Source organism: Ruditapes philippinarum, unplaced genomic scaffold (genome assembly GCF_026571515.1).
Source record: "Ruditapes philippinarum isolate M1 unplaced genomic scaffold, ASM2657151v2 ctg5534_1_1_1_1, whole genome shotgun sequence".
NCBI lineage: Eukaryota > Metazoa > Mollusca > Bivalvia > Venerida > Veneridae > Ruditapes > Ruditapes philippinarum.
Genome location: NW_026852949.1, coordinates 33,278 through 99,383, shown reverse-complemented (window position 1 = coordinate 99,383; position 66,106 = coordinate 33,278). Strand labels below are relative to the sequence as shown.

The 66,106-nt window shown below is 32.6% G+C and overlaps 1 long non-coding RNA gene across 1 annotated transcript; it reads right to left on the bottom strand.

Annotated features, from left to right (window-relative positions):
* Positions 1-27,765: 27,765 nt before the first annotated feature.
* LOC132729033 (uncharacterized) lies at positions 27,766-37,873 on the bottom strand. Its single transcript, XR_009625563.1, has 3 exons — positions 37,394-37,873; positions 32,958-33,023; positions 27,766-28,731 (listed from the first exon to the last, which is right to left on the bottom strand). It is a non-coding gene; the product is annotated as an uncharacterized LOC132729033 (long non-coding RNA).
* Between the last annotated feature and the right edge of the window lie 28,233 nt (positions 37,874-66,106).

Here is a 66,106-nt window from a genome sequence, read left to right as displayed (position 1 = left end):
ATGATAATGAAAAGGAAATTACAAATAACATGATTCACCTTAGATGCAAAATGCAAAACAGTATTATCTAATCGTGAATCGCAATTGAAAAGTATTCGCTATTTATCTGCGGGTGTATGCTAAAAAGCAAACCAAGCGGTAATTGAGCCAGAAACCCGCGTCTTCATGTTACATGTGGATGTCTTACACGTTCTGTGCACTGACGATATTATTTGTACGCAATTGACGCGTTAATAACTCCAGGAAATTTTGCATTGTGTTAATTGTCAAATGTCTGACAAATATATGATCAGACTATTTCTTTACTCTTACAGGAAATAGGCTATTCAGAAGTAAATTTGCATTCGCTATTTCTATATTACAGAATCCGTATTTGCACGAATACGGAATTTCGTATTTTAGTAATATACGGACTTGTTATAAAAATTCCGTATATTAGTAAAATACGGACTTCGTACACAAAAGTTCCCAGTATATTACGAGTGTACGGAGTTCGTATATGAGTCATATACGGACTGATATAATATACGGTCCCGTACATCTCCGTATTTCAAGTTTCCCGTATTCTTACACGTATATTAATGATATACGGAATTCCGTACACTTCCGTATACCCATGTCTTTTTCGCAGTGAGAACTGCACGTCAGTCTTAAGTACGAACTCGATGACGATGGAAATGTTGCCAAAATATTTTGCGCCCTTTGTTGTGCCCAAAATCCAGACCAGACATCGTCAGTATGGCGACAATATTGCATTATTATTTTTTTTACATGTAGATTGACATTTGATAAGAATCCCTGTCCCCTAAATCAAGTTTTTGAGTAGAAAGTTACGTTGCTGATTCGCAGCCCGGGCAGTTCGAGCTCGTCCAAATAAATAACAATTTTAAACAATTTTGGAATTAAAAAATCATTGTCGTAAAAAGTGCTAGTTGAATTCAGTTTTTGCTAGTTAAAAATTTGTCCACTAGCAAAAAATTGCTAGTGGCCAAAAAAGTTAAATTCGAGCCCTGTGAATAATGCAAAAATTTTGAGAAAGGCAACTCCTCTTAAACCAGATGGCAGATTTTGCTTAAACTTCCAGGGATGAGCAACCTTAATGTGTAGATGGAAGTAAAGGAAGGAATTTTTGCTGCAACCAAATTTAACAGAATTATGGTCCTTTGTTGATTTTTTCACTATATACCATATATGTTGTCAGTGGGGGCATCCCTGTCCTTTGGACACAGTTCTAGTATAAAGAAAATTTAAAGTTACTGCTAAAAAGTAGAGATTTTGGTGGTTTTACATAATGGTCTCAAACTAAGATTATGTCACTCTAAGTTTGATTGAGGTTGTTCATAGATGACAGTGGTCAATGCTTGCTACTCTAGCTTAAGCAGAACTCAACTTTTCAGGCCATGTAATGCACTACAATTGATAATTTTATAGTATCCACAGCGGTCCCTATCCACAGGCATATTCATAGTTATACAATGTAACAATCATGAAATTTTCTGTTTGTTAGTCATGGAAGTAAAGAAGTCTAATAGGGGCTATATTTATTATATATTACTAGCTTTGTATGGGTGGTATATTGTTATGTTAAGGGGCATATATGCTTTTCATACTATTAGTAATTTATTAGTAATATAAATATCTAGCTCAGTTGGAGCAACCTACTGCTTGTGGGATATATATATATATATACACACACATTTCGCTATATAAAACGGGTCATTTGTCTTAAACCTACCTGCGGGGCTTAAAGTATGCCCGGTGTATAAAGTATACCCCACAGAAAAGGTGATATGCAGGTCAAGTTGGAAAATGGGCCATCTCTGGTCAAAAAGTAGGTCACCATGTGTAGTCAAAGGAAAACCTTGTTAACACCCTAGAGGTCACATTTTTTATGTAAACCTTCATCAAACTTTGTCAGAATATTTTTGACACTATATGGGGTTTATGAACACCACAGAAAAAAAATCTGCATATTAAAAGATTTCAGAATGTATGACTACTGTAAATTCCCTTATTTAAGATATGATGAAAAAAAGTCTCATGTTACTAGGAGGTGGATGTACCCACCCAGAAAAAGTCAGGTGGAACCCAGCTGTTCATTGTATGCTGTTTTGGACTGTTTTTTAATAGTTCTGTATATATTCTATTTTATACCATTCTGGGGTATATATTTGACACTATGTGGGGTTTATATCATTATGGGGTACATATATTTGACACTGTCGAGTATGTTTGCCTCTTTTAAACAGAAAGACAAGGAAGTCTGCTGGAATTAGTTGCAAAGAATGTAGTTTATGCTTGATTTGTATCAAGCTATACATTGAAAACTCTGAAATAGTCTGTATCAGTTGGTTTTGAATGAAAATTAGTATTGAATCATGATCCGGCTTTATCTTGGCTTGGCTTTTTTGTCCACAATTGTAAAACCCCATTAGTGCTACATCAATTGTAATTCACATGTGGTAGCATTTTTATGGGGTATTTTATACAGAATTTGAAAAAAAATCAAAAGTGTATATAGTTTTTTGAAAAATGATAAGGGATATTTTATACAGGAAGTTGAAGTCATAGTAGTTAAAAATGGCTGAACAGCATTCATGCATGTTTAGTGGATTTGCAATATTTTTACTGAAACGGGCTCATGTAAACAGTGTACATGATTTTTTAAGTCAAGAAGAAAGAGAGAGATGCTGTATTCATACATATGATAATGGATATGTAATCTACTTTGACAGCTACATTTCATATATTTTGACAACTTTGTATTTGGAAAGTAAGAAGATATTCCATGTGACATTTTAAGTGTAAGTTATCAAGTTCTGTTTGAAATAATGACTTCAAAAGCATATCAAAATTGACCTCTGCAATAATTTTTATGAATGATTGCCCTGGGGGTAAAAAATGAATCCCACTCTATTTTTTTATGTTTTAATGAATTTTATAGGAAACTAACTTAAAAAAACCTTATCAGTCTCACAGGGACCTTCAAATGTCAAAATGGTTTCCGCTGATTATCTTGAAAAGAATTTATCACAAAGTCTTCATATTTCACACAGTGATTGGTCATCACTAGTAGATGACCCCTACTGATTTTGGGGTCACTAGGTCAAAGGTCAAGGTCACAGAACTTACAATGTCAAAAGGGTTTCCGCTGATTATCTTGAAAAGTATGTATCACAAAGTTTTCATATTTCACATAGTGATTGGTCATCACTAGTAGATGACCCCTATAGATTTTGAGGTCACTAGGTCAAAGGTCAAGGTCACAGGGACCTTAAAATGTCAAAAGGGTTTCCACTGATTATGTTGAAAAGTATTCATCACAGTCTTCATATTTCACATAATGATTGGTCATAACTAGTAGATGACCCCTATTGGCTTTGGGGTCACTAGGTCAAAGGTCAAGGTCACAGGGCCTTAAATGTCAAAAAGGTTTCCGCTTATTATCTTGAAAAGTATTCATCACAAAGTCTTCATATTTCACCTATTTATTGGTCATAAGTAGTAGATGACCTCTATTGATTAAGGGGTCAGTAGGTCAAAGGTAAATGTCACATGGGCCTTAAATGTCAAAATGGTTTCCGTTGATTCTTCCATAATTGAACACTGTCATGTACCCATTTTTGGCAAGTTCCTGTAATAAAATTACCAATTATGTGAGTTAATGGCTAGAAAGGGGGGTATATGTGTCGTTTGACATTCTTGTTTGACTTGGACTTTACAGACTTTACAGTTTGCAAACAACCTCAAGGCTTTTTTACTATCAAGCAAGAATAGTCGAGCATGCTGTCCTACCAACAGCTCTTGTTTAATGATGAATTTTACTTTTATTTTAAAGACAATTTTTACTTTTTTTTAATTATTAATTGTATAATATTCATAAATTAGTGTGTGAATATGAATTAGCCTTTCAAAAGTGCATTTCAAGTAGATGAAATTGCAACATTTTAAGCACTCCCATCTGTAATGTACTGGAAAATGGCATATTGCATAGTCTCCAACACTGTTTTAGTCTCACCCAAAATGGCAGCCTTGTTGAGAAACTATTTGTAGTCTCCTGCACTGATATGGATTATTTGTACTACAACTGGTAAGTTTAATGAGCAAAAATGCAAAAAAATAAATATTTTACACCTTAGAATGAATCTGATGCAGTTCAAAGGAAAAATATATTGAATGTATTGATTTTTGAAGGGGGATGGGATTGGATTTTTGCCAAGGGGAAGATAACAGCTTATTAATCTGCATTAATTTTTTTAGTGAGAGGAAAACCCTGATTCACAAAAAAAAACAACAAAAAAAAAATATAGGGAAGGAAGATTTTGCTAGGTAAGGTCAGGTTATCCAAGCATCAACACTTTCTTCTTTAAATATGGTTTTCTTGAAGTTGAAATGCAAAGTGTGAAGATGTTTGCCATGGAGTATTTGATAACAAACATGTACAAAAATAATTCAAAAGTTATTATGTTATTATGCTATGGTAAAAAATGGCAGACCAGATGTGACTTCATTACTGAAATTGTGATCTTTTCTAGCAATGTATGATGAGGAAGAATTCCTATGCCATCATGACCCAATTGCAACTTCTCGGCCCTTTCCTTCAATCTCCGGATAAAGACCTCGAACACAATAGTATGAATACACGGATCGGAAGTGGTATTGTGGTCCAAACTTCGATATAAAATTTAAACATGTAAACAAACAGTAAATAGATGCTGTGATATGTTGATTAACATTTCTCATTATATTATATAAATGTTGACTTATATTATGTAAATTAATAGATATAAAAGTAAAAAATACACTTTTTACATAATAATGATAATTAAATACATGTTTCAGGAAACCGAATGTACATGGTGTTTCCCTTTTGATTGATAATCCCTATTCAGTTACAAATGCTTGTTAGTTGACATTATAACATAAATTCAAATTGTCAGACATATAATTCAGTCATAACGTTGTGAAATAGACGTTATTTTCCAGTGGATGTCATATTATTACATTGTTAAACCTTTTACAACATGTTTGTTTACATCACTTGTTGAACTACTTTCAATACATATTGTGTTCAAGAAGATTATTGATAATTGGCGATGTGTTCTGGATGATCATGACCCTAATCTCCCCTCTTTATAGGCCTTGTACCATTCTCATGAAAAAAAGGCATTAAAATTAGCTTTTCTTTGCCCTTTAGTCCACACTTGTGAAAAAAACATAGCACAACCAGTGATTTTTTTATGGCCAATTTGGGGCCAAAATTACACATACATTTTTCTATTAAAACAGATATGTTTCCTTTCGAAAAGCAATGTTTTATAAACATGTATTCTTCTTGCAAAAGCAGATATAAATAATTTCGTGTTTGGCATCTAAGTTTTTGGCTGGGCCCCTAGACTTCCAGAGTTTAAAGGGCCCAATGGTGGCTACTGATAAAAATTTCTTTGTCTGTATCCCTTCCAAACTGTAAACCACAATTATGGGGCTTTATCTATATATTTGTTTGTTTATGGGTTCTTTGAATAGTTTTCATTATAAATTTCATTAAATTTTCACTTATTTTGATGGCTATGGTTAAGGGGTCTTAAATATGTACACTTGAAAGTTGATGGTTGATAATTTTGTCTATGTATTTTATAACAACAAAATTTGTAAATACTAGGGGGTCTTATATACATATATTATTTAAGTAGCCATTTTGAAATTACACATGGGGTGTTCAGCATTTCAGACTGCTCATCTTGTTTTATTGAGCTTAATACTCTTGTGTGTATGTGTAATTGGAATATTGCTTTTTATCATATATAGAAGATGGAGTATTTTATTTAATCACTGGAATCTGGATTTGCAATAAAAAGGTATATGTTATTTTCATGTAAATGATATTGAAAAAGGTTATAATTCAATTTTATGGAGTTTTTATACATAGTTTTACTAATTAAAGTGAAATGTGATGTAGTTAAAAAGAAGCATTTTGAATGTTATGTTAAATAAACCATTATTGTGATAATTTAAGTTTTATTTGCAGCTCAAAAGTATTATATTTAGTAGGTAAATATGATTATTTCCTGTATGTTGGACGCCATAAAATTTATTGGGTGTATATTGTATAATAGTGATTTAATTGTACTTATTCATTGAAACCAGTGTTTGAACTTGGATATAAGTTACTTTAGGCCATATATGCATGTAAGTCACAGTGATAGTTATATTTGACAAAAGAAGATAAAATAAGATTAAAACTTCAAATTTTCTTATTAGCAAATTTGAAAAACAGGTTGTAAATAAGACATTAACAAGATTGGCCAGTTTGAGTTGACTTTTGGGTAAAGCAATCATATGAGATCTGTACATGCTGTATCTTTACTGACATTACAGTTAAGGCCCTCAAGGTTACACGTTTAAACGGATTCGTTTTGAATTTCATTCCTAAACGATTAACGATATTTGTTACCGTTTAATCGAAATGACCATATTGTCTTACAGAATATCTTAATCATTGCCTATAATCATAGATTTTAGCTCGACTATTCGATAAGAATAAGTAGAGCTATTGCAGTCACCCGAGCGTCGGCGTCGGCGTCAGTGTCGGCGTCTGCGTCGGCATAACCACTTATGTTAAAGTTTTTGTAATAGTTCAAATATTTTCAAAGTCCATTGACATATGGCTTTGAAACTTTGCACACTTGTTCACCATCATGACCCCAACCTGTAGACAGGAGGAGGTAACTCTATCAAGCATTTTGACAGAATTATGACCCTTTTTCGACTTAGAATTTATGTTAAAGTTTTTGTAATACCTCAAATATTTTCAAAGTTCATTGACATATGGCTTTGAAACTTTGCACACTCACCATCATTACCCCAACCTGTAAACAGGAGGAGGTAACTGTATCAAGCATTTTTTTTTACTATCAAGCACTAAGATTAGTCGAGCGTTGCTGTCCTACCAACAGCTCTTGTTTCAATTCTAATTGGTTTATTCCAAAGTAAAAATGAAAAATGGGTGTTTACAACCCTCCACACAGCATTACCTTGCAATAATCGCTCATGACATAATACATTTTTGGAAAAGTTGATTTTCCAAGCGAAAAGGGGATACAATGCAGAAAACATGTGCTGACACCATCTTGATGAGCACTGAACATTATTTATTTGTACATGTATTAAAAATAAAAAGTATGTCATCATTTTGGCGACCCAAATACATGGTGTAGTATAGTACAAAGAAGAACCACCGTTTAAACAATATTGTTTCAGTTCTTAACAATCATGTAAAAAATTGTAAACGTGGGAGCCTTAATTACAATAGAAATAGGAGATGATTTTCTTAACATAATGCCTGTTTCTTTTCTTTGAAATCCATCTCCATGCATTTTCGTCCTAGAATGTGTGTTGAATAATTGGACTAGGTGGTGTAGTACCTGCATAATTGTGGGGTATATATTGTCATATATAGTCTTGTAAAACTAAATGGGAAAGTAAAAGGTATTTTCAGCATGGGATTGCACAATATTTGATAGTAAGTCATCTTATGCCCAAACATAGTCTGAATTTTAATTATTGTGGTACTTGAAAAAAAATATAATAGTGTGTATGGGGTGTATATTTTTGTTAGTGTTGTAACTTCTATAATAGCTACTGAAACTGCATGTGGGGTGTATATAATATACAATAACATTGTAGTTGATTTGGTGGATTGGATTATTGTTGTCTGTTAGTAAAAAAAATGGCTACATCTGTTTTAGAGGCTGTTGGTTACATCAAAACTAGGGATAGTGAATGTTTTTACAGAATTTGTGATTTTTGTCATCTAAAAAACATATTGCACTGCTGTGATTCATCAGTTGATACTAGTGGGAAGACATTCAGAATTCACTTGTATTCATCTTCTTCAGCAGCTGAAATTATTGAATTGATAAATGAAAAATGTCTGGATGCAAATTTTGAGAACTTTTGAATGTATTGTGTGAGTGAAATAAAATTGTGTCTAAATTCTTTGCTTTTCTCTGAAATAAGTGAATATTTCTACAGTGATAGAAGGTTATTATATCGGGAATATCATCAGTGAATGCTGAATATTAATTACAGGTTTATGAGAACATGCACCTTAGCAAAAAGGGGGAAAGTGGGGTCTTCCATGTCCTAAAGTTCTAATTGTACATGTACCCTTTGATCCATAAATAGTACTCACTATTTAAGTATTTATTTGGTTTCACATTTCCTGATTTATTGTTAGAATGATATATACAGATAAATATTATTGAGTATATATATGTACATGTATATATAAACAGAAGGTGAGATATTATGGGGTTTGTGTATATTATAGGAAGTGATTTGCCTGCCATTTAAATGTAAGAGTGGAATCTAGCATATTTCATATTTGTACCATAATCATTCATCTGATTCTTTTGTGTCTGATTTTATTTATTTCTTGCCAATATAGCTACATTAATTATTTTGTCTACATCAAGTGGAATGTTCTTAAGAAAAAGTGTTTTATTGCTAAGCTATACTCAGATGACAACAGGATTGTTTGTCTGGATTTTCCCCTTCAATTATTTTTGGCACAGTTATGGCCCCTTTTGAAATTTCACTTACATTTAAACATTTTATTTTCATGCAAATTTATATCTGTGTGCATCTTATCTAGGGCCATGACATCTACATTTTTTCTAATGGTCACTATATATATAAATATATATAATTATACCCCATAGAATGTTTGTAACATTTGGTGTCTCCATTCATGTACATTTTGATATTTTTATTTGCCATTATATAGATATACCCCATATCTATATATATTTTTTTTATATATATTTGTGTTGTATGCCCCATAAATAGCTTAGATGTTTTTACTTTATTTATATAATGTATGATAAAATCAAGGTTTCCCTTATAAGTAAACTGCAGTCTTTTATAACCTCCTAATAACTTAGCTGTGTGTAATATGTTTATTTTCCTGTAGGGAAGAAACAAGTATGGTTCTGAATTTTTTTATTTTTTCCAAGATCCCTTTATATACCCCATATAGACAGTTTGTAACAATTGATGTTTCTATTTCATACACATTTTTTATTTGCCAATTTAATAGTTTTACCCCATAAAACTGTGTCTATATATACAAATGTGTTGTATGCCCTGTTAAGAGTTTAGATTATTTATTTTTAATATATAAGGTCTGGTCAAGTATAATTTCCCTTATTTGTAAAATGCAGTCTTTTATGTACTCTTTAAAACTGTACAAATATTTTTAGCTCTGTGAAATATATATTCCTACAGAAGTATTTCTATAGATTAACAAAAAGAACAGGAAATATTACAATGGGTAATATAAACTGAACAATCTCTAAAGGATTAAGCAGGATAAATGATGTAAGCAATTCCGATGCCCCATTTTTAAAAAGCAAACCCTCAGTCTCAAGAGGCATATAAAACAGAATATGTACATGTATATACATAACATGGTGTGGGGCATTGTATATATACAGGAAGTTGAAGTCACATGGAATATAAGAATGGCTGAACAACAGCCTTTGTGCATGTCAAAAGGCTTGCTATTTTTTTGCTTAGGAGGGAATATGTTTATCATGTATATGACTTTTTAAGAAAAGAAGAAAGAGAAAACTGCGGTGTTCATACTTATGATAATGGATTTATCTTTTTTGACTGCTACATATGTTATATTTTGTCAGTGATGTTTTTGCAATCTGAAAAGGTATTCCATTTTACATTTTACCTGTAGCTGTAAGTTATAGATTTATGTAATTAAAACTGCAAAACCAAGTTTTTATGCCTCCACAATGTGGGAGCATATAGCGTTGCACTTGTCAGTCTGTCGGTCAGTCCGTCCGTCAGTCCGTCCGCACTAACGAAAAGGGATAGAGGGCCATCTATTAAACTGTAAACAGAACAATAAAGTTCATTCCGTAACAATAGAGTAAGGGGCCATTGGCCCCCTATTAAACAATAGAAAATAACAAAAGAAATGGCCCTTTATTCCATTTCGGCCGGATGTCTGTCCGTCCGTACGTCCCAAAATCTTGTGAACGCAACTTCTCTTAAACCAGATGGCAGATTTTGCTTAAACTTACAGGGATGAACAACCTTAATGTGTAAATGGTAGTTAAGGAAGGAATTTTCGCTGCGACCAAATTTAACAGAATTATGGCCCTTTGTTGATTTTTTCACTATATACTATGTAGAAATTTTGTGAATGCAACTCCTTTTAAACCGGATGGCAGATTTTGCTTAAACTTTTAGGGATGAACAACCTTAATGTGTAGATGGCAGTAAAGGAAGGAATTTTTGCTGCAACCAAATTTAACAGAATTATGGCCCTTTTTTTTATTTTTTCATTATATACTATGTAGAATTTTTGTGAACGCAACTCCTCTTAAACCGGATGGCAGATTTTGCTTAAACTTCCAGGGATTAACAACTATAATGTGTAGATGGTAGTAAAGGAAGGAATTTTTGCTGCGACCAAATTTAACAGAATTATGGCCCTTTGTTGATTTTTAGTTTTCAACTTGTGGCACATGTAGTCCAAAAAATATTTGACTTAGAGTCATAAGATTGACAGAACAGTGGCGTGTGGGGGCATCCATGTCCTATGGACACATTTCTAGTTCAAGAACTTGACTCACCAGTCCTTGTTTGTCTGTTAGTTGTCTTAAAAAAATTTCTATTTCATTAGCAATTCAAAAGGGATTGAACAAGTCTCTTATAACAGGGATTTTTTTTTCGAAAGCATTTAACAAAACAAAATGATACAAGGACGCAATATCTTAAAATAATGAAAAAATATGTGCATATAGTGAAAATAAATTATTGCATTAAAAACGATATGAGAGATACACCATATACTTCATTTCAATATCATATTGTTTAATTAAAATCAAGTAATTATATGATTTCCATAGACCGACAGTCTGTTGACCGTCTGTCTGTAGTGCTTGCTTGCAGACTGTCTTTATGATGTTTAGTGTTTATATTTTTTTCTTTCAACGTTAATGGTTACGGTTTAGTAGTTATGTGCCGTATTACTAATTATCTATATTAAAATTTGATACTTTGAGTACAAAAATCCATAATTGTGCTTTTCCTTAATCAAGCACATAAAAATGATCTATTTTAGAGAAAAAAGTGCAAATGATACTTATTTTCCATTATAGTACAAAAGGTATGTTTACTTGAATGCTACTGTGATATCTTTCTTTAAGCGAAATGGGTAAGTTGAATGAAAGTGTTTAATTCTCCTATTTACACATTGTAAGTTGTATCAAGAGTGTATCCGAATTAGCACAAGATCCCTAGAGATAAGTAAAATACAATATTTTCAAGTTATAAATAATTACGTTATTCAAGTTTAATAAGTAATACTATTTTGAAACAAGGTATTAACAATTATTAACGAAAATAATAAAAAATGTTGTGTAGAATGTCATGAAAACAACACAAAATATTCATTTATTTTAGTAGTGTGTTATTTTTCTATTTTTCCAAATTTGCATGAAATATTTAGGTGCAGCTAAAAGTGAAATACACAGGACAAGTATAAGCAGCGACATTATAGATAAAATTAAGCAACTAATTCGGGAGAACATTGATCAACCTCGCATATTTGTAAGTATTCATATTTATGTTTATTAATGCAAAATATATATTTATTGCAAATGGAAAAGAAGAACATATTTGAAATGTAATATAAAAGAAACTTTCACCGAAGTCCAAAGACATGAACACATAACAGTTTACAATCTTGTAAATCATACAAATATCAAAGGAAGCCCTTTAAATGGAAACATATGCAAAGGATAACACTGAAATATACTATGAATGAAACAAAATCGGTGACAAAATTGAAAATATATTTATATGCGGTTATAAGCTGTATTTTTGATAAGTGTTGCAACGCTTTTCATTCTGGGGCTTCTTTACCAACAACAAAAAATTATTCTGGAAGAACAGAGGCATACAATCAAGGTACATTATTTCCTAAAATATAATTATTATTTCTTAAAACCTAGTTTCTTAAGATGTATAGTTTCAATAAGGAGTTATCGACAATCTACATTAACCATATTTTGCTTTTGTTGCTTTTTAAAATAAGAATAAGTATTCTGGAAAAACAGCTACATACCATAAAGGGGCATTATGTCTTAAAAGTTATTTCGTTTATATTTTGCTTTTTTTTTCTTTAGATGTATTGCTAAAGTTTCAAAAAAGAGTTATCGGCAAAGTACCTTAACCATATTTTGCTTGTGTTGCTTTTTAGCAATAAGTACAGTTATATATAGTGATTAAGTATTTTGTATGAAAGTCAAAATACTGCTTTGTTTATGATTTGCTTCTTTCAGGGGAACAAATTATTTATTGTTTACCGCTACCTTTTTAGATGAGAATAATCTAACTTGCTCTCAAACAGTTATTATTCTTTAATTGCATGTTCGCCTTTTCTAAATTTAGTCCCGAGGCATAATGTGCAAAATTTTGTTTGTCATTTAATTTGACCCGACCAAAAGTAAATACACTCGTACACTCTCATTTAAATAAATCAAAACAGTAAAAGAATTGGTAAAGTGCAACATATTTCCGAAAATAGTGTAAACATGTAGTGTATGCGATTTGCCTTTGTTTTAATTTTTTTTTACAATAAATACAACTTTCTGTTATATTGATAAGAATAAAACTTAAGGAGATTGCACTTCTTTTGGCATTTTACGCCTTGTTGGTTACATAGTAAATTGTTCATGCAGTTGTCAGAAAAATGTAAGCTTGCGACATTAACCAGGATTATTTGTTATACAACGCATAGACCAGCATCTGGTTTGGAATCTCAAGTTAATATTATTATCTGATTTGATCATGCGTTTTTGTAATTGCATTTTCCTGTTACTGTTCCTTTTGTATTCTACAATGCATAGAATACACACAGAAACAAGACAGCAAGCAAACAATATAAAAAGAAACGTTTCTGAGAAATTAATTGTGTTACCTTATGATACTGTTATTATGTAATAGAAAGAGTATCGAAACACAAGAAATGTCTGAATTGTGTTTCGCAATTTTTTCTCTTTTGTATCACAGGAAAAAGTAAAAGCATTTTCCCTGTGATCGAAACTAGAACACCGCAAAAACATGTCCTATTATATCATAGACAGACATTGCGGTGCCTGGAGAGCAGTTAACTAATACATGCGCATTTAGTATTCTACAAATATATTCAATTACGTGTTCATATACGTGTCGGTTTTTTGTTCTGAACACCAAGCAATCATTGACTTAAATTATTGTGCAACTGATTATACAAAAATACGAAGATATCATTTGATGTGACATAAACAGATATATCTTGAACATATAAACATGACAAGCCAAAGGATTAGGTGTCTATAGGACAGTTTTATATGTTAATTTATGTCTACGGTTTTATTGTAATTCTGATGGCAAAGATAGCACTATCGTATCTTTTAACACAGTAATTACAACAGTGACACATGTGTTTAGTTTAAGCACGCATTTAGGGTATAAATGAAACATTTTCTATAACGAGATGATAAGGATGTATTCAAATATTCTGATAATATATATCGAAACGCGACAAGGTCATAACACATTTTATCTACTAAAAGTGTGTCTGCACACGCCTCAATATACATTATCTACTAAACGTATAATTTAAGGCAATGTGGATGAGAATGTAACAAGAATATGACTACAATCATATAAGTATATAGTTTGAGTTCTCTTGGACACTGTTGACATATCAAATATCTTTAATACTAAATCTAAATGAATGTTGCTTCATTAAATATAGTAATATAATAAACTTTTCTTTATCCGATTATCATTTAAGGTTCATGATTAAATTTGTTGTTTATTTTTTAATAAATAAAAATGGACAATGCAGTATCAACGTAATGTTACTATTGCCTACGAATGACAGTGAGTATACGAACATATTGTTTGCTGGACGACGGTGACATTTTAAAACTTTACTCTATCGTCTCATAATTATTGACTATTTGACCTAGCTTACTATCATGTCAAAATCTAGTCAGCATAACAATACTTTATCGGATGTTTACTCGATAGAAAAGATTTTAAAGATATTAAAAGATTAATATTAATGAAACGTTTTAATTATCTTGTGATATACTATCGAATGACCGTTTTAATAATGTCGATGGGTAAACGAGTGTAGCTTACCAACTTTACTCTTTATTTATGATGAAATTAAAAACACAAACTAAAATGAAGTATGGAAAAGGAATTTTCATTTTAATGAACACTTATTTTATGTTAAATGTCTGTCATATATTCTTTAAAATATGTTGACCTTAGTTGACCTATCTTAATTAAACAAAGTAAAACGATATTTGTTTTTATTAAAATATGTATTTTTGTATTCTTTTAGATAAGGGTAATGCTGTATTGATTCGAAATTCAAATGATGCTAGACTTTGAAACGGATGCCGTATTTTACCATCATATCGTTTGTTGTAACAAATACACTTATATTTGGTAAGAACATGCATATTTTAAGAACCAAATATAAAACATGATAACAATTTCTTTCTTCTCATTTTATGTAAATCAAAGTTATAAAACGTTCTATAAACATATTTATGGGGTCAGAATAAGGCATATCGAATTACTAAACAATAAACACAATTATATAGGACTGATAAATAACGTTATTTTTTTCTATTTTGTATGAACGTCAACTGCAGCATCCAAAAACAAAAAAACAAAAACATTTCGGAATAAATCATTTCTGAATGACACGTGTATTATCTAACATAGTATATATACTAGGGTTTATTTTGTTATTCAGTACTGCATTTAATCATACTGCAATAAAAGTGAAAACAATCTATCTTATTTTCTGTTGATTGAATAAGACAAACAGCATTAGAACTACGCATAAAGTCTTGGAATGAATTCAACACATGTTCAACCAATACAATACGGAATACACATTGTCATTAGTTTTGAGAATGTCTGTGCTGGGACACATCTGCGAATAATTCTCATTTCAAAATTTTACAAGTTTCTTGTTTAAATGTTGATTTTTGCTTAATACGGTGCTAAGGGTCGTGGAGGTAACTTGAATTTTCCAGTACCGTTTATGACCAGGCTCAATCAAACCGACCCAGCAACACTTTTCATTTTTGCCGTGTTGGGCTTTCTCAAGAGATTCTGTTTTTTCTCTATTTTACATTGAAAAGTCTTTTGAGTCTTAGTGACACACCGAATGAATTTATATTTTTGTCAATTTTATTAAATTTCTGAAAGGAACAATTTGCCCGTTTAGCTTGTTATCAAAACATTACAATTGTGTTATGTTTTATTTAAAACGCATGAAAAGTAATTGCAAACGTCAATTTTTTTTTGCGAATTCAAACGATAATTTAATTAGCATCATCACGTAAGAAGGAAAATAAACATAACATTTTAGCTTGTTTTGGTGATTGTAAGTCGTTGAAAATAAATCGACTGAGTATACTGTGTGCAGTAAAAGTGCGTAGTCTGTAAGAAACACTATTACTTGTATGTAACACACTTTTATTATACTTTCACTCCCCACTTTACTTTTTTGAGCATGGTATTTTATATATGGTCATTCCTGTTTCATATACATGTATACTACATTTGTTGCAATTCTGGCATATATAAGTAAGTTATGAACGTTTTACTTACCACAAAATTTAAGGAAAATATGTAAAATACCAAATAGGGGGATGTTTAAAAAGTCATGATTTTTTATTTATATGGACAGCTTTACTTAAGATTTGAATAAAAGACTGTGATATTATACAGTATACAGATTCTGAACAGATTATGGTAAAATAATTCTAGTTTATTTTTTATTTATTAAATGAATGAGAAGAGCATACGTACAAATGCCAATTTTAATCTTAGATTAGATTGTCAATAAGACCGAAACAAACGAAATTGTCGCCCATTTTTTCTCAATTAAAATTTGAAATGTATATCTATATTTTACTGCATTGTCTTTTATTTTCTATTATATGTGTGAGTGAGAGAATGCTATCGATATAAACTTTACAGCTTTTTAACAAACATATTTAATAAGATATACTTATATAACGCACTGCACATATAATGCATTTTGTTGTTATAATTTTCTCTTTTTACATCTTTTTTTGTTCTTAGAGCTTCTTGTCGTACAATTAACACTCCCTTTTTGCCGTTGGTTACTGAAAAAGACACTACAAAAATGTTGAATTAAATATAGAGGACGGACGTTAGATAAAATCATTGAGCAAGACACAAATATTTCTCAAACTTGGTCATGCGAACAGTCATTGATTAAACGGCGATATCGTGGTAATAGATACAATACATCTGTGTGTCTCTGCCAATTACATGCAATAATAAGGTTTCAGTGACACTGTATCACACGTTCCCTATTTAAGTTAAAGTTTAGAGGTAACAGCAGTTCAAAATCGATCACACTATATATATATATATATATATATATATATATATATATATATATATATATATATATATATATATATATATATATATATATATATATATAAGATATATATAGTCGTTTGCGGGGATGATTTCAATATATGACTTTACTGTGAGGCTCTATAAAATTATGGGGTATATAAAGTACCTCACAAAAAACAAATGGCATATCCATGCTCTATTGAACATACTAAGTCCTCCAAACTTCAATGTGGTAACACGGTTTTATATCGAAATTGTGTTTGAGTTGTCTCCCTTAGACAAAGTAGCCCTCCAATAGACTGTGTTTGTGACATTTAACATATATACCCCAGAAACGGGTTTTAAAGGGAGAAAGGTTGTAATCCAGTCTTTAAAAATATAAATGTCCCACAACATGATAACACTTATATAAAGTACTCTCAAATCTCTACGGAGCAAGCACGTTACAGAGAGGCACGGGAAATCGGTAGAAAATCCTACAGAGCGGAGAAGATAACAAAAAAAATCACCCAAGACCAGCTGACGATGTCCTAATAGATGCCAAGGTCTTAGAAAGTAGCAGGGGCGATGAGAAAAGGCAGGCTTAGTGGTGGCATAAGTGCCCTATTAAGGCCTGCCGTTTCCCGCTACATGCAGTGACCTACAGTTTGGCTTAAAAAATCATTTCTTTGGCCAATACTCTGTGGAAATTGTACGGATTTAAATTCGTCAAAATTTACACAAAAATGGCATGACGTTGACATGTCCGATGCTTGTAATCGATAACAAAAGCTTCCGTTTGAGATTGAAAAGGGGTTGACATAGGGGAACGTAACGAATTATATAAGTAGGAAGCAATGTAACCCAAACTTTTACCAACAAGCTTTTGGTGTTGTATCACTTCTGAAGAAAGACTTATCTTTATGTTAGGCCTAATTGCGGATTATTTCGCTGTTAATATGTCGGAATTGACCTCAGTCTCTGTATCTTTTTTGAAACCCTTTATTTCTAGACAGAGCCAACATATACTAGATTCTAATATATTACAGAATTTGAAGAAGCTTGGTTTTTTCCAAGACTTTTTATTTCTGACTACTATTTTGATTGTTTTTTTCCCGTTGCTTTATGTAGGTTTGATGTTTTTAGTTTTCTAAACTTTATACATATATTGACGTGCTGACGTCTCTTTAATTAATACAAGTGTAATGATATTTTATTTTTACATCGTGGAAAGTTATTCTTTCATTTCGTTTCAGCATTTTATTGCAAATTATCCAATTATGCAAATTATTGTTAATTATATTATTGTAAAATATATTTTCTTTTTGCCAAAAATATCCATTACTGTACCGATTAATATTTTAGAAAACATATGGATAATGACACCGATTTTTGTTTGCGAAAGAATTGAAATAGTTGCACATTTATATAGAATATTATCAATGAAAGCTCTTAAACTTGAAAATATTCTAGTTCAATTTTTTTGTTGATGCAGATTGTTTTGCAGTATTGTTTTGCTGATTAACATTATAAATGTCATATAAAAACATATACTAGTAGCCAATAAATGATTTATATCTTGCAAGTTTTTGTCCTTTCTTTGCTGATTTTGTGTAATAAAATGTTATTATTTCTATTAAAGTTTACATTAATAAGATATATTAGATAAAAAAGAAAAGAAATCCCACAGAACGCCCAAAATGGAAAAATTACATATTTTAATGTAGTTAACATGTTAAGGGCGGTAGTGGTAAGCGCAAGCTTTTGTCAACGCGCATTCTTAATAAAGTAACAAAACCGCTAATCATCTTTTACATATATTCAGTTCTACAACTTTCTACGAAATCGCCCTCATCCTTTTGATGTCGAGCTTGTAGAGCTTTTAGGTTAAATAAGTCACGTCTTATTCACTTAGTTACATGTAATGAGTCTGTACGTCATGTCCTTTGTAGAAAAGAATCCATCAGTGTTGGTATATTGCGTGAAATTCGCGATTAGATGAAACCATGACTTTCAAAAACTAAACCTTTTTCAATGCTGAAAGCAGTAACACTAATAGAAAATTAGAAGTTAATGTTTCAATAGAGAGTACTACAGGGTATAAATACAGAAATATAATACTCATGTTTATGTAGGAGGCAATTAGTTTGTTTTTTTTTTTGGTTTTTTGTTTTTTGGGTTTTTTTTTTTGTTTGTTTTTTTTTACTCTGAAGTTTGTGCAAGAATGTCAAGGAGTAGTTAATATCTAGAACAAAAAAAAACTTACTTTTAATAAAAAATATTAAAGAACATTTACACATTCAGCCATTGTTTTGGTAAAACGTATTTCTTAACATAGCAAACATTTGTATATCGTTTTACTATCAGCAGTGGTCATTGTCTACTTCGCATGATTTAAATACTCAACTAAGTTTTTCAGTATTTTGTATGATCATAAATTTCAATAAAAATTGCTTGTATGTATCAAAATCTTTATGACTGAAAATGGTGAGTATTCCCGAAAATAAATCTTGTTTTACCTCGGTAGTTAAAAATTATTATCAAAGAGTAAAACAAATTATTCCATTCAAACCAATGCCAGGGGCGTAGCTTGGACAAAATTTATGTGTAGGTCAAAACCTTAAGAGTGATCTAGGGCATTGCTTTTAGAAACATATTTGACCCTGCATTGTCCGAGATTCAAGTAAGCATATGCTTAATACAAGTGAATATGCAGACAAGACGTAATCAAGTTTATAATTCTAATGTTTTCATGCAAGTTGTACACTTTTCTACGAAAAAAGTGTAGGCCGAGGATTATATGGCCTATAGGAAGCCACAGCACTGAATGCTTGGTTTGAAAGCTACTCTTTCATTCAATTTGAATTTTGTTTACAGAAGAACTGTAAATCGTTTCAAAAATAAAAAATTCTCTGCTTCTTTCTCAATGAGTAGGGGCCATTATATTAACAAGAGGCCGTCGAAGACGGGTGATGCTCCCCGAATGGGTACTTTGTCACAAAAAAGGTTAGTTGAATAACAATTGAGGTGAATTTTGAGAATGGAAGTGACCCAAATGATTCGCGTGACACGTCGTTTCAATATGGTGATTATTTCTCTGAAATAGTTGTAAAATCCGACTTCAAATAACGAAGTTATGGAACGGACACGATTTTGCTGCAAGGTCATACTGCGACCTTGACCTTCAAATTAGCGACCCAAATTACCACGCAACGTGTCATCTCATTATGGTGATTATTTCTGTGAATTATTTGTAAAATCCGACTTCAAATAACGAAGTTATGGGTCGGACATGATTTTGCTGGAAAGTCATGCTGTGACCTTGACCTTCAAGGTAGCAACCCAAATGTTGCGCACGACACGTCGTCCCAATATGATGCACATTTCTTTGAAATAATCGTAAAATCCGACTTCAAATAACGTAGTTATGGGCCGGACACGAATTGGGGACGTCCGCACATACGGACGGACGGACGTTCTAACGGAACAGTAATAATGTGGCTACTCTATTGTTCTCTCTATTGTTCTTTTTAGCTACACAAAAGAAAATAGCCACATAAAAGCATTACGGAATGAATGACATCAAAGAGAAATAACAATTATATATGGACGGACAACCCGGCGAGTGTATGGTCCCCCGATTTTTTTTCGGGGAGCATTAAAAGATGTAGATATCATTCATAATTATGACTTGCATGCTTTGTTTGTGTATGACATTTTGTTGAAAGTATTAGCCAGTAGGGGACAAGCTTTGTTTTAGCGTGAAACAATTTACCTGTTAACTTTGATCATTACACAGTTGTATGTTAGACGAAAATGATGAATATGATACAAAATATTTGCATAAATTAGCTGCTGTCGTGCATGCTGGGTAATATTATTGCAGAAGTTTCGAGGGATAAGTCTTGAATCCGAATTAACATGTATTGACTTTTCAGTATTAAGTCTCAACTCTTAAGTACTAACGTCCCCTCAGCGCTTCCGTAGTAGAACACTTAAGAGAGCATATTAACTTGTTTGAGTCCAAATAGTTTTATTTAGAAATGTTCGTGCTAATTTGCAACATTTGGAAAAAAGTACACTTTTTACAATTTCAGCATTATCGCCAAGAATTAATTTGCCTTGATGTTCGTTACTAGTTTTTTTACGAAGTTGGTAGCTACGTGTCATTCGATGAGACTGTTTAACTCATTGTCTTGATATTTTACTTTCTTTCATTTAAATAGCAGATACATGTAACTTAACGTACTATTCATTTGGATTTATAGCTAAAGGACGTTATGATAGTAAACATGATATTTTAGCCTTTCTATACATGTATCTTTCTGTGCGATTTGATTTTTTTTTGGTTATTTTTGTTTACAGTTTTGCAACACAAATTTTAAAAAAAAACAGCGTATTAACGTTATTGAGCAAGAGCTACAAAAAACGTCTTGATTTTATCACCAAATGGTGCATGAATAATAATATGTCTTTGCATCCGGAAGAAAACTTAGTGTATGCTTTTAGGTTCGAAATTTAAAACAAAATAGGCTTGAACTTGAAACCTTGAACTTGCTATAAATGATTGAATACGTAGTCAAAGTCAAAGTATAAGATAAGATAAGATAAGTTTTATTTCAAGTCGGCAAGTTTAAAAAAAAAAGCAAAAAAACTTATCTTATCTTATCTTATACTTTGACTGGATACGTATTCAGTCATTTATAGCAAGTTCAAGGTTTCAAGTTCAAGCCTGTTTTGTTTTAAATTTCAAGGGATAGTTGTTGATAATAACTTAACATGGCATATGCAAATTCAAAATGTTATAAATAAACACAATTCAGAAATTTCGTTTTTAAAACGAATTTCACATTTTTTGACGGATGGTATGAAAATGTTATACTATTATGCATATATTGTGTCAACATTAGACTACTGCAATACTATATGTCATAATGAGGACAAACCTGCAAATCAGATACCGAAAAAATATTTAACTTAATTTGCAAATAAAGAGCACTTCGAGTAATAATAAGAAAGCATGCCACAAATCATGTATTAAAAAAAACTAAATCTTCTAACTTTTGAAAACAAATGCAATTACCACATGGTCGTACTTTTTTTTTAAATAGGCCATAATCTGGCACCAAAATATATATCTGAACTTTTAGTTTTTTCTCAAAATGATAGAAATCTTTCTCACTTTAGGACACGAACTAATTTTATGAAACAAACATTCGCTTACAAAACGACGCACTTTTGGAATTCAATTCCAGCAGCCATAAAGCTAAAGTGTAATTTGTCAACATTTAACTTTTACTGAAAGATCATTTATTGGAAACTACAGCTATATGATAAAAGAAATTCTACTGTACATTTTTTCATTGTGAAAAAAAAAGAAAAGTTTAGGTTGTAATTATTTTTAACATTGATCAATGAGTGAATATACACATGTATGTTTGCAATTAGGTAATAATTTCAATTTATTATGACATAATTTCAAATTTTAATGACTTCCAGTGAAAATTCTTAATATTAAGTACAAGAGTGCGTATGTTTGTCGTAAATTAATTGCTGTTAATTTTTTCATATATGTAATATATATTTATACATATTTTTAGATAGAATGCCATATTCGAAATAAGTTGAATGTTTTCTATGCACTCTAATATGTCTCCCTCTTGAAATAATAATAATAATATAAAAATAATAATGTCTGTTTTGTGTTTATAATCGTTATGTGTATACAATGTGACTTGAGACGGAAATTTATTTGTGAGATTCGATGTGCTATATAGTTTGCCGACGGAATTGCGTTCAGCAAGTATTAAAATTTTCAAATAACGTTTATAAAATATGTTGTATTTATCTTGGAAGACTGTTTTGGCCTACTACATAGCAATCTCCGGATCAAATGGTACGGAATGGCGCGGCTAATAGCTATATATCAGTGATTTTGGCGGAAAGCAAATGGGCTATTCCAGAAAATATCCGCACCCCCCCCTATGGAAGGCACTTTCACCCCAAAATACCCCCCCTGGACACACTTATCATTGACCCCTCATGCCATGGAAAATACACCCTATTGACAACAATTTTCCAACATGCCCCTGGATGGATACCCCTTGGACAACCTATGGAAGGCACTTTTCCTGTAAAAATACCCCCCTGGACAAGTGTTTCGAAACACCCCCCTGGACATGAACCCCTTGGACAACCTATGGAAGGCACTTTTCCTAAAAAATACCCCCCTGGACAAGTGTTTCGAAACACCCCCCTGGACATGTACCCCTTGGACAACCTATGGAAGGCACTTTTCCTGTAAAAATACCCCCTGGACAAGTGTTTTGAAACACCCCCCTGGACATGAACCCCTTTGACAACCTATGGAAGGCACTTTTCCTAAAAAATACCCCCCTGGACAAGTGTTTCGAAACACCCCCCTGGACATGTACCCCTTGGACAACCTATAGAAGGCACTTTTCCTGTAAAAATACCCCCCTGGACAAGTGTTTCGAAACACCCCCCTGGACATGTACCCCTTGGACAACCTATGGAAGGCACTTTTCCTAAAAAATACCCCCCTGGACAAGTGTTTCAAACACCCCCCCGGACATGATCCCCTTGGACAACCTATGGAAGGCACTTTTCCTGTAAAAATACCCCCCTGGACAAGTGTTTCGAAACACCCCCCTGGACATGAACCCCTTGGACAACCTATGGAAGGCACTTTTCCTAAAAAATACCCCCCTGGACAAGTGTTTCGAAACACCCCCCCTGGACATGTACCCCTTGGACAACCTATGGAAGGCACTTTTCCTGTAAAAATACCCCCTGGACAAGTTTTAGAAACACCCCCCTGGACATGAACCCCTTGGACAACCTATGGAAGGCACTTTTCCTCAAACAATACCCCCTGGACAAGTGTTTCGAATCACGCCCCCTGGACATGTACCCCTTGGACAACCTATGGAAGGCACTTTTCCTGTAAAAATACCCCCTGGACAAGTGTTTAAAAACACCCCCCTGGACATTTACCCCTTGGACAAGCTATGGAAGGCACTTTTCCTGTAAAATACCCCCCTGGACAAGTGTTTCGAAACACCCCCCTGGACATGAACCCCTTGGACAACCTATGGAAGGCACTTTTCCTAAAAAATACCCCCCTGGACAAGTGTTTTGAAACACCCCCCTGGACATGAACCCCTTGGACAACCTATGGAAGGCACTTTTCCTAAAAAATACCCCCCTGGACAAGTGTTTCGAAACACCCCCCTGGACATGTACCCCTTGGACAACCTATGGAAGCCACTTTTCCTGTAAAAATACCCCCCTGGACAAGTGTTTCGAAACACCCCCCTGGACATGAACCCCTTGGACAACCTATGGAAGGCACTTTTCCTTAAACAAATACCACCTGGACAAGTGTTTCGAAACACCCTCCCTGGACATGTACCCCTTGGACAACCTATGGAAAGTACTTTCCTAAAAAAATACCCCCTGGACAAGTGTTTTGAAACACCCCCTGGACATGTACCCCTTGGAAACCTATGGAATAGGGGTGTAGCAATATGGCAAAAACTGTATTGCAATATATTGCCATTTTGCCTAGCGTATTGCAATATATTGCAATACGTATTGTCGTGTATATGTTTTGATGTAAAGATGGTGTAATATTATATATTATTATTATAATTATGTATATATTCTTAGTAGAAACTTAAAAAAATTGTAAGGAATAAATAGAAAGTAAAGTGTCACACAATTTGATAGACAAAACTGGTCGCGCATGACCTTTTACATCTGGGCTGCTTATGTAAATTATGCGGCCGTTTATTGACTTTTAAGTGTACTAGTTGTCAGATACTTTCATCTTACGTCGGCACAAATAAGATTTGCCAATTAAAGATTTTATGCGAAATTTGTACGAAATTAGAAGGCAATTAATTGAAAATTATGATTTTTTATAAAATACCGGTTTTCCAAAAATCGTACCTTGGACAACCTATTGAAGGCACTTTTCCTAATGCTTCACTGGATAAGCATTTTCCAACATTTTCATCCCACCCCCTTAGGGCATGTACATGGACAACCTGTGGAAGGCATTTTCATGAAAAATACCCGCTATTTACAAGAATTTTCCAACATGCCCCACAGTTACCACTGGACAAGCATTTCAAGCACCTGACTGAACATGCATCCCTTAGACAATATATGGAAGTTATTTTCCTGAAAAAGAACCCACTGGACAAGCATAATGTACCTGCACGCCCTTGATAGGTACTCCTTGGACAACCCCTGAAAGGCACTTTTTCTAAAAAAAATACACCCCCCCCCCCAGACAAGCATTTAAACCCCCCTCCCCCTGGACAGGTACACCTCAGACAACCATTGGAAAGAACTTTCCTGAAAAATACTCCATGGACAAGCTTTAAAACCATATCCCCTCAAATGGACAGGTACCCCTTTGACAAGCTAGGAAAGCTCTTTTCCAGAAAAATACCCAACTGATCAAACATTTACCTTCCATCCCCCTAAACATTTGCAATGCATTCTTTTTGAAAAATACTCCCCCAAAACAAATATATTCATATAAATTTTTGATATCAGAAATACAAGAATGTATTTAGATGTATCAACTTAATTGCTCACAAAGGCAATGCACAGTTTTATTTTCCGTGGAATTTTAAGAACAATATCTACAGGTATGAAGATGTACAAATTTTTATAATGTCCTTTCAAATGTTTTTGAAATGTTTAAGAAAAAAAAACGGTGTTCCGCGAAATTTTTGCCACTTCATTTCATTTACAAATATATGTTGTAACTTGTATTACAAGTTACATATAGGTATACCCTGGGAAGAATGAAGCTACAATGCATTAATGAGAAAAACAATTTTCTGGTGTCACATGTTGCCAACAAACACTAGTAGCAGGTATGTATTAAAATTATTATGAGCTTTTTAAGATGTTTTGTCAAAGTCGTTTATTACCGCAATTAACAATAATATGCTTCCTGTGCATCTTGTAATCATGTGATTGATTTGGGTTTACAAATTAGATAAATTGCTACCAGTTCATAGTATTTAAGTTCTTATTCCTTTTTATCTAGCTTAATGTATATGATACTTTACCGGATCATTTAAAAGACCATTCCTGTATCAAGTTCTTTACTTGTGGCACTTTTTAAATGGCTGTGCTGTTTTCTATGTACAAGAAACAGGATAGTGAAAAAGAAATTAAAACAAACATAAATATTCATTTTATTAATAAATTGTAACATATCTAACAGTTACTCTAAAGTGAATAAACTGTGAATGTAAACTCAAGGCAGTACATAACATGGAAAAAAAAATATAACATTATATAAAATTTGGAAACATAACAAGAATTCATAAAGAGGTAATAACAGGTAGCCATGATGTTATCAGGAAACACATTCTTCAATATGCCGCTTATAAGACTTGCATTGAATGTAGGGCTGTCATTAAATATCAAAATATCGAAACAAGACTAAAATTTATTCATTTCTGTTTGTTTATAATTATACCTCTCTATTTTGCCTAATAAGAGAATTCACATTTTCCAGTTTTATTGGCTAACTTGAACTTAAAACTGTTTTCTTATGTCAGTGACAAAAATAGATAAAAAACTTTCTGTGAGTTTGTAGTATTTGTAATGTCTAACACAAGCATGCATAACACCATGATCCCAATTTATAACACATATTTAAATGCTTTTCATTGTATCTTTGTCAAACTATATCTATATATCGTCTATATTGTCTCTTGATATATCGATACAAAATTTTCCATCAATGACAGCCCTAATTGAATGTATAAATAAAAATTTCCACTTTCCATTGTATCTGTAATGGTGTTTGAAAAGTCCTGTCAGATACATATTAAAATAAGAATTGCAATATTATTGTCAATTTTATTGACCTGTCAAATATGTATACATTCAATAGTTGATCTATACAGTAAACATTGAAAACAAACTAGAAATTACCTGTTTTATTATTATTACACTTTTTAACCAGGTTTTCCGAAGGAAAAAACTGGTTATTAGATTGAGGTATGTCGGCGGGCGGGCGGGCGGGCGGATGGGCGGACGGGCGGGCGTAAACAATTTCTTCTGTGGGCAACTCCTCCTACATTTCTCAACGGATTTTGACCAAACTTTCACAGAAGCTTTGTCATCAAGTGCCCTGGCGCATATTGTCGGGGTTTTGCGATTAGATAATATTTGACCTAATTATGGCCCTTTGTTTTTTTTCCTTATATAAAATATATAGTGAACAATTTCTTCTGTGCGCAACTCCTTCTACATTTCTCAACGGATTTTGACCAAACTTCCTCAGAAGCTTTGTCATCAAGTGCCCTGACACATATTGCCAGGGTTTTGCAATTGGTATATATTTGACCTAATTATGGCCCTTTGTTTTTTTTCCTTATATAGAATATATAGTGAACAATTTCTTCTGTGCGCAACTCCTCCTACATTTCTCAACGGATTTTGACCAAACTTTCACAGAAGCTTTGTCATCAAGTGCCCTGGCGCATGTTGTCGGGGTTTTGCGATTAGATAATATTTGACCTCATTATGGCCCTTTGTTTTTTTTCCTTATATAAAATATATAGTGAACAATTTCTTCTGTGCGCAACTTCTCCTACATTTCTCAATGGATTTTGACCAAACTTTCTCAGAAGCTTTGTCATCAAGTGCCCTGACACATATTGCCAGGGTTTTGCAATTGGTTCTATATTTGACCGAATAATGGCCCTTTGTATATTTTTTCCTTATACAGAATATATAGAGAACAATTTCTTCTGTGCTCAACTCCTCCTACATTTCTCAACGGATTTTGACCAAACTTCCTTAGAAGCTTTGTTATCAAGTGCCTGGCACATATTGTCAGGGTTTTTTGATTGGATAATATTTGACCGAATTATGGCCCTTTGTATATTTTTTCCTTATACAGAATATATAGTGAACAATTCTACAGTGCGCAACTTCTCCTACATTTCTCAATGGATTTTGACCAAACTTTCACAGAAGCTTTGTCATCAAGTGCCCTGGCGCTCACTAAATTCCCATGTTTCTTCCAAGACATCATTCAAGTATTTTTTTAAAATTGTGTACATACTTTTCTTGATATCGCACAAAACACCACACGCCAATATTGTTGACAAAAGAAAATGACAAGAGACGCAAAAATGCAAAAATTAAGCAAAAATAAAGTACTGTTTACCTTTCTAAAACATTTGGGAAAAAAAGGCGAATAGACAACATAAAATTTCTCAATCATTTTTGTTTGAGGTATATTAAAAAAGCCATAATTCCTCCTAAAAGTTCAATTAAAAACAAATGCCCCTTCATGACAAAGCTTCTGTGAAATATTTTGCTGAAAACCTGGTTGCATCGCATTGCGATGTTCCTTGTTTTTCCATTTTAATAGATTTTAAACAAATTAGACAGTTATTTCATACCTACAATCGCATTCATTACAGTCATGTTATACTATATTCTAACATGACCCGCATTTTTCCCTGTTGAACATAGAAGAACCGAAAGTGTGTTTTTATGCTATAAAATCACTGTTTGACGTTCTATATTTAGACATGTGACGTAATTATTATACATGTGACGTAACCACTAAAAATGTGACGCACTAAAAATAAGTACAGAAACAAATCGGGCGCAATTTAGCTTAATATCAGGTACGGCAGCATTCATTTGTTGATGTTGTGTTAGAATTGAAATAATATATCCAAATCGGTGATTTTACCGCTTGATAAAATTACTGTATGTTGTTAGAATGCGCATCATATTATCACTTTGGCTACGCCCTCGTGATAAAATTCCTCCCATCCGAACTCCCAACAGTTATTTTATTGAGCGATAAAATTACTGTTTTGGATACATTTATACACAGTAAATATAGGTCACCGTCATGGTTTAAACAAAGGTTAAGCACTGCACATAAATTTATGAAATGCATCATAATATATAGATATTATTAACATTATTAGATACAAAAATAGACACTTGAAGTTGTATTTTGTGATGAAAATGCTGTGATTTTTAGCTCATCTGAGCTGGCTCAGGCTTTGAATGTCCATCGTCCTTTCAAAATTAGTTAAACACTCTAGTGGTCACATTCTTGCCTCATTTGTCATCAAACTTGGTCAGGCTGTTTGTCCAAGTAAATGCTTGTTCGACCCAAGTTCGATCATGTCATCTCTGATTATAAAAACTAGGTCACAGGAGCTAAAAATAGAAAAATCTTGTTAACATTCTAGTGGCTACTGTTTTGATCCAGATATCCTGGAAATTTCTCAAAAAGATTGTTAAGAAGATTTCTAGGTCAATTTTCGAATATAGGTCATCTGTGGTCAAAAACTAGATCACACAGCCCAAATATGGAAAAATCTTATTAACACTCCAGGGGATACTGATTTATCCTGAAAATTGGTCAGAAAGGCTGTTTTGATGATTTCTAGGTCATGTTCAAATATTGGTCATTTTTGGTAAAAAACTATGTCACATAGCCCAAATATGGAAAAACCTTGTTAACACTGTAGGGGCTAATGTGACTGTCGGCTTTTAAAAAAATATATTGCATTTTGCAATTACTTTTTGTGTTTTATAAAAGTCTTATTTTAAAGCAAATGTGCCCAAAAGTTTAATAATATGATATCATTACCCAAAATATAGAAATAGACATTTTCATACTCTAAAATTGCCAAATTTTATCTGTAATGTGTCAACATCTGTTGTTTTGTTGGGATTTTTTTTGGTGTTTTTAGAATAAGCACCACTATTATCTGTTTTACTTTATCACTTTTTTTTTCATGCACAAAGAAAATAAAATAACCTTTCTGGTCATATATAGCACTTTGTATATGTCATCTTAGTTTTTATCGATTAAATCAGACTTTCTTAATGTATCTGTTTTTTTAAAAATTCACTTGTTAATTAAACATGTATACCTTTAAGCAATAAAAAATAAAATAGTACTTCATTGTCTTAGTTTAATGAATTTGTGATGGAAAACTGTTAAGTCCATCCCTCTCTCATAAAATATCCAATTATATCACAATTTCCATGAAAAACAATGTTTCTAGTCCTTATTGATAGGGTTGCTATGAAAATTCTACAAAAATTGATTGTATATCTGTTCCCGTAATATCCATCCACCTATAAAAGGTGCTTACTATAAATCTCACATACGCTGAAATCTAAAACTGAAAAATAATAAAGAAATAAACTTAAGGTTTTTAATGATGTACGGTATTTAAAAGAATATTTAAGAACACCAAATTGCTTTATTTTAAAAAAAATATTTTGTTATATGAATATGAAAAATGATAACTAGAAGGAAACAAAGACAAAAGAGTTACAGAGTTGAAATATAATTGATTAAATTATGTCAATTGTTCAGTTTCTTTAATAACCTTAAAAGGTATCATCTATCCCAGCCCCTCATAAACCACTGAGATATGGATCCTAACAATATACACACAGAGGGGGGCCCCAGGCACTTTATTGGAGATTAACAAGCTGTATATTGGGAAGTGTGATATATTACAAAACAGCAGGGTGCCAATATAGGGTCATACATTAATTTTTCAAAACAGTGGGAGGACCAATCTGTTTGAGAATGCTTATTATTAAGTAAGTTATAAATTAATAAAGTCTAAGGATTGATTGAACTTAAAAATGTTATAGGCTCAAGATGAAGGCAATCAATATATGAATTTTTAAAGGTTTGTATGGGTTTTTGTTTTGTTTTTGTTTTGTTTTTCAAACTCCACCATATTATCTACATTTGACCAATTTAATCATTTAAAAAATGGATGATCATAAGTAAAGTATTATAATATATGTAATAAAACAATTTATATAATTGTCAAAATGTGTCAGTAAAATTTAATGAAATCTTTGCAAACTATTTCAAACATTTAAATTTTATTGAATGGCAATAGTTCATAGTTATGCAGTTAATCTTTATACTGCTCAAAATTGGTTTTTGGTCATTTACAAAATAGATCTACTTTGTCTAGAATCTCAGTGATCAGACTTAAGTAGATTTAAATTCAACATCAAACCATTAGATCATGAGGCATTTCAGATGTACTATGCCCTTATTAAACATATCATATACATTTCAAAATTTCAAAGCAATCTGATGTTTGGCTCTGGAGGTTTTCTTTTAAATTAAATTTTCCCTGGCATTCCAATAACATTAAATTATGGACTTAGATGAAATCTAATGTGATTTCCTAGTTGAAATATAGTATAGTTGAAATTAAATGAAGTTGAAACCAATGAAATCAAAAAGTATTTAGATGGGCCAATTAAAAAGATTTTTTTTTTAATTCATGAATTCAAAAAAAGAAGATAAACACTGTTTTCCAGTATTTTCTAAATGATTCCAAATGTTAGCTGTGAGAAATTCACCTAAATGGTGTGAAATAGGGATAAGTATGTTTTTGAATTTTTTTTTATTAAAATGATATAAATCAATTATCTTCAATTTTTAAGTGCAAATTATTCCATGCAAAAAAGATATGTAAACACACAAAATATCTCTATCTATTTAATTTTACCCATGAAATATGGTGCTATATCAGTCAAATATATTTCATATTTGTTAAAAATAATTAATGAAATATAAATATTAAAGTGGGCTGAGTCAAAACTCATATTTATTTTAAGGGACTTCTTTTGCCATTTTGTTAAAAAAAATCTGATGAATAAGAAACAACTTTTTGTTGAATTTTGTTTTGAAAACTATCTAGAATGATAGAAAATGGTCTAACTAAGAAAATAAATCCAAACACCAATATCTTTAATTCAGTCATCAAGACTGTACAGACGTTTAAACAGTTTACATGATGTCACAATGTAGGATCATAAATGGCGTGCAAAAACAGTCAAAACTAGTCCGCTAATTAAATGCTGCAAACCAATTGAATTTCACATTTATTTCACCATAAATATTCTGTATTTCGCTTTAAAAATATAATAAGAAATAAAATAAAGACACCAAAAAAATTTATGTGTATTTAATTAACTATGTCTATATTCATCAATATATTACTGGGCGCTGTATAATCTCAGTTGCTTAGCAAGCAAGGGGATTCGTAACCATTTTTCTTTGATAATGAAATTAAATAAAAAGGTTATTTTTTCGTTTGTCATGAAATATGGTATATATTTTCACTCAACATGATAAAATGCCACATGTTTTCACTCACCATCCCAGCTTGTGAAAATATGTTGCATTTTATCATTTTTCGTGAAAATATATTCCATTTCCATAATATTATTTCACTCAAATGAACAAAATTTTATATCCTCTAGTTATTGCCGGTGCAACTATGACTGTTTTTTAAAGTGATACATTTTCATCTTAGATTATAAACAATTTAATTTTTGTAAAATTTGAGATGGATTGTAAAAAGACATTGATAATTTTTTCTAACACAATCACATCAGGTTTTTCCCACCTTAAATTGTAAAATAATCATTAGAAATATAAATATCATGTTAAAATGCTGTGCAGTTTATTAGGTTAATTCCCCAGAGCTATATTATGTAACATACCAGAGAAACAGATTTTAACTTTTTGAAAAATCCAATTACTTAGTATTATTTTGCGCTGAATCATTTAATGTAGCTACCTTATATTTGTGACACTATACACTAAGAAGAAAATAACTTGCATACAGTATGTCTGGCATTCCATACTACATGCTGCTGCACTCTAGCCACTCTTTGAATTTGATTAAAATGTGTAAACATAGGTTACATTATTTATTCAAAACCAGTTTTATTTGACATTTTCTGATGTTTTAATGTTTTCTTTTAATATACTACAACAGCATCTCACAGAAGATAAATTTTAGTATTGATAAAGAATCAAATATTATTTTAATATTTGCAATTGATACTGGGATCATTATTTTTTTCATATTGGAAAGTTTTTGAAATTTATAATTATACACATTTTCATTTTTTAAACCTTGCTAGGTAAACAATAAATAAGAACATTAAAAGATAAAGGAGATAATTGCGACTGTAATACTGTTATATGTTTGTGCATATCTGTGATAATGTAATATTTATTTTATTTTATTTTAAAGAACTGCATTCATATTAAATTGCTCCCAAAAGATTTAACATTTTGTATACAAAATATCTTTTATTTTAGATAAACATCATAGTGTGAATGGTCATGAAAACAGCACATATAGAGTAGATCATAAGTACCCAGCCAAGTTTTGAGCTCAAAAAAGACATGCCTTCCAATATTTTAAAAGAATCGGGTATTTCAATTACTTAATTTTTTAAAATATATGCATTTAAGACATATTGATAATTATTCAACAAATTGTATAAAAGATTAGGATGATGGTGATGGAAATTAATCTTGTTACTACAGATTTTAACTAAAGTTTTTTCTATAAATCATAATTTGTTTAACTTACCACAATTTTCTTTTGTTGATTTGGCACCTACTCAGACATAAAAAACTGCTCTGCCAGGGAATGAATCTGAAAAAATATACCCATTCAATCGCATAAACCCTTCTTTCTCCTGATTGGCTAATTACATGACAGTTAAAATTTTACAATTTACAACATGCAGGTGTCCTGTGCTTAAACCTTTAAGGGTAAAACTTGTAGTCTTCTGTGTCTAGTGATAATTTTAATATACAATATTTTCAGATTTATCTCCCCTTGAACTTAGAATTTTCCTTATAAAATATTATTTTTACCTGTTACTTATTTATTTCTTTAGGGATCAACTTCATACTTCAAATATATGTACCTTATCATCATCCACATCTTATGTGACAAGGTTCATAACTCTAGCACCAATATTGCAAGAATTATAAACTTAGATTTTTTTACTAGAAAAATGTTATTTTTTACTATAACTTTTTTAGTTTTAAAGGTATCTACCTCAAACTTCAAATACTTAGTCCTTATCATCAATTACATTTTATGTGACAATGTTCATAACTCTTGAAGCTATTTTTACAGATTTATCTCTCTTTGAACTTAGGATTTTCTTTAAGAAATATCATAACTTCTTTACTTTTTAAAGTATCTACTTCAAACTTCAAATATATATTTCTTATCATTACACACGTTGTGTGACAAGGTTCATAACTCTAGCGTGACTATTTCTAGAATTATTCTCCTTGATCTTGAAATTTATGTTAACAAAATTTTAATGTTATTTTTTTACTATAACTTAATAGATAATTATACATAATTGATTTTCTTTCATAGTTTTGTCCTCCTTACTGCGTCCAGTATTTTATTAGTCGAGCTTCGCTGTCTCCTGTGAATGCTCTTGTTTCTTTACTTCCTATGTTGAAAATTCTGGTTGCTATGGCAACAAATACACTGAATTTCAAGATTTCTGATTCCAGTTATTACGTTTTTTTCACTATAACTTCTTTATTTCTTAAGGTATTTACTTCAAGCTTTAAATATTAGCTTCTGGTCATCAACCACATCATATGTGACAAGGTTTACAACTCTAGCAAAAATTATCAGAATTACCTCCCTTGAACTTAGAATTTTCATGAAAAAATGTTTTTTTTTAATAACTTCTTTATTTCTTAATGTATCTGCTTCAAACTTCATATGTATGTTTCTTATTATGCCCCCATTTCGAAGAAAAGGGGGTATATTGCTTTGCACTTGTCGGTCCGTCGGTCCGTAGACCAAATGGTTTCCGAGTGATAACTATAGAACCCTTAGGCCTAGGAACTTCAAACTTGGTATGGTGATTGGTCATGACCAGTAGATGACCCCTATTGATTTTGGGGTCAAGGGGTCAAAGGTCAAGTTCACATTGACCTTGTAAGCAAATACGGTTTCCGATCAATAACTAAAGAACCTTAAGGCCTAGGAACTTCAAACTTGGTATGGTGATTGGTCATGATCAGTAGATGACCCCTATTGATTTTGGGGTCAAGGGGTCAAAGGTCAAGGTCACATTGACCTTGTAAGCAAAAACGGTTTCCGATCGATAACTAAAGAACCTTAAGGCCTAGGAACTTCAAACTTGGTATGGTGATTGGTCATGATCAGTAGATGACCCCTATTGATTTTGGGGTCAAGGGGTCAAAGGTCAAGGTCACATTGACCTTGTAAGCAAAAACGGTTTCCGATCGATAACTAAAGAACCTTAAGGCCTAGGAACTTCAAACTTGGTATGGTGATTGGTCATGATCAGTAGATGACCCCTATTGATTTTGGGGTCAAGGGGTCAAAGGTCAAGGTCACATTGACCTTGTAAGCAAAAACGGTTTCCGATCAATAACTAAAGAACCTTAAGGCCTAGGAACTTCAAACTTGGTATGGTGATTGGTCATGACCAGTAGATGACCCCTATTGATTTTGGGGTCAAGGGGTCAAAGGTCAAGGTCACATTGACCTTGTAGGCAAAAACGGTTTCAGATCAATAACTAAAGAACCCTTAGACCTAGGAACTTCAAACTTGGTATGGTGATTGGTCATGACCAGCAGATGACCTATTGATTTTGGGGTCAAGGGGTCAAAGGTCAAGGTCACATTGACCTTGTTGGTAAAAACGGTTTCTGATCAATAACAAAAGAACCCTTAGGCCTAGGAACTTCAAACTTGGTATGGTGATTGGTTATATCCAGCAGATGACCTCTATTGATTTTGGGGTTAAGGGGTCAAAGGTCAAGGTCACATTGACCTTGTAGGTAAAAACGGTTTCCGATTAATAACGAAAGAACCCTTAGGCCTAGGGACTTTAAACTTGATATGGTGATTGGTCATGATCAGTAGATGACCCCTATTGATTTTGGAGTCAAGGGGTCAGAGGTCAAGGTCACATTGACTTCTTAGGTAAAAACGGTTTCAGATCAATAACTAAAGAACCCTTAGGCCTAGGAACTTCAAACTTGGTATGGTGATTGGATGAAATTGCACCAGTAGTTTATGAGGAGTAGTCCGGACAAGTTTTGTGACGGACGGACGGACAGACAGACAGACGGACAGACAGACAGACGACGGAGAAGTGATCCCTATATGTCGCCACTACTCCATAGAGGCGACACAAAAATGGTTATTTTGTGTGTAAATGTATGAATAATAGATTTATATTAAAACAAGACATTAAATAATAAAACTTAAACTAACATTTTTTTCTGTTTCTATGATGTAAAACATATACAGACTGTATATGTTTTTAAGTCCAAAGATTTTCAGTAAAATTTTATACTTCTGGTCTTCTGTCCATCAAACTGTCAGTATGCATTTGTGAGACATTATGATATGAATGTTCGTATTCATTCTATTCTTTTGAACCAATGAAAGAAAATTAAACTTTGTGGGCAAAATAATAAAATGACATGATGTGAAGAACTTTTTTGGCTTTCTCAATTCAAAATTGGCCCTGCTCTAGGGATCCATTAGTTTACATAGACTTATATATAGGAAAATGCCCAGAGCCTAGATATTTGACATGTTTCATTGCCTACAAAATTCACAATAAAATCTTGTGGCAAAAGCTTAGTTGCAATAGCATGTAGATGATATTTGACATGTTTCATTGCCTACAAAATTCACAATAAAATCTTGTGGCAAAAGCTTAGTTGCAATAGCATGTAGAAATATAGATCTGAAAGAAAAATAGGTGAATTAGTTAAATTAATGTCACCACCATGGAGGTCACTTAGTACTAAAAGGTTCAAGTACTAAAAGGTTCATTAGAATGAACCATGTTCAGGAGAAGTTTAATGAATGGGTCTCTTTTTGTGTCGCCTCTACGGAGTAGTGGCGACATATAGGGATCACTTCTCCGTCGTCTGTCTGTCCGTCCGTCCGTCACAAAACTTGTCCGGACTACTGCTCATAAACTACTGGTGCAATTTCATCCAAACTTTACAGGAATGATCAGTACCATGTCTAGTTGTGCATATTGTCAGCATTTTCCGGTTCAATGATTTTTGTCAGAGCTATGGCCCTTTAATAATTTTTAATTTTAAAGTTTGTCCGGACTACTTCTCTTATACCACTAATGCAATTTCAATGAAATTGTACAGGATTGATCTGTAGCTCAAGTCCTTGCGCATATTGCACGGGTTTTCCGGTTGAATGATTTTTGGCCCAGTTATGGCCCTTTGACAAAAAGGTGTTTTTTTCTGTGTGTTGCCAGATACACAAAAGCTTGTCCGGACTACTCCTCATAAACTACTGGTGCAATTTCATCCAAACTTTACAGGAATGATCAGTACCAAGTCTAGTTGTGCATATTGTCAGCATTTTCCGGTTCAAGGATTTTTTTCAGAGTTATGGCCCTTTAATAATTTTTATTTTTAAAGTTTGTCCGGACTACGTCTCTTATACCACTAATGCAATTTCAATGAAACTTTTTACAGGATTGATCTGTAGCTCAAGTCCTTGCGCATATTGCACGGGTTTTCCGGTTGAATGATTTTTGGCCGAGTTATGGCCCTTTGATAAAAAGGTGTTTTTTTCTGTGTGTTGCCAGATATGCAAAAGCTTGTCTGGACTAATCCTCATAAACTACTGGTGCAATTTTATCCAAACTTTACAGGAATGATCAGTACCAAGTCTTGTTGTGCACTGTCCGTCTGTCTGTCTGTCACAAAATTTGTCCCAACATGAAATTGGCCATCATGAGGCGACACATGTGATTACTGATCGCTCTTGTCTAAATTTAAGACTATTTTTGAATACTTTTAACAAATTGCATATGGGTAGTTACATATTGACCTGTTTTTCGAGCGCAGTTTTAGTATAAAGTAAATGTAAAAATATTTTAAGCATGGCTTTGTGTAATAAAAGCTAACACTTTACTCATATTTATCTGTTTCTAAGTTGTTAATATTTTAAAGTAATATTGAACCTACCTTGAAATTTCCTATCAAGTTGAAGTGACAGAAAAATCACATTGAAAATCATGTACTGGTATACCTACAAACAAGACACAAATCTAAATCTAATATAGTTATTGTAACATATACAGTGATACTAGTTATTAATCAAGCACTTTAAAGAATAAAATAAAATGGTCATTTGACCTGCACCTTTTTTTTCTAATTTCTCTTTCTTTTTTAAAACATTAAATATAAATGATAGCTAAGTAATTTAAATCAAAAACATAATTTGAAACAAAATGATTTCAGAAAAATTTATCAATTACTAAAAGCAAAGGATGCCCAAACTCATTACCTTAAGATAAATGTTACAAGTAAGTTAACTTACCCTCATTGATCATACTTTCTTGCGTGGAAATGCAACACGGTTACAAATAACAATTAAAAAAATAAGCGTATAGCAGTTAGATAAAAAACTTCAAAAAATATAACAGTGTAATATTTTATTTGAAGTATGTTTAATGAGTATGTCACATGTAATTAGCCCAGATAAATGGCTTTATGGTCCAATCTGCACTGACCTTTTTTGCAACAAAGTGATTTTTTTGGGACATCATAAGTCTTGTTATGGTAGATATTATTATTGTAGACATTGATTTTGGCATGCTTATTTTTATCATTACTTTACATCAATGCTATTTTTCTACTTTTTGCATGGAAATATAAAAGCTGTTTCAACAATATAAATTTCTTTTAGTTTTGAATTCTTTCAGCTTTAGTGCAGAATTCTTTATACATGTCACCACCAAACATATCCCATGGTGTTCAAACACCTATATTTAATCAAAGTAAAATCCTGATATTTTAACCCTTGTTAATGTCCATTAAACACATTCCAACCCAAGACACATATCCTTTTGAAAACCTGTAGAAGGCATTTATACTGAAAAAGTTCTCCCGGACAAACCTAAACCCCTCACCCCCACCCCAAAAAAGAAAGGATTCCCCTCAGTTACAATATGCAAGGCTTTCTCGCTGAAAAAAAAAATCTGGGCAAACTATTTCTAATAAAACTTGAAGGATACCTTCTGGACAATCAATAGAAGGCATTTTTGCCAAAGACCACCTTTAAACTTACTTCTAGTACCAGTCCTGGAAGGGTGCCCCTTGGACACTCTAAGGACACCATTTTTGGCTAAAAAATACCCCCCCCCTCCCTATGGACAGTCTATTTCAAAACCCCCCTTAACAGACAATAAGAATCTTACACCGGCTGCCGGTACAGACCGGAATATCTAGCTCGAGGGTAACTGTTTATGGCGGTAACGAGGCTCTGCCGAGTTTCCGCTAAACAGTTACCCGAGAGCTAGATATTCCCGTCTGTACCAACAGCCGGTGTTTGATTCTTTTTCTTGCATATTACATGTCAATTATTTTCGGAAAAGAAATCATGAAAACTGATATTCTCATTACACACTTTTTTCTTATTGTAGCGTATGAACATACAACTTCATTCATAACGGAAAAATGCCGTCATCCTAAGAATGCGATTCATTAATAAAAGGCGCGCGTCAATGACATCATTTAAAGCACGCGGCTTGTCTTACATGGGGGGTGTAAGACAGAGTTTTCTAGCACCGGTGTAAAAGGTAGATAATCCTGTCTGAGATGCAAGAAAACCCATTTCAAAACCCCCCTGCTTGAAAGCATTTCTTGCTGAGAAACAACCCATTTTTTGCTGAAAAATACCCCCTGGACAACCAATTTCTAACACCCCTGTACAGAAAACCCATTTCAATACACACCTGGACAGATACCACTTGAACACTATATGCAAGGCATTTTTAGCTCGACTATTCGAAGAATATGAGAGCTATTGTAGTCGCCCCGGCGTCGGCGTCAGCGTTGGTTAAAGTTTTTTGTAAAGTCAAATATCTCAATTATTACTTGAGATATTCAATTGAAACTTACAATACTTATTTATAGTAACAAGGTACATCAGATTGACAAGTTGGATAACTCTGCCTACAATATTGACAGAATTATGCCCCTTTTTAACTTAGAAATTTTGGTTAAAGTTTTTTGTAAAGTCAAATATCTCAATTATTGCTTGAGATATTCAATTGAAACTTACAATACTTATTTATAGTAACAAGGTACATCAGATTGACAAGTTGGATAACTCTGCCTACAATATTGACAGAATTATGCCCCTTTGGAACTTAGAAATTTTGGTTAAAGTTTTTTTGTAAAGTCAAATATCTCAATTATTGCTTGAGATATTCAATTGAAATTTAAAATACTTTTTTATAGTAACAATGTACATCAGTTTGCAAAATTGCATAACTCTGCCTGCAATATTTGCAGAATTATTTGCCCCTTTGAAACTTAGAAATTTTGGTTAAAAGTTAAAGGTCTTCAAAGATATTTACTTGAAACTTTACACATGCACTTAGGGTCATAATTGGAGGGTCATAATTGTATGTCACTGACCAAGTTCTATAACTCTATCTTGCATAAAGGCTGATTCATATCCCCTTTTCCACTTAGTCTCTTGGTTAATGTTTACATGCAAGTTTTACATATCTAAATAACTATTAAAGATATTTATTTAAAACTTCACATATGCATTTAGGGTCATAATTGTAGGTCACTGACAAAGATCTATAATTCTATCTTGCATTTAGGCTGATTTTTCTCCCCTTTTTCAACTTAGAAATTCATGGTAAGGTTTTGCTTGTAAGCTGTTATCTCAATAACTACAGAAGGGTTTGTGCCTTTTTTGGGACACTTTTATGCATTCATAATAATAAATCAGTGATTTACTTGATAAAACATCTTAATAACAAGCCTTTGTACCTTTTCTGTCAAATTTATGTATTCATAGGTAATTAGTATTATTATACTCAATAAAACACCCTTGTGACATTACCTTCCGAATAGTCAAGCCAATACTGTATAATTAGACTCTCTCTAAGGCCTATAACATGAATTTATAAAAAAAAATTAGCCCTTTTGTGAACTTAAAAAATTTAACATTATCAAGGCTCCTTTACTATCAAGCACTAAGAATAGTCGAGCGTGCTGTCCTACCGACAGCTCTTGTTGACTAAAAAAGACCCCCCTGTACAGACGGCCTATTTCAAAAACCCCTTTGCAGACAACCCATCTCAAAACCCCCCTTGACGCCTATGGAAGGCTTTTTTTGCTGAGAAACACCCGTTTGGACAACATTTTTGGCTGAAAAATACCCCCTGGACAACCAATTTCAAACACCCCTGGACAGATACCCCTTGAACACTATATGGAAGGCATTTTTGACTAAAAAAGACCCCCCTGGACAGACGGCCTATTTACAGACAACCCATCTCAAAACCCCCCTGGACAGATACCCCCTGGACGCTTATGGAAGGCATTCTTTGCTGAGAAACACCCCCCTGGACACCATTTTTTGCTGAAAAATACCCCCTGGACAACACATTTCCACCCCCACCCCCCTTGGACAGATACCCCTTGGACACTCTATGGAAGGCATTTTTTGCTGAGAAAGACCCCCCTGGACAAACCATTTCATTAATACCCTCTGCCACCCTCCATCCCCCCGGACAGATACCCCCTGGACGCCTATGGAAGGCATTTTTCCTGAGAAACACCCCCCTGGACAAACTATTTCAATATTTCAAATACCCTCCCCTCCGTCCCTCCCCCGGACAGATACCCCCTGGACGCCTATGGAAGGCATTTTTCCTGAGAAACACCCCCCTGGACAAACCATTTCAAATACCCTCCCCCCTGGACAGATACCCCCTGGACGCCTATGGAAGGCATTTTTCCTGAGAAATACCCCCCTTGGACAACATTTTTGCTGAAAAAGACCCCCCTGGACAAACCATTTCAAACAAATACACCCCCCTGGACGGGTACCCCTCGGACAAAATCCCTCTATGAAAATACCCCCCCTGGACAAAAAAAAGTGCCTTCTATAGGGGGGGTACGGACATTTTCTGGAATAGCCCAATATCAAATTTTAGGGTAAGAAGATTTTAATTAATTATCATGTTTATGCAGTTTTTATTCTTGTAGTAATTGATTTTAGTGAATTTGTTTTAATCAAGCGCTATGTTAATCAGTTTTAATAGCTTATCATTATTTCTCTGCGAATGATTCAACCCTTACTCGATTCGTCCTTTACTCGATTCGTCCATCGATGTCCATGCTTAGTTCTGGCTTCCAAAGCTTTTAACTGCCACAGCGGGCGCTCTTTCAATATTTTGTTTTTCATCTGATACGGCTTTAAAGTTTTAGATCAACCCCGTAATGAAACCGTACCAGAATAACTTGCTTTGAATTTTGATCTTACATCGTTTTTCTTTGCAATTTGATTTTGTGAATTTTTTGATAAAAAATTTAGAAGGAACAAAAGTTCTAGCCGTACGTGAGTCACGTACGACTAGCCAGGACACACTGTATTGGCTAGCCGTACGGCACTTTTCAAAAATTATATGGAAGTCGAAAATGCATATGTGATTTTATGTCTTTAAACAAGGATTTTAATTTGTCCTAGTGTGTTCACTTTAATAAAGATGCTCCGCCATTTTGTAAAAAAAAATGAATACGATTACGAACAAGCGTTGTACAATTTATCTTGATAAAAGTGTCAAAGTTGAATGCTATAAGTTAATTATAATGTCCTTGATTTTCATGCTTATGATTTGTTGTTTTATTTGTATGAAAGATGAATTGTTAAATCATTTTGGTTAATTAAGCACATGGATTGAATAAATAATGATCGGACAGGAATAAATAAATAAATAAATAAAATGAATACTAGTATCAGAAAACGGTGAAAAGCAAAAATAATTTAATAATTTTCAAATACAGCAGATAAATATCGAGTGGTTATTTTTGTTTTTTTTTGGTTTTTCAATTTGAAAATTAAACTTAGTGAAACAAAAAAGGAATATTATTAAAATTTTGTAAACTATTTCAATTGATGTTATTTTACTGCAACCAAACGCTATTTTTTCTCGACGTCTTGAGATGACAAAGATAGATATTCGTACTTTCTTTACAGTAGCCAACAAGGCGATTATAATCTAAAAAGTAAACATACGAAGATAATTGCTGTTTTTTGGTTAAAACCCTCGTTTAAAGTCATAAAATAACATGTGCATTTTCGATTTCCATATACCTTTGAAAAGTGCCGTATCAGGCTAGCCAATACAGTGTGTCCTTGCTAGTCGTACGTGACTCACGTACGGCTAGAACTTCCTACTTTTCCAATTTAGAAATCTACTTTAACATTATTGTATGACATTTCAGGTATTGTCAAATATTGAAATAAAATGGCCTTTTTTGCAGCGAAACATCATTTTCATAGTTAAATATCTGCCATGACACTTTTGAGTTGGTGCTAGCCTAATTAATTCGGCGTGAATGGTTTGACCCATTTTACAGACTTTTTTTTTCTTACTGTCAAACCGTTACGCCTAATTTTAACTGTCATTTTTACGCACGGAAAATCTACCGGCAACACTATCGATAGTTTGGACTGATTTTTACTGCTTAAACCACAGACACTTGAGGTTTGGAGCTCAAAACGCCTTTAAAAGCCAAATAAAATGCATATTTGTCAATCCCAGCACACGTACTGATCATATATATAAAAAAAAAACTTAATATAAGCCGTTTTGAAAAAAATTCATATTTCAACATCTATAATAATACACAAGATAAAAATGTTCGCCGGAAAAAATCCGCACCCCTACCGTCATAATCACCATGTATTTTATTCCATTTCCAATATTTTCACATAATCCTTTGGTCCATGGACACAGAAGAAATAATTCTTCACGATGATGGTCAGTTTTTATCTTCAACGGTAATATAAACAATGCAACAGCCGAAATAAACATCAAAATTTTCGCCGTTTTTCTCCATTGACAAAATCTTTCCATAAATTCAAACGTGACAGTTGGCTATGAACGAAGCCATCCAATTATTTGGTTCTCACACTTAAATTTTCTTTAAAATCATGCAGTTTTCCCAAAAACCAGAACTTAAACGTGCTTTTTTCTTCCCAAATTGGCAATTTTAGCGATAATTATTCCCAAAATCAAGAGGCTAAGGCCTCTTCCCAATTAAGTGAGAAAAATCACTGCCTGTAAAGGTCAATTACGAAATAACATGGTCAAACATTTTGGCAAAATGGTGACATAGGACTGGAATTTTAGACCTATGTGGAATTTATAGGTAGTTTGAGTTTAAGGTATTAGCACCCTAATGCATTACCTCCGCGTTGAAGAGTATTCAAATAGGCTAGAACTACTGTTAACTACATTGAAAATGAGGGCCATGGGTTCAATCCCCAGAAGGGCCATCTTTTTTTTTCTTTCTTTTTTTCTTTTAACATTATTTATGTATCTCTCATGTCCCATTTGGAAAGAAAAAAGTGTTTAATTTTGATTTTTTAATTTACATAGGTATTTATTGGCTAAATTATGCTTAATCTAGTAATAAATATGATACCTGATATTTTCAAAGTGTAATATAATCAAAACTAGACGGTAAAAGTATTTCATATTTTAAAAGATCAACCAATATACTTTCTTAAAAATTTAGGGAAACTTTGAAAACAGGCACTCATTTGGGTAAATTTTAAGAATTTTTTAAATTAGGCTCCCTAAGTAGAAAAATGGTCAGACACGTGGTAAAAATGGGTGGGGTAGGGTAACATTTTTATACAGATTTCATAAATTTTATGTAGAAACAATAATTTTGCTTATGTGGATTGTTAGCTGAATGGTACTATTTGTTTCTTACCAAAAATTAATGGGAAAACATTTTTCATTAGAAAGTTATTGCAGATTATTTAAAGGTTCCTCATTTCTAAAAAAGGGCCCTCATAACATCCTAGCTTGAGTTCAGAAAAGTGGCCATAACTTGATTTCCGTACGGTAAACTTTGTTTAAATTTTGCATACAGGTGTACTTTAAGGTATACATCTGACCTATGATGTCAATTTTTCAGTTCCTTATAGTGCCCATTAGGGTCCTAATACCTTAAATTAAGCTTGTCATATACTTTGCTTATTAAGATTTTATATAGTTTTATCTGCATATGCTATACTATATTGTGTACTGAATAAACGAATGCGAGCTTGGCAGATTCCTGGCACTATTATTGGTAGATATTCCCTATGGCCTTGGCTTCAGCGTACCCATCATATGATATCACAGTATAAAAACGGGTACACTGAAGACCTTAAGCTATTCCATGCCAGGCACTCGTCCTAGTGATAATTTTTGCACACTGGCATGAGAGGAATAATTTATGGAGACTTTATACCATGGATCCCTTGTACCAGGTTACTTCATACCACTTACAGAAAGACTTTGTACCACACAGGAATCAGGGCTCGAATTTAACACTCGCAAACTCGCAAAATGCTAGTTGAAAAATGATTTTGCGAGTTAGATTTATGACTACTCGCAATTTTTTGCGAGTTGAAGAAAAAACGGAATACGCTCGTCAGGAAAATCCGAAATATAAATGGGGCGTAATATTCGCCAGTAGCCAAGTTATAAACTATGCGCGCACTTGCTGTCTGGTTAACATTTTCTATACATTAACCTCGCTTAAAAAAGTACACAAATTTAAACCAGTCCAAATGTCATTTTGTCCGTGTAAGTCAAGCTTGATCGGTATAAAATGTCTAAACGAAAAATAATGAACTTCTTCCCACTTACTGAAGCAAATGTGTCTTCTGATAACAATACTCTGAGTACAGAAGATGATTCACGGTCTATCAAAAGAAAGACAATCAGACCTTCAGTTAAAAAGGTTAAAAATTGGGAGAAAGACACTGCGAAAAATATACTGATATACGGGAATATACGGTCCCGTATTTTTGACATATACGGGCGTGTACGGGATGTATTCGTCGAATATACGGACCACGTATACGAGTCCGTATAGGGAACACCGGGTATACGGGAAGTCCGTATATGCATCAGGCATATACGGAATTCCGTATTTGCCCCATATACATGTACGTATATTTGTTCGTACTTTTGAAGTATACGGAGAATAAAATCCCGTATACGGACTATAATAAGGTTGCTATCCCTAGTGTACTATAAATATACCAAGGATATACGGGACCGTATTTTATACATATACAGAGGATATACGGACTTGTATTTTCTACATATACAGAGGATATACGGAACCGTATATTCTACATATACAGAGGATATACGGACTCGTATTTTCCACATATACAGATGATATACGGAATCGTATTTTCTACATATACAGAAGATATACGGAATGGTAATTTCTACATATACAGGGGATATACTGAATCGTATTTTCAATATATACAGGGGATATACGAAATTGCATTTTAAGTTGTCCACAGGGAACACAGAACTGTATTTTCTTGAAAAAAGAAGATACAGATAATATCAAAAGCATGCATTTACATATAAGTGACACGTATACATGACAAAAATGCAGACTTGTACAATAGAACATGTTTTATTACACATTTTGAATGGGAACTGTAAAGTCATATGCTTAGGAACGTTATCTTCACAATTGGTTTATTTCAAATAATAAAATAAAAACCAAATCGAGTCACTCTTAAATATTTATTACTTCATAAACATCTATTCAATATGTATACATATATTAAACAAAATAAACATGTCTCCGCTACAACAGTCATATATTGTTGCAAGCCTTATTCCAGAGGGACAAATTAATGTATCGTTGCAACGGAACGGCGATATACCGGTATGATGCGATACAGAGTCATGAAATACGTATCACAGTTGAGAAAATCCGCACTGCGATATTTTCTTTAGAGATCGAGTTATACATGTACATGTTTCGATATTTTCAAGCCGTAACCTTTATGAATTGCATGTTGTTTAAATGTAGAACAAACTATACAAACTTGAAGTTCGATTCTATTTATCTTATTAATGATTTTTATGAGCCACTAATGACTTGTATTACACCCATAAAATATTTTAAAGATATTAATATCATTTGTTCGTGTTAACATTCACATATTATTTTAGGAAAATGAGTCCATAGCACAAATTGGTTATTACAAAAAGTTTTAGTAATAATCATTAAAACTAAAAATCTGTATTCACAGAAATTCGTCATTCAAACACAGTTCTTAAAAGCACTTAAATATATCAATCATCTATAGGAATGTTACGTAGACCAGTTTGACGGTGTCTATTTCGTGACGTAGGAAATGTTATCTCCAGATATTACAATCTTCTTCAGCATGTGTGTATCTGAAAAAGAGAGTTCAAAATCCTGTTTAAATAGTGTCGTGAAATAGTTATCACAACTTTCAAAAAGACTATACAGAAGCATTTTTAAGTGCATACATATATACATTTTTTTTTCTAACGCAATTTCAAAATTATTTTATATTATTAGGATAAAGATGTCATTTATAAGCAACCATTTACACAGGATTAAATGAAATGATTAATCTATGACGGGTGATAAGTTATATGTTTTTGTTAAAAAAACCTTTACGAATATATTTATTTCACACCTGTAATATAAATGATAATGGTATCTTTGTTCTATGTAAAGAGTGTTTTATTGATTAAAAATATATTAATACAAAATAAATTGTATTGGGAAAAAGTGCTGACATAATCTTTTTGATCGTTTTACGATGTATATTAGTTAGTATGTTAGTTAGTTGTATCGTTAGTAGGAGTCAATTCGTTTGAAAAAAGGCTTTAAAAGTACAGATATTTCTTACTCAGATGTAGATCCGTGTTTGCACAATGATATCAAGTTAAGTAAAAGGCGGAATACCCAGCTATACTTCTCATTTATATAAAAAAAAAAACGTTAATCTTAACAAATTTAGATTATTGTTTGTTTCAATTTCAATTGTTTCAAAAACTATCTCAGCAACGAATGAATACCTTCAATAAACAATAGTGCAGATTAATATTTTTTATTGTTAAGACTGTTTAACTAGGTAAGTTGACAATAGAATCTCTTACAGTGTGCCATCTCTAAAAAATAAAGTGATAATTCTCACGAAATATAAATCAAATATCCTCCCTTGCCTATAGCATTAATCTGAAATAATTTAGTTAATACATGCGAATGCGACTATTACGTGCGCACGTGAAACATTTACGTATCAACGCAATATGTTTCACGTGCGCACAAGTACTGTGCGTTTAGTATGATAATTAAGTGACGAGGTGGTCAAGACCACTATCCAGGTGTAAAACAGCTATCATATTGTGTTTATTATCTTCAAACAGGCTAGCTATATAAATTTAATTATCAACAAATTAACCAACTCTCAGCGTGATGCAGTAGGTAAGGTTGTGGTAAATATCAATGCAAGACAGCTAGGCTCGGATTGCACCTTTTTCCCAAAAATAGTGCTTTATAATTATCAATCAGGTAATGAAAGTTTTGTGTCATTTATTGTAAAGATTATAAATGCTGTGATATTTTCTATTAACTTCTCATTTTGTTTTAAATGTAGCTATATTTAGCCCTATTTAGCAAGTTGGTGCAAACTTATACGGAATGCATGATACTGTACACAGACTGTTTCAACTATAGTTAAGTTTGCACGAAATACTCCTGCACTGCAAAAGTACTATGACTTCTACATACTACACACTATACAGGATAAAAATCACCATCATCCGTGCGTGTATATCTAAATTATTAAATATCATAACAATACTGCCTTTCTATCTCAATTCATTTTTCTTATGTAAAATTTAAAAAAATATATGGAAAGAAACCCGCAAAAAAAGTAAGACAACTTGTGAGGCTCAAACTTGTGATAAAATTCAATGTGTATGACATTCTAACTTTTCCATCAAGACATTTCAAATTCTGTTTCTTATCTGACATTATATTCGCTTTGAAAACCCTGTTTTACCTATTAAGACAAATGTTGTTAACTTTAGTGTACATGTACAAAAGAAAATGTAACGTCACTCTCACATTATCAAAGCGGCGTACTTATCGCTTTACGCACGTAGTAACTAAAAAAATACTATCATTAACATATATAAAAGTGATTAAACTGTAAAGAAATACATATTTTTTGATACAGTAATATGTTTAAGAAAAGAAAACTAATTTAATAAAATAAAGTCGCATGCGCAGTGCATCTATATCAAACTATTGTGTGTGTTCGAGTTAATTCTTATATTTTATATATTTGATTTTTGCATATTAAAAGCAAGTATGGTTTAGCATTTTCAAATGCGCGGCAAAATGCTTATATCATATATGCCTTAATTGACATCATTTTATGAAGTATGACATCATTCCGCCTAAGAATTGATTCTACCAAGAAAGAAATGAGAACCAATGTATTTATAACTAACCACATTTATTCTTGTCAAAATAAATGCGTGTAATTAAGGAAATTTGGCTTTGCCTTGAGAAAGAATAAAACACATGATGTCAGTACAGAGTGGAATAGATGAGCCTGGGTAACTCTTCTTTACAGACAGTACGTCCGTGTAAATGTCTTATTTTATTCACAAAACACAACAATGTATATACGTGAACTTACATCTATATAACTTGCTACCATACTTTGCTTCATCTACAATTGCTGTAAAGAGGGCACAGCTGCATTTCTAGAAGATTTAAACACGCTGTACACTGTCCTGAAAAATCATAATATAACTTCAGCATAAAATGATAAAGAGCACATTGAAAACATTTCATAAGTGATCACATGTGCGAAAGTGTTAATACTGTAGGAACATGCTCACTTTTATGTGCATGTATAGTTATGTATTGTGTGTGTTCGTGCGTGCGTGCGTGGGTGTGTTACCATATTGCTTTATGTGAAATATAAGTCAAAATATGGAATGTCGAAAAATATGTGATGTACAAAGGCTCAATACAGTTTTTCAAGCGTTTAAATTTATATATAATGAAATAATTTATAACTGTTTCCTCAAACAGGCGCGTGTTTGTGACTGACCCATGCGATATCACCTTATGCGTAATGTTTATCTTAAAAACTAAACAAAGAGTTTTAATTATAATAAGAAAAAAAATATTTTAGATTTTCATTTGTCCAATAAAAATCCATTGTAAATGTCGAAAACTCAGTTCATGTACAATTTAAAATGTGTGTAATCCTGAATAACGTAGATAAATAACCAAAAATATCGAATGAAAACCAAGAGTTGTCTGTCCTGAATTGCGAGTAAACTCGATCTTGCTAATTACTATTAATGCTAAAACAATACAAACAAAACCGTTTTAAAACTTCTGGTTCGTTGCGATATTTTATATTCACGAGTTCCGACAACAGGCTCCTGATCTAAGCTTCGTATCAATGTAAACATAAACATATGAGCCGCGTCACGACAAAACCAATATAATGGGTTTGCGACCAGCATGGCGAGACCAGTCTGCGCAACCGCGTAGTCTGATCAGGATCCATGCTGTTCGCTTACAAACTCTATAACAAGTAGAGAAACCGTTAGCGAACAGCGTGGATCCTGATTAGACTGCGCAGATGCGCAGGCTGGTCTGGATCCATGCTGGTCGCAAACCCATAATGTTGGTTTTGGCGTGACGCGGCTCATATATTTTGACACCAAGGGTAAGTGAATTAACAGTTAACCGTTCAACTTAGCACCTGTCGGCCATATTACATGCAATCATACACATTCTTTGTATTAATGTAAATAAAAAATTCTGACAATTATTTTCATTTTATTTATTCATCTAAATGTATAATGATTTAAATAAAAAAAGAAATGTTTGTTTCCTATTTTTGTTTAAGATTTGTATTTATTTAAGAATAGGTTAATATAAATACGAAATATAACAACATGTGTACAGTAACTTAAAAAAAAGTAAATAAAATTGAAAAGAGCGGAGTCTTTAAATTGACCAGAGATCTATGTCCCTGAATTGAATTATGTTTGAATCAAATAATGGGGATTTGTATAGAAATAAAAACTGCGAACATAAAACAAGTATTCTGCTCGTTAAATTATCAAGACTGAGAAACAATTTTATCTTAAAATTTTTAAACCTATTTTTTATAAGTATTAACCAATTTTCTTTTAAAATATGTTAATCTGTTAAATCTGATATTTTTTGTTATTTTATTGAATAGATAAAACATAAGCTATTTTTCGGCTATCAATTTCATAAATTACTATTAAAATAAATAGAATTTGAGTGTCTCTTTTCGATATGATCTTTCTTGCACATAATAAATAATTTGATTCGCACCCCTGCTGTTAAGTGATAATTGAGATCGCTCAAGATTATAAAGTCCAATTAGTTGACCAATCAAGCAGACATAGGTCGTGTCACACACACTGATTAATCCCTTTGTACTACCATATGGAACGCCTGGACTGTCTTATGTTAAGAATGAATGATATACATGGTTAAATGTCATTCTGTTGAGTCCGAGATACAAAATGCTGGGTGGAAATCCTATTGTGTTCAGTTATTGAAGTGCTATGTTGTGTGCTGACTGTATTTTATTCAGTCAAGTCAATGTATTATCGGGTGCATAAGTCAATATGTTCAGTTCTTAAAACAAACAGGCATGTGGTAACACAATAATGTTAAGTTAAACAGATATGTTGTAGGGTGTTACAGTTATTATGTTCGGTTATAATAATATGCTGTTTGGTGCTCTTCTCATCATGCTCAACCATGGAAATAAACAGTTGAGTGGTACTATCATTTTGTTTGGTTGAGGCAGTGTATTATTGGGTGATACTTTTATTATTTTCAGTTGAAATGACATGCTGTTGGGTGCTTTATTCCTTCTGTTCAGTCGTGAAATATAACTGTTAAATGGTACTATCATTATCTTGTGTGCTGATTATATCTTCTTCAGTCAAGTCATTGTGTTGTTCGGTGCAAAGGTCGTTATGTTCAGTGGTTTTTGGTACTATCATTATGTTCAGTTCAGATGATAAACTGTTCGGTGCTGAGGTCATTATGTTCAATAGTGAACACAAACTGTTGTGTGATACCACAATTATGTTGGGTTCATTCGGATATTTTCGGTCACGTCGAGGCTAATGACCACTAAATTGCCAAAACAATTTTCTTCCCCGTAAATATCATCGGGGGCTTAAGAACGTTATTTTCATAAATTGGACTTTTAAATACCCAATGGGTATTTTATTTAGTTAATTCGTGACTATACTATACTGTTACAGTCATAATGGGTACAGTATATAAAACTTAAAATATGGGTAAGGGTAGCCTGTTAAAGTCACACATGACCACCGTAAATAAAACTTAAAATTGATCTGTTTGGTAACCTATAAGAGTCACAAATGGACACAGCAAACGGAATTTAAAATATAAAACATCATAATTATACAAGTATGGGAACCCCTTTTTGAGTCACACATCACACATCATGTCTAAAAAGTTACCAACACATATATTTTAAGTTTTATTTACGGTGGTCAGGTGTGACTTGAACACGCTACCCTTGCCCATATTTTAAGTTTTATATACTGTGCCCATTATGAATGTAACAGTATAGTATAGTCATAAATTAACTTGATAAAATACCCATTGGGTCTGTTATTGGGTATTAAATATGTCATACGATCTGTCCAATTGATGGAAATAACGTTTTAAGCTGCCGATGGTATTTAAGGGGAAAAAAATTGTTTTGGCAATTTAGTGGTCATTAGCCCCGACATGACCTATGGAAATTAGTTGCTCCCGCCCGCCATCTTGTTTGACGCGAAGATATCCGAATGAACCCAACATAATTGTATGCATTGTCAAATGACTTGTGCACCGAACAGTATATCATTTGAACTGAACATAATGACGGTATCACACAACAGTTTGTCTTCACAACTGAACATAATGACCTTTGCACCAAACAGGATATCATCTAAACTGAACATAATGATAGTATCACACAACAGTTTGTGTTCACTACTGAACATAATGACTTCTGCACCGAACAGTATATCATCTGAACTGAACATAATGACGGTATCACACAACAGTTTGTGTTCACTTCTGAACATAATGACCTCTGCACCGAACAGTACATCATCTGAACTGAACATAATGACCTCTGCACCGAACAGTATATCATCTGAACTGAACATAATGACGGTATCACACAACAGTTTGTGTTCACTACTGAATATAATGACCTCTGCACCGAACAGTACATCATCTGAACTGAACATAATGACCTCTGCACCGAACAGTATATCATCTAAACTGAACATAATGACGGTATCACACAACAGTTTGTGTTCACTACTGAATATAATGACCTCTGCACCGAACAGTATATCATCTGAACTGAACATAATAACGGTATCACACAACATTTTGTGTTCACTACTGAACATAATGAACTCTTCACCGAATAGTATATCATCTGAACTGAACATAATGACGGTATCATACAACAGTTTGTGTTCACTACTGAACATAATGAACTCTTCACCGAATAGTATATCATCTGAACTGAACATAATGATAGTATCACACAACAGTTTGTGTTCACTACTGAACATAATGACCTCTGTACCGAACAGTATATCATCTGAACTGAACATAATGATAGTATCACACAACAGTTTGTGTTCACTACTGAACATAATGACCTCTGCACCGAACAGTATATCATCTGAACTGAACATAATGATAGTACTATTCAACAGTTCTATTTCACGACTGGACAGTCTGAATAAAGCACCCAACAGCATGTCATTGCAACTGAAAATAATAAAAGTATCACCCAATAATACACTGCCTCAGCCAAACGAAATGATAGCACCTCTCAACTGTTGATTTTCATGGTTGAACACGATGAGAAGAGCTATTTTAACCGAACATAACAACTGTCACACCCTACAACATATCTTTTTAACTCAACATAATTGTGTAACCACATGCCTGTTTGTTTTAAGAACTGAACAGAACGACTAATGCACCCGACAATACATTGACTTGACTGAATAAAATGTAATCAGCACACAACATTACACTTCAATAACTGAGCGCATTTGGATTTTCACCCAGTATATTGGGATTTTGACCCAGCATATTGTATCTCGGACTCAACAGAATGACATTTAACCATGTATATCAGTTATTCTACACATAAGACAGTCCAGGCGTTCCATACTACCATGTCCAGGGGCTGTAATACCTTGACATCTTCGGTGTTTAAATGTCGTTATTTTCAACTAGGTGTCTTTTTTTACCCTGAAGGGAAGTTATGATTAACGCATTTAACAAATGCCTTTTTCATTTTTTTGTTTTTTGCATTTTTCATACAAATTATTAATTAAACAAGATACAGTTTAGAAATCAAAATCAAACCCGTAACCTCCCAGTCTAAATTTAGGGATATATCCCTGCTTTAATTATCTAATCCGGCAGCCATATTGGATAGCGAAACAGATTAAACAGTGTTAAAGTTTTCTAAAAACAAATCAGTTTAACCCTGAAATAAGCTGTTGTTCACAAAATGCAACTATTCTATTGATCGCATATTGATATTGCAACGATAAAAATAACTTCTAACCTACCTTGTTTTGTAATATTCTGAATTTTATTTACTATCCATTTCCAATCCCGTTTTTTCTTTTTTCATTTCGCCCGCGCTATTTCTGATTGGTTGATAGGATTCACGTGATACAAAACCAACGCTTTAAACTCATTGGCTGTTTTGAAAACGCGTGATATGAACAGAACAGAACAGAAATTTTATTTCGTAACGTATACAATACAGTATCTTGTTACATTACACATATCAAATATTATAAATAGATAAACACTTGTATAATTCAAAGATTTACAGTATATTGGAGAATGAACATATATTGCTGCGGAAAAAAAAATGATTTTGTATAAAATAAATGTATATCAGAATAATCTCATTTTTAATATCAGAATAATCTCATTTTAATATAAAAATTACTAGCAAAATCTAAACGTTTACAATATCTATGAAAATAATAACAACATTTTAACATTACATTTATGTATAACCTAAGCTTATCAACATATCTTTTCTTTTACTATTTGCAAAATAGATAAATTTTACATAAATTTAAAAATATAGACTTTTCACATGACTGAAGTAATTCTATGAATTTAAACATGCTAGGTTTTTTATAATAATATCTTTTAATGAATTTAGTGCGTATTTCCTGGTACAAATTACAAACAAGTATAAAATGAAATTCGTCTTCAATATCTTGTGTATTACAAAGTTGACATATGCGCTCATGTCTTTCAAGTTAGTTTCTAAAATGAAAACGGAAATCAATGCCAAAGTAACCTCCCAGTGTCTCTAACGAATGCTGCCTAATTTCGTTGTAATCTCGCACGTCTGCTACGTGGATGTCGAGAACCCTCAATTCAGATTTTAAAAAGGGAAAATGCCAAGAAAAATTTGTCAGTGTTTCTTTGTAAAACATATGATTACAAAATGTTAAACTTTAATAATAAATCAGGTTCTAAACACTATAATTTGCCAATTAAACCCGGCTTAATTGGAACGGCAAGGACGGGATTTAGCATGATCAGTAACTACGTAATAGCAACAACAACAACTAAAGTAAAATGGAAAAGGCTTTAAACTTTATAGTTACTAGTCATTAGTTTTCATATATAGCTATATGATAAAAAAAGAAACAAATTGTTCAGTTTTCATAGTTTATCTCTTTTGCATTTGTCTAAATATAACTGCTTTGTCAGTGTCCTTAAGAAACATTTAAAAAGACTTAAAAGCTAAATTTTAGCCTGGCAATCGATATATCGCTGTATCGCCGATAATTCACTCCCGATATATCGATACAAAAATCCTTATCGATGACACCTCTATATTTTACTCTAAAATTAACCTCTGGGATCCGAACAGATTTTGCCAGATGTCACACTTACATTCAAAATAACAAGAAAATCGCACATCTTGCAGTTGTAAACAATACCCAATTGTTTTATAATGGGTGAAACGTATGATCTGCGAAGGTGTGAAAATTACACTTAGCTTGCCTTGATATCTACTATAATTGCTTAATTAATTGATTTTCATCACCTTCAATAAATAATTTGATATAATGCAATAGAAGTATCTTTTTATCTTCTGTTATGGATTTAATGACATGTGATTAAGTAATGAAAATTTATGGAAACTGTCAGTGAATTCGGATAATCACTGAATCGGATAAGAGTAAACAACAATTGACAAATGCTGGTACGAATATTCAATCATGTCTCAGCCTTCTGTTTAACATCGTAGATTAACTTACCCTTGAGGATATAACATTTTTTGCTTATTCATTTATTTTTATTTATCTATTTATTTTTGTATTCACATGTATCAAAATGAACGATAAGAGATTGCAAAAATAAATATTTTTTTTTGCAATTTCAAATGCATTAACGTTTTCTTTCCTTAAACTATTCTGCCAATAAAATGAACAAACATGTAAAAAACCTTCTAATCCTGAAACCTTTCTAATCCGGAAACCTTTCTTATCCGAACTTTTCTTCTGGTCCGGACGAGTTCGGATTAGACAGGTTCCACTGTAGTAAAAACCTAATAAATCATCTTCTGGTAATTGATAAAATAATGCTAGAGGTTAGATATTTTGCATGGGACATTTTGTAGTGAACATTTACCAAGATTGTTCAAATTATAGCCCTGGGGTCAAAATTGACCCTGCCCTGGGGGTCATTGATTTTCGCTATGTACAAATAGTAAAAAATTAAAATCTTATTGTCTGAAGGTACAATGCTTAAAGCTTTTATATTTGGTATATTATATCATCTATGGGTCCTCTACTAAAGTTGTTTTAATTATGCCCCTAGTGTTAAAATTGCCCTGCCCCAGAGGCGATAGTTTTCATTATATGTATAAAGTAAAAACTTGAAAAATCTTCTTCTCTGAATTGAAAAATCTTCTCTGAATTGACAAAGGCTAGAGGTTAAATATATGGCATGGGACTGCGAAGTGAACCTTAATGAAAGCCCCAGGGGTCAAAATTGGTTCCACCCCGGGGGTCATTGATTATCATTATGTACATATAGTAAAAAAATAAAAAATATTTTTGTCTGAAGGTACAAGGCATAGAGCTTTGATGTTTGCTATATAATATCATCTATAGGTCCTCTACCAAAGTTGTTCAAATTTTTCCCTTGGTGTAAAAATTGGCCCTGCCCGGGGGCAGTGATTCTCATTATGTACACATAGTAAAAACAGAAAATAAAACAAAATTTTAATGTTTTCTGAATTAAACGCTTGGGTCCAAAATTTTGCTTTGCCCAAGGGGACAGTGACATATTTTCTTGTCCTATGATGTACAGCTATGAAATTTGAACCATGTGCACAGATTAAGATGTAAAGTGAATTTTGATTTCAGCTGACCTAGATTTTGACAAAGTGTCTTACTGTGTTGTCCTTTTATGTAGTCATGAAATTTAGGCTGTGTGAAAAATGACCTTCACCACCAAATTCACTAGACTCAAGTGCATTGATATATTGCTACTCTGATCTTTTATTGAGTTAACAACAGATTTAACCACTAATCTGATAATAAGAATAAGATAGGTCAGGGATCTATGCATTGTGGCAATCTTCAAAATTGTATAGAAACAAAAAAAAAACTGTTCCTACACTACTATTTAGTGTTGTATTAATGCGGTGGCATAGCATTTTTAGCTCGACTATACGAAGTATATGGAGAGCTGTCCTACTCGCCCCGGCGTCCGCGTCCAGATTTTAGATTAAAGTTTTGGTGCAGTAAAATATTTTTCACTATAACTTTGTCATTTCTTAAGGTATCAACTTCAAACTTCAAATATATGTTCCTTATCATCAACCACATCTTATGTGACAAGGTTCATAACTCTAGCACCAATATTTTCAGATTATTCACCCCTGGAACTTAGAATTTTCCTTAAAAAATACTATTTTTTACTGTTACTTCTTTATTTCTTAAGGGATCAACCTCATACTTCAAATGTATGTACCTTATCATCATCCTCATCTTATGTGATAAGGTTCATAACTCTAGCACCAATATTTTCAGATTTATCTCCCCTTGAACTTAGAATTTTCCTAAAAAAATGCTATTTCTTACTGTTTCTTCTTTATTGTGTCGCCTTGAAAAAGGCGACATATAGGGGTTACTTTTGTCGGCGGCGTCGTCGTCGGCGTCGTTGTCGGCGTCGGCGTCCCCTAAAGCTTGTCCGGAGCATAAGTCAGTCATTATAAGTTGGATTGACTTCAAACTTTTTATGCATGCTTCTCATAATGACCCGAAGTGCAGTGCACAAGAACAAGTACTCTGTACTCCTTATTTTTTGAGTTATTGCCCTTTGTTTATTTTCATACTTTATTTTTGTCCGGGCCATTTCTCCTTAAGTATAAAATATTTGGACTTGAAACTTCATAGGATGATAGATCTCATTAAGAAGAAGTGCAGTGTACAAGAACTGGTACTTTGCATTTCTTATTTTTTGAGTTATTGCCCTTTGTTAATTTTCATACTTTATTTTCATACTTTATTTTTGTCCAGGCCATTTCTCCTAAAGTATAAAAGCTATGGACTTGAAACTTCATAGGATGATAGATCTCATTAAGAAGAAGTGCAGTGCACAAGAACTGGTACTCTGCATTTCTTATTTTTTGAGTTATTGCCCTTTGTTAATTTTCATACTTCATTTTTGTCCAAGCCTTTTCTCGTAAAGTATAAAAGCTATGGACATGAAACTTCATAGGGTGATAGATCTCATTAAGAAGAAGTGCAGTGCCCAAAAACTGGTACTTTGCATTTCTTATTTTTTGAGTTATTGCCCTTTGTTAATTTTCATACTTTATTTTTGTCCAGGCCATTTCTTATAAATTATAAAATCTTTAGACTTGAAACTTAATAGGATGATAGATTTTATTGATAAGAAGTGCAGTGCACAGAAACTGCTGATCTGCATTTCTTATTTTTTGAGTTATTGCCCTTTGTTGATTTTCAAATTTCATTTTTGTCTTTGCCATTTTTCTCTTAAACTATATTGTTCACAAGGCGACACATCCGACTCGCGGAGTTCTAGTTTCTTAAGGGATCAACCTCATACTTCAAATATATTTACGCTATCATCCTCCCCATCTTATGTGGCAAGGTTCATAACTCTAGCACCAATATTGCAAGAATTATCTCCCCATAAACTTAGATTTTTTTTACTAGAAAAATGTTATTTTTTATTATAACTTTTTTATTTTTAAAGGTATCTACCTCAAACTTCAAATACTTATTCCTAATCATCAAATACATTTTATGTGACAATGTTCATAACTCTTGAAGCAATATATACAGATTTATCTCTCTTTGAACTTAGGATTTTCTTTAAGAAGTATTATAACTTCTTTACTTTTTAAGGTATCTACTTCAAACTTCAAATATATATTTCTTATCATTACACAAATGTTGTGTGACAAGGTCCATAACTCTAGCATGACTATTTCTAGAATTATTCCCCTTGATCTTGGAATTAATGTTAACAAATGTTATTTTTTTACTATAACTTAATACATAATTATACATAATTGATTTTTCTTTCATAGTTTTGTCCTCCTTACTGCGTCCAGTATTTTATTAGTCGAGCTTCGCTGTCTCCTGTGACAGCTCTTGTTAATTTTCTATTTACTCTCTTTGTAAAATTGTATTAACTTTTAGAAAACCACAATGATAGCATCTGTCTAAGCATGTTAATAACAAGTTAATCAATTAAAAATTAGATAATGATGTCAATTTGATAATCGTTTTATGGTCTTATAATCTGCACAAGTGTCAAATCTCTAGCCTCCAGCAATTACATTATCCAGTCAATGTTTGTTGAACAGAATGTTTACTAATTATCACTTGCAACATATATTTGATGCTGACTTCTAAATGATGCAACATTGTGGATTTTTTATCGCTCCAAATAGTTTAGTTTATTAGTTTGGAACAGGATTTTCTTTACTTTTTAAGTGTCATAAACTTAAAAGAAATATGGTAAGTTTTTTTCAGAAATATGAATGCTTCAAATGTAATACACATACTTATGATTAGTGATAAAAATATAATCGATTATACTCAAAGAGGTATTCAATTTTAATAATCGATTTGATTTATTTAGAATTGATAATAATCGAAAAATAAATATATAGGTGTATTCGTTGTATTAAAAACCAAATCTTTTTGCTAAGGTTTTCTATCCATTTCTTACACATAGGGCCGCATTACGGAAAGTGAAATTTCCAAATTCATTTTCATATTTTATCGCCGCCACACAGTGTCATTTTTGTGTCGCCTGCTACAAAGTATTATTCATTGTGGACTTACCTAAGTTCAAGGATATATAGATTGCAGGCTGTCCAGCGTCCCTAAAATTCCTAAAAAATCCTAATTTTTTTCAGTTTGGCTAAAATTCCTAAAAAAATGAAAAATTCAAAGGGAATTCCTAAAAAAGCCCTATTTTTTCACTTAAATTCCTATTTTTTTTTATCTTTTGTGATAAACATATCGCGAAACAACCATGTTTCAATCACAACTTAAATTCGAACACAGTCAGTGGAGCTGATGTCATGTCTGTCTAAATTGCATAAAGTCACATGTTGTATTTACTTCAACTCCTGCAGAAATGCCATACTTGATTAATTACCAGATGTTATCAGAAAAATAATAAGAAACTGTTTTTTTAAAATGGAACATTGAAAATTGTCCGACTTTGACTATATCAAAATAGTCACCTTTTGAAATTGTGATAAAAAATTTTCCAAGGAAGTTACATTTTTATTGGCTACAGAGTTTTACCATTTACCTCAGTCTTAGATGTATTTAAAGCAACTATTTACATGATGAACCACTAAATTTCATCAGACTTTATGTAGGGGTCCTTGTTAATAAAATCTTAATTTGTAATCAAGTTATTTTTAAGTGATGACTGTAGAACAGATCTTTTGTAAGTGATACCAGCTGGCAGATCTTAAGACAAGTTTCCATATTTGCTAATTATAAAGTGGGTAAGGTAAACTGGCAGTAATGATTGGATGCTTTAACCATTTTGCTACCCAATTAGCTTACTAAGAAGTGACACCTTCAACTGCCCTTTTTGTACACATTATCATATACTGAACATATGTGATAACATATACTGTAACTTTTTTTAAAATCTGTAAAAAAAAACTGTTGAAAATCATTGTAAAAACTGACACTGTTGTTAAAATTCTACAATTTTTAGTAGCCTGATTTATCTTGAACAAATTCTTTATAGGTGTATACCCTGCTGTTTGAATTTAAGTTTTAATATTCCTGGGAATGACTTAAGTGGGTCATATTGTTTTTATTGCTTTTTTAAGAAAGATCAAGACTTGTTGAAAATGTACCAACCTTAAAATGAATAAATGTTGATAATAAATGCATTTATAGCTAAAATAAATCTAAAGCATAATTTCCCCTTCAATTTATTATTGGCTAATCATAGCTTAACTAATTGAATATTGGTTGTTCCGGGATGCTTATAACTTTGAAAAAGTTTTCATTCTAGTTATGTTTTAATGTAGTTTTTCAGCTTTTTTTAAAGGCAGTTGACCAGTGAATCCATTTCTTCACTGGAGACTATGGAACACTGGTAACACCTTTGCTATAACAAACTAGAGCATTAATTATTTGTGAGTTACTTTTGTGTCAAATATGCAAAGTTGAGCCCATATCATGGTCTTTTAAGGCCATAATTTAGTTATGAAATTCCAAATTTTAGCCCTAAAATTTCTTTTATTCACCCTAAAATTCCTAATTTTAGCCCTAATTTTCTTTAAAAATTGCCCTAAAATTTGCCCTAATTTTTTGTCAGAAGGTGCTGGACAGCCTGAGATTGTTGTCAGTTAAGGGGTTTATCATACATTCCCATGTGAAACACCCTTTTCTGGGGTCTATATTGACTACAAGTTGCAACATGTGTGGCAAGGCATTTTGTCACAATAATAAAAACCCCATAATAAGGTACTGAATATATGTTTATACACAGGAAGTGTAGCCATATTTAAAAATGGATGCTTGCCAGGTCAGGAATGGAATTGTATCTCCTTAAAAATGGATGAGATTAACATATTAATTTGTATTTTGTGTGTAATTTTAGGTATCATATTAGTTTTTATGATGGTTATATCTTTTGTAATATTGAGGTATGTTACAAGAATTATTAATACCTTAGAAACTTGGGACAGTTTAATGAGACCTGGGCCTAGTTGCTAGTCCTTCATGCTGTTGTGTTTACATTTAAAAGGTAATGTTTTCGTTTTCATAAATATATAGATCAGATGTGGTTCATTTAGTGTATTTGAACTTGTGTTTATCAATAAATGTTCTCTAGTGTCTAGTCTACATATGACAAGGAAGATTGGATATGGTGTATATATTACTAAGCACAACAACATGTGATATTCAAGTCAATATGCTCAGTAATAAAGGACACTTAACTTCTGTGACTATTTATTTTGTCAAAATATCTCAATTAGTGGTGTATATTGTATGATAGACCCAAGGTCAATTTTACTTTTATGATGTTATTTATAATATTCCAAATACCCCGGAAGATCATATACCCAGCCTTGTATAATGACATGCATGATAAGAGGGAAAAGGTACCTAGACCAGTTTTTAGCTCGACTATACGAAGTATATGGAGAGCTGTCCTACTCGCCCCGGCGTCGGCGTCCGCGTCCAGATTTTAGATTAAAGTTTTGGTGCAGTAAATTATTTTTCACTATAACTTTGTCATTTCTTAAGGTATCAACTTCAAACTTCAAATATATGTTCCTTATCATCAACCACATCTTATGTGACAAGGTTCATAACTCCAGCACCAATATTTTCAGATTTATCTCCCCTTGAACTTAGAATTTTCCTTAAAAAATAATTTTTTTTACTGTTACTTCTTTATTTCTTAAGGGATCAACCTCATACTTTAAATATATGTACCTTATCATCATCCCCATCTTATGTGACAAGGTTCATAACTCTAGCACCAATATTTTCAGATTTATCTCCCCTTGAACTTAGAATTTTCCTCAAAAAATACTATTTCTTACTGTTTCTTCTTTATTTCTTAAGGGATCAACCTCATACTTCAAATATATTTACGTTATCACCATCCCCATCTTATGTGACAAGGTTCATAACTCTAGCACCAATATTTTCAGATTTATCTCCCTTTGAACTTAGAATTTTCCATAAAAAATATTATTTTTTACTGTAACTTATTTATATCTGAAGGGATCAACTTCATACTTCAATTATATTTACGTTATCATCATCCACATCTTATGTGACAAGGTTCATAACTCTAGCACCAATATTGCAAGAATTATCTCCCCATAAACTTAGATTTATTTACTAGAAAAATGTTATATTTTATTTTAACTTTTTTTTTTTAAAGGTATCTACCTCAAACTTCAAATACTTATTCCTTATCATCAATTACATTTTATGTGACAATGTTCATAACTCTTGAAGCAATATTTACAGATTTATCTCTCTTTGAACTTAGGATTTTCTTTAAGAAATATAATAACTTCGTTATTTTTTAAGGTATCTACTTCAAACTTCAAATATATATTTCTTATCATTACACAAATGTTGTGTGCCAAGGTCCATAACTCTAGCATGACTATTTCTAGAATTATTCCCCTTGATCTTGGAATTTATGATAACAAATGTTATTTTTTACTGTAACTTAATACATTATTATACATAATTGATTTTTCTTTCATAGTTTTGTCCTCCTTACTGCGTCCAGTATTTCATTAGTCGAGCTTCGCTGACTCCTGTGACAGCTCTTGTTTATTTTTTGCAATGCAATGGAAAACATTACCTTTATTAAAATAATCAGTTTATCGTTAAGTTTTAGAAATTTTTAGAATTCATTATGATGAATTATACAAATTTTTATGCGGGGTATGCAGTTTATGCAGGCAGAGTACCTTTATTTCACTGAAATTTCACAGAAACAATTAATATTTTTCCACATTGATATAGGTTACTGGTAAGGTTTGCAAATTTTAATAAAATTCTGAAAAAATATTCGTATCTGATGTTTGGAATCAGTTTGATAGTCATATACATGTTGACACTAGGATTAGACCCCTTAATAAAAAACTGTGACTATATAATATTTTTTTTGTATTATTATACTGAATTTCAAACAAGATACCTTGCTAATTTTTTTTACAATATTCATCATAAAGGTATGAAAATTTACTGATGCACAGAGCCAGTTTATACAGAAAACATTAAAACCCCACTATTTTGTATATTGTTACAGGAACAGGAAATAGCAAGCAGCCATCTTGGATTTATCATGTGCTTTTATGGAAATTGAAAATTGTGGAATTATTTTTTTTAAACAGTTTATATTAAGTGTTCAACTAATTACTTTTTCAAGAAAAATGACTTTTTTTATTGGAGGAACTAGTTATGGAAGAAAATAGAACTGCACGTTCTTATATCAGATTGAAGAGATGTGCACATCTATTTGCATGTGTAGAATTTTGCAGTGTTAAAAATTTTGATTTCCATGTGGATGAATACAGTAAACGAATTTATTTATTTGACAACAAAAGTGTAAGAGAACTTTGGCAATTTATTTTGAACTGTGAATATAGAGGAGCTTGTATTGTAAATATAATTCCAGATGTTGTACCTGAGTGATCAATGTGGTTGGTTGATTTTGTTAACATTTGTAAGTACTGTCAAGTCTCATGCTTAAAGTACAGGCAACGGACTCCCAACAAAAGTTGTGATATGCGGGGAGCTAGTTTCGTCGCAAACAGCGACAAATTTTATGCTATAGAGCGAACTTTTGTTGCAGAGCGCGGACAGATCTACAGTGAAAATTTGCTCACTAAAGCAATTTCACGACAATGTTTTAGCAAATTTTTGCCATTAAACTAAATTTACTAATGGTCAATAAATGGAAATACATAAATGTGAATAATTTCATTTTTATTGTTAGCTATTCGATAAGAATAAGTAGAGCTATTGCAGTCACCCGAGCGTCGGCGTCCGCGTCGGCGTCCACGTCGGCGTCGGCGTAACCACTTATGTTAAAGTTTTTGTAATAGTTCAAATATTTTCAAAGTCCATAGACATATGGCTTTGAAACTTTGCACACTTGTTCACCATCATGACCCCAACCTGTAGACAGGAGGAGGTAACTCTATCAAGCATTTTGACAGAATTATGCCCCTTTTTCGACTTAGAATTTACGTTAAAGTTTTTGTAATAGTTCAAATATTTTCAAAGTCCATTGACATATGGCTTTGAAACTTTACACACTTGTTCACCATCATGACCCCAACTTGTAAACAGGAGGAGGTAACTCTATCAAGCATTTTGACAGAATTATGCCCCTTTTTCGACTTAGAATTTACGTTAAAGTTTTTGTAACAGTTCAAATATTTTCAAAGTCCATTGACATATGGCTTTGAAACTTTACACACTTGTTCACCATCATGACCCCAACCTGGAAACAGGAGGAGATAACTCTATCAAGCATTTTGACAGAATTATGCCCCTTTTTCGACTTAGAATTTACGTTAAAGTTTTTGTAATAGTTCAAATCTTTTCAAAGTCCATTGACATATGGCTTTGAAACTTTGCACACTTGTTCACCATCATGACCCCAACCTGTAAACAGGAGGAGGTAACTCTATCAAGCATTTTGACAGAATTATGCCCCTTTTTCGACTTAGAATTTATGTTAAAGTTTTTGTAATAGTTCAAATATTTTCAAAGTCCATTGACATATGGCTTTGAAACTTTGCACACTTGTTCACCATCATGACCCCAACCTGTAAACAGGAGGAGGTAACTCTATCAAGCATTTTTTTTACTATCAAGCACTAAGAATAGTCGAGCGTTGCTGTCCTACCGACAGCTCTTGTTCTCAAATGCAATCTTGTTTACTGAGTTATCGCCCTTGAATATATAAAATGTTTTGCCCTGTTAATCATTTTTGTGTCTTCCACTACACAGAAGCTGCAACATGAAATTGGCCATCATGAGGTGACACATGTGATCACTGATTGCTCTTGTATATAGAAGAGCATTTACAGTAATTCTAACTCTCACTATCTTGTCTTAAGTCTTGCTGAATAATGTCTGCATGTTCATAAGAAAAGTGAGGTTGGGTATGGGAATGAATCTGTTGCCAACAGCATAGTCCACAAAAGGCACTTTTAAATTGAAGGAACATGCCTTTCAGTAACAAATAAATTGTGCACAGATCTACTGACTGATCTGTATTGCTTAATCACAAAATTGTTTTACTCAAGTTTTGTCCAAAGGGATGGCAAGTTCTTGCCAGGGACATACATGACCCTCACAAGCTGTAAGGGTAATTAATTTGTTAAAGGTTTGGATTAACTTCATTTTAAGAATTAATATTGTTACGGTTAAGAACTTTGTGTATATTTAACTCAAATTGACCTTAGTTCATTTATGACCTTGACCTTGAAGGTCAATTTGTTGAATTTTGACAGATCTTTGAGAAAATTTACTACCCTGGTAATTAATATGTAGGTTATTTTCATAATTGGATTAAACAACTTTTAGGATAGGACCTTTAAAAGTACCTTGATCTTGAGCTTTAATTGACCTTGACTGCCAAGGTCAAATTACT